Consider the following 70,554-nt stretch of genomic DNA (forward strand, 5'->3'; position numbering starts at 1 on the left):
AACTTTAAGGGGTGCAGGCATCCTATGAAGGAGCACAAAGCTGAAGGCTGCCTTCACACTCCTCTGCCCCACAAGCAAGTCTGTGGCCACTTCTGGATGTCTAAGTGCTGCAGTTCAGAACAGGAGAGAAGGAGGCTAAGATACCACCAGGATAGTTCACGTCTTGGTGGCCCTGGTCTGTTCCCCTCCCTGTGCATAGGCAAGCAGTGGCCAGCCCGAGTGGGTGGATGTGGCCCAAGCACAGGAAGTTCTTCGCTTATAAGGCTGTCGTCTTCAGCTCAGTGGCTCACCGCAAGAGCGACCCCACATAATTCCAGCACTTGTTGAGCATGGAAAGCACAGACTTGCTAAGCCAAGCAAGCGGTAGTTCCTGATTCCTGCCTTTAAGCCAAGCCCAGCTGTGTTGGAGCTGCTTCAGCCTAAGGCCATCAAGAAAGCAAGTCAACCTACAGGATGTCCAGAGGGAATGAGGGTTCTCACATGCTCCCAGGGCTTCGAGAGGAAAGCATCTCAAATCCACAGAGCAGATATGATTGCTTCAAAATGCTCCTGGCTTCGAGCATTTGAATTGGGGAACTTTTGTTTTAAATGTTTGGACTGATTGTACATAGTCCTGAGAGGTTTCACTATAGAACAGGATATAAAATTTTAAATGGATGGATTGGTGAATGGGTGGGTGGGTGGGTGGATGCAATCAATAGCTTCAGTGCCTACAATTTTTTTGCTCTAGTTGCTGGTAGATGGCAAGGAATTCTGCCAGCGCAAGCACCGCATCCCAGCCGAGAAGGTGCACTTCCTGCAGATCGAAGGCAACGTGAAGCTCACGGCCGTGGATGTGAAGCTGCAGAAGGAAGAGCCCGTGGTGCAGGCACGCTCCATGATGCTCCGCTGTGCGCCGGCCCCCATGACCTGCTCACCATGCATGTCCTGGTACTGCTGCAGATGCTGTTGCACACCTTGCCGCTGCTGCCGTTGCCCCCGCTGTTGCTGCTCGCCCTGCCGTTGCTGTTGCTGATGAGACGGCTCAGCTGGAGCAGTGGCGCCAGCGGTGGCTCCGTGAACCCGCCTCTTGCTGCCCGTGCCGCCTCAGGAAGCAGAATGCGTGCGGGTGCTGCGGGAGAGGCCGTGCTCGTGGGTCGTCTCCTGCTTCTTGCTTTGCTCAACACCAAACCGAATGACGTGCATCGCTTTGCAGTCGGCAAAGGAACAGCGCTTCTTGCTTTGCTAAACATCACAACTGATTAAAGTGTGTTGCTCAGCATTGGTGCTCGTGTTATTCTTTTGGGGGAGGGGCAGGGGGGTTGTCTCAGGAAGTGTTCCGGGGAGAGGAAGTCTGAGAGCAGGCCTGGGAAACCTTCATCCTGCAGACAGATGCAGCCCACATCTGTGGGACGTGGCCCCTCCCAAAAGGCAGCCTCCCCGGCTGGTTGGCTTGATTTCTGGTTCAGTGAAAGGAGGAGGAGTGGGATTCTTGGCTGGCTGGCCAAGTCCATTGGACCCAGAGAGAAGCCAGGCAGTCTCTGATCATGGGGCTTTTCCTAACTGTGTGGGGAAAGTTTGTGAACAAGCTGATGCGGGAGCGGGTGGCCCCAGCATCAGTGGTTTGATCATTCAGTGTCCATGCAAGCGAGTGGGCCAACTGGGAAGAATCAGACATTCCGGGTGACTGGCTGATAAGCAGCAGGGTCCCCCTTGCAGGTGGAGCCAGTTCCTTTGTGGCAGCATGAAGGGGAGGTATTCTGCTGGAATGCATTGAGCCATCATTCCCTACAGGCCAGTAGCCTAACTTGGCCTGTTTCCTCTGATTATTTAGTTAGAGTTTTTGTATGCCGTCCCATCGCTTAATGCCTTGGGATGGCTTGATCTCGGGACGGCACTGATCTTGACTTCTTCAGTGCCTCACAAAGCTTGCGTGTCATTTCCTTCACCCAAAATCCAAGCCCCTTGGTTCACGTTACTGCCGTTTTAAAATGAAGTGTTTCTGTAAAAAATACATTGCACAAATAAGGCTGGTGTGGGTGCATTCTTTCCTCCCCCATAATACTGCACCCAGGTTTGTGAGAGAAATACCCACCTATTTGTTCTGAGTTCCAGGTGCATTCAGGATCAAAACATCCCACAATGTGGCGTAACTGGAATCTCCCAGCTCACATTAGACACTGTAACTGACCCCAGAGTAGTCCTACTGACTCATTCTCCTAGGGCAGTGCCACAAAGTACCCCTGCTAAAGTGACCCCAAATTTCAGTTTCTCACCTCTTACATGTTTCTTAATTTAAAAAATTCCCAGGGCAGAGAGCACCCCATAGCCTCCATAGCAAAAGGTATGAGGGTCATTTTTATACCCCAAACAGTAGTTGCCCAAAAGGGCACATGCAAGATTCAATATAGATCCTTTCAGTATCATTTTAAAGCCACGATTCCCAGCTAAACTCTCAAGCAAACGGAATTAAAATCCAGTGAGAGGAAGCCATGCCCTAACAGGTTTCTCCTGTTGTTCTTGCCTTCTCTGCTCTGCCCAGCTGAGGGTGGAGTAATAAACTTTGCGGGTGATGCTACATGACTTTGACCAGAACCCTCTCACCCCTGAGGGCCTCAGTGGGGGGAGGGGCTGGGGTGGGATCTGTAAGGCATCCATTAGGGAGTGGGAATTCTCTGGGATTGGGCCCCGAGCCCAAGTTCCTGGGGAGCACGCCCCGTGTTAGAAGGCGCTTGCCAGCCATGGAGGCCCTTGCACTGTGCAGGCAGCTCCCCTGTTCCACAGCATATTTATTTATTTATTTTTCAATTTCTATCCTGCCTTTTTCCTTCAAGGGGCTCAAGGCAGCTTATATCATTCTCCTCCTCCATCTTATCCCCACAACAAGAACCCTGTGAGGTGGGTTGGGCTGAGAGTCTGTGACTGGCACAAAGTCACCCAGTTGGCTCCATGGCTGAGCGGGGACTAGAACCCAGATCGCCTGAGTCCCAGTCCCAGCTCTTGACCACTGCACCACCCTGGCTCTCATCTCTAAGAGCTCCCTGGGCTGGGTCGAGATGCTTGGATAGCAGCCAAGGGACAGGATACCCCGGGTCAGCCAGGAAAGACCCCTTTCGCCTTGAGCCTCATCAGTTTTACTGAAAGATCACCCAGGCCCCCTGCATTCACTTTCGACAGCATGCTCCCCGGTAGTGGTTCTCACCGCCAAGTACAAAACCACAGGCCATGTACAGACATTTGTATAACCTGCCGGTCAAATACAGAGGATTAGGTTTCCAGATAATGTTAACATAATACTGTGTTTCCCTGAAAAAAAGACCTTACATTAAGGTCTTATATTAATTTTTGCTCCGAAAGATGCATTAGGGCTTATTTTCAGGTGGTGTCTTTTTTTCCCTTACGAAAGTCATAAGATTCTTGCCCCAAGCGTCCTCCATGGTTCCTTTCTTGTACTCAACGGAATGGCTCTTTCTTTTTGCACTCATCTTGTCTGGGGGTCAAAATATTAAAATAAGCCAGGACAACTTAATTTATATTGTTTTATATTATATTATGTTATTTATTTATGTTTGTGAGCCGCCCCAAGGCTTCGGCGAATGGGGCAGCATAGACGTTCCCTAAATAAATAAACAAACAAACAAATAAATAAAATTATTCCCTTTAAATCTACCATTAAATCAATTGTTAATTGAAGACTTCTGAGACAGGAGTGGCAACACACAAGCGCATTAAGTATGTCCGTTACAACACACAACGTATTTAATTCTGAAGCATGTCCGTTCGTTATCAAGTGCGCACGTTATTTGTGTGTTGCGTCTGTACTCTGATAGGTCATTTGGCACTCTGTATTTAGCATTTGAATTTGGCAACTGGTATTTTGCATTCAGAAAAAATGGGTTTGAGGGGAAGACATACTCCAGGAATAGATCTGTGGAGCTGATTTCTGGGACAAAATGCAGAATTTCAGACAATGTAACTTTCATTGTTCCCTTATCACCTGCGTGTATGCACCCATTTCTAACCAGTAAACAAGCAAACATACTTTCACTTACTCTTTCAACTTTGCCTTATCAGGGACCACAGTCTTCTGAAGCCTGAATTCAGAGAAACTGTAATTCAGAGAAACTGTTTTATAGTGTTCTTATCTTACACTGGCACAAAACAATCTGAAGGGAGGTATTATTAGATTAAACCAGAGCTACAAATGTATTAATGCTTATCATGGAAAATGTGCAAGGATATGAAACGACAGCGAAAATTTCACTGGGGCTGCAGCAGGAGCCCCGAAGCATCCCCCATTCTGCCCACAACCTGAGCTGAGCTTCTGCTTCTTGGTGCCCAAAGCTCTGAGCTGCAGCTGGTGCGTGCAAGGAGCTACTCCGCAGTGAGCGAACTGCAGGCCGAAGATGGACGCTGCTGGTGGCCATGTGGGGAACTGTTGCTGGCAAGCCCCGTGCCTCCAGCCTCCTTCTGAGTCAGGTGAAGCAGGCACATAACAGGGTGGAGAGGTTAATGACGCCAGCTCCAGGTTGGGGTAGGTGAGAGGCTCGATCCTGAAGCCTTTCAGAGCAACAAAGGGGCTCTGGATACAGCAGCTCCATGGCCACACCTGGCCCATCCCTGAAATGCCCCATTCAGCAGCCGCACACCTGTAGGAACACACCTAGCAGATGATCTGCCCAGCTTAGCTGCCTGAAGGTATAACTGGGGCCTCTTGCCTGGACTTGCTTCTCCTGTGGGTGGAGAGGCCCCTCTGCTCTGCTAAATCCCTCCAGATATCAGACCTGCATGCCATGACTCTAGTTACTCTGGTTACATGGGGAACTTGACCGATGCCCATGGCAGTTCCATACCTGAGTACGGAACCAGATACAGATCCACGTGCAGGGACATCATCCTGTGAATGCCAATTGTTTTGCCCTCATAGAACAAAGGGGCTGTGTTTCACCTGTGCAGTTCTGCTTGGCTTGGGATGACAAGACGACACAAAAGACCTCTCCCAACCACAATCTGCCTGGACGCTTCACTTAGCATCTGAAGCCTTCCTTTGATTGCCACCTCCCAGCAACATGATTGAAGCTGGAATTAAACAAAGCCCTGGTGGCCAGAAGCTAAATTCACTTTCGAATACATGCCATTCTGTAGGGAAAAAGTCGAGAGCTTTTAAAAGTACAAATAATAAAACAAGATTTGGTAGCCCCTTTCATGCCTGCCTGTGCCAAGTATAAGGTACGTTTCACAAATAAGAGGGAGCAAGGAATGCCAGAAGGACCAGGGACTGACGAGGCCGCCTTTAATGGCCTCCTTGCTTATCCAGGGGCCGAAGGGGATTCTCTTGGCGATTCTTCTTCTTGCTGGGTCGTTTTAGGGAATGTTAAGCTATTTAAAATTCTTCTAACATCGTTGTTTTATGTTATTTGTATTGCATTTTATTGTTTTGTTTTATTCATTGTTGTAAACCACCCAGAAAACTTTTGCTATGGGGCAGCATAGAAATGAAATATGATGATGATGGTGGCCCATATAACACTAATTCTCTTTGAACTGCACCAGCTACTAGTTGAACCCTGGGCCCAATTTAAAGTGCTTGTTTTAACATGTACAGCCCTACATGGCTTAGGACCTGGCTACCTGACGGACCACCTTCTCCCATCTATGCCTACCTGACCATTAAGATCTGGCCTTCTGAATGTGCCATCCCTCAAGGAGACGAGAGGGGTGGTATATAGAAGGGTCTTTTAGGTGACTGCGGCCCCCATGGACTTGGCTCCCCAGAGAACTCCTGGTGCCGAAAAACATTCCTCTGCTCCACCCATTGTAATAATTTTAATAACTGATTTTAATAATAGGATTTTAGGTATTTATATTTTAATATTTGGTTGCCTATCTCACCTGGACATGTTTCTTGAAATTGATCTGGTCTATATTAGTATTATTATTAATCAGTTATTTTTAATGAAAGCTGGTCAAGTTGAATTGTTGTATGCCACCGAGGGAGCTCACTTGATCTGTTTGGCAATGCATAAATATAAAAATAAACTAAACAATAATATTCACATCCTGTTTTGTCTGACCTCCTGAGTACTCTGCTACAAAGGCAGGTTCTCACACAACCTGCTTTGCTTCAGTTTCTACTCCACCTCTACTGTCAGGTTGTTCATTTGTGAAACATCTAATAAGGAAATATGGCTTTCTCTTTCATCAAGGCCATGGCCAAGGTATTTATTTATTTAGTTATTTATTTGGAATTTTTGTATGCCATCCCATTCGCATAAGCCTCCGGATGGCTTCCAACATTATAAATAAATACACATATAAATACATACATATAAAATCTGGATACATCCTGGCTCAATATTGAAACCAATAAATAAAATCAACAGTTATTAAAATATCATTTTAATAAAAAGGTCTTGGCCTGGCGCCGAAAAACAAATAACGACAGTGCCAGGCGGACCTCTCTGGGGAGTGCATTCCATAAGTGGGGCGCTACCACCGAGAAAGCCCTCCTCCAAGTACTTACCCTCCTAATTTCCTTCACTGAGGGTTCCTGGAGAAGGGCCTCTGCCACCAATCTCAAGGGGCAGGAGGGCAAATATGGATGCAGGCATTGCTTTAAGCCAACCAACTTGGGAAGTTATGCAAATATGCACGTATCATTCGAATGCTCTACATTCCCTGTGCTTTCTTCATGCAAAGAAACTGCCCCAGTGTAACAGACTGGCCTGGGAATTTGCAGCTGCTTCAGGAAGTGAAGAGGATGAAACAATGCTACTAAATATCACAAGGCTCATGGGATCTTGTGGATCTTTCCGTGACTCGAGAAGGAAGTCCTTGGCACCATAACTTGGCTCTTAGAAGCCTCCTGCAAGTGGCCCTGGAAAGATGTGCTGCCATTGCACTTCTGAATGAACGGTCATTCTGGGGATGTGCCAGGGTGGATTGATGGAGGCTTTGGATTCACCTCAGCCAAAGCCCTTCCTGGTAAACGGGAAGACAAATGAGTGAGGGGCACAAAAGCTTTACTCCTGGAAGCTTTTCTCTGGAAACGGTAAGAGTGCCAGCTGCTTCAGGAAAATGAGTAAACTCCAGGGCTGAGATTCTCTATGGAGCTGCTCCCTGCTCCACCCACCTCCCTGCTTCGGAAACATTATCTGAAGCAAATGCTGTGCACTTTGGAACAGCAGTGGCCCTTTAGTAGACAACAAGAGAAATTTGTTCAGTGAATTTTAAGGAGAACTCACCCAATTTCACTTATCTTCACCCAATTTTGAACCACTATGCACACATCAAAATTTGCTCTTTTCCACATTTTGTAATGGTGATCTCCAATTATATAAGCCACCCAGAGAAGCCACCTGGAGAACCTTCGGGTTATGGGGCAGCATAGAAATGGAATTACATAAATAAATATTTATTTATTTATTTATTTATTAAAACATTTTTATGCCGCCCCATTCGCCGAAGCCTCGGGGCGGCTTACAACATAGATAAAACAAGTTAAAATCCATATAAAATAATCTTAATTAAAACACACATTATAAAATAAGCCGCCCTGGCCAGATAAAATTCAATTGTATTTAGCATTTAAAATGTTGCTTAAATAAAAAGGTCTTAGCCTGGCGCCGAAAAACAAATAACGACGGCGCCAGGCGGACCTCTCTGGGGAGCGCATTCCATAACTTAGGCGCCACCGCTGAGAAAGCCCTTCTCCGAGTAGCCACCCTCCTAATTTCTCTCCCGGAGGGCTCCCGGAGAAGGGCCTCTCCCGCCGATCTCAGGGGGCGACTGGGCAAATATGGATGTAAGCGTTCCTTCAGGTAACCAGGACCCAAGCCGTTTAGGGCTTTATAGGTCATTACCAACACCTTGAATTGGGCCCGGACTTCAATGGGGAGCCAGTGAAGCTGACGGAGAACTGGCATCATGTGAACATAACGTCCAGTCCCCGTCAGCAGCCTGGCAGCTCTATTCTGAACCAATTGAAGTATCCGGACCGCCTTCAAGGGTAGCCCCACGTAGAGCACGTTACAGAAGTCAAGACGGGAAGTCATCAGCGCATGAGTCACTGTTGCAAGGCAGTCGTACTCCAGGTAGGGGCGCAGCTGATGAATCAGCCGAAGCTGGAGGAAAGCGCTCCTCGCCGCTGTTGTCACCTGAGCTTCAAGTGAAAGCTCCGGGTCGAGGAGCACTCCCAAGCTGCGGACCTTGTCCCTAGGAGGGAGTGCAACCCCATTCAGGACAAGGTTCAGGTCACCTTCTCCGAAGCCCGAACCGCCAACCAACAGGACCTCCGTCTTGTCTGGATTGAGCTTCAGTTTATTGGCCCTCATCCAGCCCATTACCTCGGCCAGGCACCGGTTCAGTACAGCCACTGCCTCACCTGGATTGGTGGAAAACGAGAGGTAGAGCTGGGTATCATCAGCATACTGATGGGTCCGCAGCCCACACCTCCTGATGACCTCTCCCAGCAGTTTCATGTAGATATTGAACAGTAAAGGGGACAAAATGGAACCCTGCGGTACCCCATGGCAAAGCTGCCATGGCGCAGAGCCATAGTCCCCCAACACCACCTTCTGGAATCGGTCGTTGAGATAGGAGCGGAACCACCGCAAAGCGGTGCCTCCGACCCCCAATCCCGCCAGCCTATCCAGAAGGATACCATGGTCGATGGTATCGAAAGCCGCTGAGAGGTCCAGGAGAACCAACAGGGACGCACTCCCCCTGTCCTTCTCCCTGCACAGGTCATCGTACAGGGCGACCATATAATGGACACAGAAATTCATACAGTAGTAGAAATTCATTAACATCTTTATATTAGTAAATTACTTGCCAGAAAATCCTGTATTTAGCAAAAAATGCATACAAAGGTGAAAATATCAGGAAAATGTCCACAAATTTCCTTATGAATTTTCATGATTTTTTTTAAAAATATTAACATTCAACTTGAACTGAGGACTGGAAAAATGTGAAACCCAATGGTCAGATTGTCTTTCTTCACATTTTGGTAGGTTCCTTTAGGAAAAGCAAGAGCTCAAACATATCCAGAGGAGGGAAGACAGACCCTGACCCTGCTGTGGGTCCGATAGCGATAGCCAAGTAGCAAGAACATCATGGAGTGGGAGCAAAATGCATTTTAATTAATTTTGGTGTCCCTGGAGACCTGATAGAAAGACAAATCAGCGGGTCTTAGATCAAATCAAGCCAGAACAATCCTTGGAAGCAAAGACGTCATACTTCAGACACATCATGAAAAAGCAAGACTCATTGGAGAAGAAAATAATGTTTGGAGAAGTTGAAGGCAGAGGGAGAGGGGGAAGCTCAGATCTGAGATGGATGGGTGGATTCAGTGAAGGACGCCACCTCCTTGAGTTGACCAGAGCTAAACAGGGCTGTCAAGGAAGGGAAATTTTGGAGGGCGTCCATTCATAAGTTGCCTGAAGTCAGCACATAACAGGGCAACATAAGTTGCCCTGACAGCACATAACAGCAACGAGAGATCAGCATGCATTTGAGCGGAGTGATAGGAAGGGAAAGAGCATCATAGATGTCTTCGGCAGAGATACAATCTCTCTCTCTCTCACACACACACACACAGAGAGATTCTGCCAGGGCTGTGCAAAAGGGAACTCATGAGAAAGACATTCCATGCAGTGAGGTGTGAATGATCCATGAAGAGGTTAAATGCTGGGTGGAGCCCTTCTGCCCAGCCCTGTAAAATGATAATCCCATGCCTGGTGGGAGCAGCGTGTGCAAGGGGCACGTTTCAGAGAGTTTCCTTCACCTGAAGAAAGGAGAGGAGGTGATTCTGAGCCAGGTACTGATGTCTGTAGAGGGGAAAGTGGTATTTATTTTAACAGTTTGGAGGCCTCTGAATTTTGATGCGAACGGAATGGACCTGAGGAAGAGGCAATTTTATTACTTGGTTTATCCTCCAAGGATGCAACAGAGGCTGAGGGGAAGCCAATACCAGTGAGTCCCTGCTGGGCTCCCTAAGTTAGCATGCTGCTCTCAGGGAGGGTGAATGAAGCTACAGCGTTGCCACTCTTGAAGTAAAGCTCAGCTGAAAGTCCTTCTATCATCTCGTTCATGGAAGGGAGGAGACAGGTAACTTTTTGACAATCACGTCAGACAGCAAAATGTCTGGAGCCAGCCTTCTGCTTTGGAGTAACACCCAAATGCAAGTAGATAGCCTCCATTTTTAGACACTCTCTTCCTTCTCCTCCTTTATACTAATATGTATCAAGGCCATTTTGATGCAGAAGGTTGTTTGATTTTGTAAGGTTTTAAGCTACCTTGAATATTTGGGAGACATCCGGGGTGCTGAAAAATAAGGAAGTGAATGTAGCTCTTATACACCAAATGGTACCACAGAAATTTAGAAATGGCCAGGAGGATCAGCTCAATCTAGTCCAACAATTGTATTTCTAATGGTTGCTAAGCAGATCCTTCCAAGAACTTTGCAAGCATGAAGGAAGCAGATTTTCCCATCACTAGTTTGCACCTGATATTTAAGGACAGAAGGGATCTAAAGAAGACACCTTATTTGTTAATAGACAAATGTATTTGTCTTTTTAGGCAAGTTATAGGGCATGTGTTTGCTGCAAGAAGATTGTGATGTCAGTGCTTATTATCTCTTCTTTTATAATAGCTTCTGTATAGCCTGAAGTGCCAGATCCTGCCTAATCTTGGAAGCTAAGCAGGGTTGGGCCTGACTGAAATCCGGATGGATGGCTTAAATGTTGTGATTTGGCTATGGGCTGTATAGGAAATGTAATAATTTTAAAAATACAATTTCTGCTAAGCCTGGTTGGAGTTGGATACAACTGAAACAGTATTTTATTTAAAACTTCTGTATGATTCATACAAAAATTGCTGTGGTGTGCTTTTTGAAATCCAGTCTGAAGTTTCTGAGTTTAGTCCAGATACCACAAATCACTCTGCCTCTTAACTATGGAATTCATACTGTAATTGGTCTTTAAATACAAGGTGTGTTTCCTTGAAAGCCTGCTAACAAAATGTCTGACCTGCGAACATTAAAATGCAGCATGATGCAAAAAATGTTATTTCTATACATAGAAACATAGAACAGTGGAGTTGGAAGGGGCCAGGAAGGCCATCTAGTCCAACCTGCTGCTGTTGCAGGACACCACGTTACACCACCCCACTCAGGTGGCTGCCCAGTTTCACCTTGAATGTCTCTAGTGTGGGAGCGCCCCCCACCTCTCCAGGCAGCTGGTCCCACTGCTGTGTTGCTCTCACAGTGAGGAAGCTTTGCCAGATATCTAGCCTGAACCTGGGTTGTCACAGCCTGACTTGATTATTCTGTGTCCTGCACTCTGGTATGAGTGAGAAGAAATCTTGATCTTCCTCTTTGTGGCAGCCTTTGGGGTTCTTACAGAGTGATACCACATCCCCCTCAGTCTTCTCTTCTCAAGGCTGATCATGCCCAGTTCTCTCCATCCCTCCTCATAGGGCAGTGCTTCCAAATCTTGGATCATTTTTGTTGCCCTCCACTAGACGCTTTCTAATTTACCTGCATCTTTCTTTAATCTTGGTGCCCAAAACTGGACACAGTATTCCAGGTGAGCTCTGACTAGTGAAGAGGATAGATAGATAGGTAGATAGGTAGATAGGTAGATAGATAGATAGATAGATAAAAATTGTATTGAGGTCAAAGACCAGCTCCATTCAATAAATACATAGATTTAAAAAAGCAAATACATAAATCATTATATTAAAACCCCACTAGGATTAATAAATACTTCAACACAATATCAGCATCTTAAATCAGTGACAATCCCATACTTTGTCCTTGTCCAACTAGGAAGGGCCACACTCCCTCAGGATCTGTCTTCAGACACCCATCGTGGCCGCGAAGAATTTAGCGACACTGAATGTTATTGTTGGGTTAGTGTCAGACAGCAACATATAGATATACTGTTGTTCTGTACGGCCCGGGAAGCGATTCATCAGTGGGGAAATGAGTGCAGTGCGAATATCCCTGTAGAATGTGGACCTCAGCAGGACGTGCTCTGTGGTTTCCGTCTCTTCCTTACCACAGGGACAGGGCACTCTGACCAGGGGTTGAAGAATACAGAGGAACTACCATTTCTCATGATTTGGAAGTAATACCTCTGTTAATCCATCCCAAAATAGCATTTGCCCTTTTGGTGACTGCATCGCATTGTTGGCTCATGTTTAGCCTATTGTCCACAACTACTCCGAGATCTTTTTCTTTTTCTGTTGAGCCACGTATTCCTCATCTTGTCTAGATGCATTTGGTTTCATTTTCCTAGATGGAGGACTTGGCACTTGTCCCTTTTGAATCTCATTCTATTACTTTCAGCCCAGCATTCAAGTTTATCAAGATCACCCTGGATCTTGCCTGGCAGAAGAATTTTGCCTTCTAGGGTGCTTGCTATTCCGCCCAGTTTTGTATTGTCTGAAAATCTGATTATCTTTCCTTGTATTTCCTCATCTAAATCATTAATGAAGATGTTGGAGAACACTGGGCTCAGGACTGAACCTTGCGGCACCCCACTAGTTTCCTTCATCCAGTTGAGAAGGTGCCATTGATGAGCAGTCCTTGTGACCGATTTAGCAGCCAGTTTTGAATCCACCCAAGATTTCTATTTAGTCCACTGTGTGCTAATTTGCTTATCAGAATGTTCTGTCACACTCTGTCAAAAGCTTTGTTAAAGCCTAGGTAGATTATGTCCACACTGTTCCCTCTTTCCATTTGGGAGGTTACCCAGTCAAAAATGAGATTAAGTTAGTCTGACAGGATTTATTTTTGATAAATCCGTGTTGGCGTCTATTAATCACTGCATTTTCTTCAAGATGCTTGCAGACTGATTTTTTAATAGTTTTCACCAAAATCTTTCCAGGGATTGATGTCAGACTAACTCATCTGTAGTTCCCAGGTTCATTCTTTCCCCACTTTTTAAAGACAGGGACGTCAGCCCTTCTCCAGTTGTCTGGCACTTCTTCCAAGATGTATTGAAGGTAACAGCCAGTGGTTCCGAGAGCTCCTCTGCTCACTCTTTTATGGCCCTGGGTTGGAGTTCATTGGGCCAGGGAGATTTGAATGTGTTTACTCTACCTATATATTCCTTGACCATTTGTCTGTCAGTCTTGGGCTGCCATCTCTCACTTTCAGCTTGTACTTCCTCTTTGTAGAATTTCTTATGGAAGAAGGCTGAGGCCAAGTAGGAACTGAGCACCTCTGCCTTTCCTTGTTCTCTGTTATCACTCTGCCATCCACTTTAACTAGCTGGACGCCTTTCTCTTTCTCATGTCTTTTGTTCTGGATGTATCTGAAGACGGCTTTCTTGTGTGCTTAGCATCCCTTGCTATTCTCAGTTCACTTCCTGCTTTAGTCTCCCCGATGCCACCCCTGCAATCCCCTGATATTTGTTTGTGCTCTGACTTTGTGGCCTGGTCCTTCTTCCATTTCCTGGACATGTTGTTTTTCTCTTCCAAGCTATCCCTTTTTTGTGGAGCCACATGGGCTCCCTCTGCTGTCTTCTACATTTTTTCTTGTTCGAATTGTTCATAATTGTGCTTGGAGAATCTTCTTTTCCAAGATTTCCCACCCCTCTTCTGTGTGTCTATGTTTACTTTGACCAACACTTTTTCTTCCCAAGCTTGCTTTTCTCCTCCAATTCAACATCATAACAAATTGCACTAAGAAAGGCCTCATCTTCTTTCTAGACAGGTTTCATCGGCTAAGGGCACGATCCTATTTCCCGCAGCATTGTATGGGAACCCTTAGGTTTCTTTGCAGTCCCAGGGCTGACTCCCTGCTCTGTCCACTTACAGCCAAGGTGAATAAGGCCATTCCGATTGCCTTTCCAAGATGCAGCTGGATCTTGGAGGGAGGAAAAGGATCTGGATGGTCAAGATGAGCTGTGTAGAGAATGCAGGCTATGAGGGGAAGCAGTGTTGCCGATTGCCACTGTTGTCTCCTGTGGCTTGCGCTGGAGAGCCATAAACTGACTCCAGCAGTTTATTGCACTCTAATTATGCTACTGGGCAGAAATGAAGAATAACCTGAACTGTTTTGCAACTGCGATAACAAAATGTATTCGCCAGGTGAGTAAAAGATTATATGATCCACGAACGGAATGGCTCATCAGAACAAAACCCATGTCTTAAGCAAGGCATTATGGCCCCATCGGCCTATCTTTTTCTACAAGGAAACACGATGTCTGTTACTTTTATTGATCATTTCCTATCAGTGCCTATGACGCTAAAGCTGCTGCTGCTGCTGAGTGGGCAAAGAGGACACAGTTCACAGAGGCCTAGTCCCGGCCGGTCTCTGCACATGAGGGCAGTGTAGCAGAGGCTGCTGACATCTGCTGGAGGCTGCTCCACATCAGAGGCTGGGCTCTTGGGTGGTGTGCGCATAGGCTGGGCACTGTGCATGCCAACAGAAGCTGCAGCAGGTGTAAAATGGCCTCTCCGTCCCTCTTCCTCAGGTATATTGCAGTGGTGCTGAGCAACTGTAGACTTTACAGATGGCTACAATCAATGTACTGCATGTTGTTGCGGTGGCCAGCTCCCTCATCAGCCTCTTGATCCTCCTCATTGCTTTGGGCTCAGACTACTGGGCAACAGCTGGTGCATTCAGCCAGGGCTTATGGAATATTTGCGATGGCACGACATGTGTAAAGTTGCAGGTGTCTTCAGGTAAGACATTTCCAATCCTGAGATTCAAGGAATTGCAGCGTGGTAACTGGGAACACCAAGGCTTATACACACTGGGAGGAAGTGTATGACTCTTTAACCCCTTGGCAGACCAGTGTGACTTGAGATAACCCCACCATCTCCCTTAAAGGTGGTGCATTGACCTGTCTGTTGAGGAACGCCTGCTTCTCACCAACACCTTTCTGCATATTGCAAAGGATTCTGGGAGGGTTCTCATACACTTACCCAGTTCACACTGGCCTTGGCAATCCTGTTGGGTCTCTCTTTCACCTCATGTCCTAGGACACACCCCACACTTCTGTGGAGCAGTGCATCACTGGAGACTTTTGATGGTGGTGGGTATGCTATTTTTCAGAGAGGCTACTGCACCCCAATGGATGTTCTTGTTCTTCTCACAAGCTTTGAGACCACCTATGATTCCACAGGATTCCTGTTACATGGGACTCCTGACCTTTCCTTCTCCCACACTGGTTGGGAACTGGGCAGGGATGAGTGTTCCGAGGCCATATTTTGGTGTGCTTGGTGGGCTTCAGAGTACAAGGCAATCCAGTCCCAAAGTCCCTGCTCTTGCTCCTTCCCCCATCTGCCCAAAGCTGATGGCAGAGGTCAAACGCTTGGGGCTGAGTTCTAACAGAACTCACAAAGTGATCATCTTCGATGAAAGATGTGAGAAGGCATTAATGGAAGGCTGGATGGAAAGATCTTACACTACAAGGACTGTGAAAGCCCTACTAAATGGTATTTACATTGTCTGCTGCATCTTGCATTAATGCTCTACATCTGTTGACAGTTGAGAGTCCTTCCAATCTGGCTTCCAGACTCACATTCTTACTGAAGCTGCCTCGGCAACCTTACTATGCTGATTTTTACCAAAAGAAATTCATGCAACCTGAGAAAAGCTGGCCTACAGCAGAATCCATGAGGTGGATTCAAAGACATCTTCACTCATTTGCCTCTGTTGCAGATTTCTCTGACTTCCCTAGTCATATCCCCTCCAGACAAGCAGGTCCCTGGCTCAGTGAAATTCCACTGTTCCTAAACCCAGCTCTGCTGCTAGATAAGCAGATGGATGCACTTGTGAGGGGCATTTTCCAGAGAACTTCTATAAAAGAAGTTTTGCAGAATGGCTTTTAACAGCAAAGCAGGAAAAGCTGCATGGGGAACCACACCAGCCACCAATCTTTGTGTGTGAGAGAGACAGAGAGAGAAAGGGCCCCAGTTTGGTATGGAAAATAAATTACTGGGTTTCACATGTGCTCTGAAGCATCCTGGTCTAAGCACACAGCAGGTCTCCGGGGCCTATTTTACCTTTGGCTCTGGTCAGTGAAAAAACAAATGAAACAAAGCCCTGAAATCTGCCCGTTCAATGGGTGTGTTTAGCAAGTTTAGTGGGATTGTTGTCACAATTGCTGTAATGGCAATCAAGTAAAAGATGTTAGCTGACAGGGCAGTCTGACTACCTTCTGTAGCTAATGGGTCCTGGGTTGTCTAGGGATTGTCTCCTTCCATATGATCCGTCTCGTGTGTTCTGGGGAACGTTCTCCCCACTAGGCCCATCTGGCATCTGCTTTACTATCTTTCTGGGACCAGCTTAAGACTGGCCAATTCCAAATAGCACCTTGGGGGTATTGTCAGCGACTTATTTTATATTGTTAATTTGTTTTATATTTTTAATGTATTATATTTTAATTTATGTGGTGAGGCGCGCCGAGGCTTCGACGAATGGGGCGGCATAGAAATGCTTTAAACAAACAAACAAACAAACAAACATCCGCAGGTCTTCTGGCATGGACTTGCCCTTGCTTCTTAAGCTGCTAAAATTTGGTTTTACATCTTTAGTGGAATGTTTATCACAGATTCACTGTTGTCTATATTTGTATTTTTTCTTATCACCTGTTGCACTCCATGAGAACTTCGGCTATGGGGCACTGCAGAAATCACCATCACCACCATGTATCTTCTGCAATATTATTGTCCAATGCCATCGATATACATTGAATCCCTTCTCTCTCCTTGGACTCTCTTCAGTGGCACTGAACACTGTCCGAGCATTCGTGCTGTTGGCAATGATCACTAGTGTCGTCGCCTGTTGCTGTCTGTGTGCCGGATTCTGGCTGAAGCAAGTGGGATCCGTCTCTATGGCCATGATGGCAGCCACAGCCAACGTTGTTGCAGGTATGACAAGCTTCCGGGAGTACTTGCTTCCAATGCCAGGTCTAGTTCTTCAAGTCCCCAAACTTCATGCCATAGTTGGCATGGCAAAATGCCTAGATGCTTTGGCTGTACGATTTGAGCCAAACAGACTCCACATGTATACCAAATCTGGATAGTCTGGATGTTCCTGCAGTTCAGTTCTGAAATGCAAGTTTCCTGCTCTTCCAAGGTGTTCTAAAGGAAAAATGTTTCGTCTGAAGGTCAAGCATGTCAGCTGGAGTTTGCTGTTCACCATGTTTTAGGTGAAAGGGGTAGGCAGCCTCAGGGAGATGAGAGGCTTGGGAGCACTGGATGTGGAGCAAGGAGTGCGGACAGAGGGAGTTTGCCCTCCTCCGATAACCTCCCCTGGGTCCAGGTTTGGCTTTTTTAGGAGTGGTTTTATCACAGCCTCCTTTAAGGGTACTGGAAGCGCTCCCTCTCTTGCGAGGCATTGACAGCCTCTTGGGCCCTGGTGCAAACCCCTGGGCACAAGAACAGGGCACAATCGAGACTCAGTTTTCCAACCAGACATGAGGGTGGTATCCTGCAGGTGGAGGACTTTGGTTCTGCCCCTTTGTCATGGACAGAGTGCACCAGCTGAGAGTTTGGCTAATGGCAGCGCTCATTCTCTGCAAGGTTAGGGAGCCTATTAAGATGGAGGTTAATGGATCAGCGGGGTGGAGTTGGAGAGTCATAGAGGGACTTCCAGCTGATATGGCTGGAGCTCCTCACAAAGGCCTGGTTGACTGGTGTAACATGTACGGAAACGCCCTGGGTGCCTGACACAATTCCTCCTGAGTGTCCTCTCTATGGTGGAGTGTCTATGGACCCATGGTATACTCCTGAGCTGAAAGCCATAAAAGAAAACAAGGGACAACTCATGTAGAGAAGGGAAAACCAAAACAAAACACCCTCCTAGGGATGCATCAAATTCTGATATATGCCCACATTGTGTTTTCTTTGGGACAATTAAGGTAGGAAAGGAGGGATAATTCCTTGTCTCTATTCAGCCTTCTATTTGCCACCCAGCTGAGCAGTTTAGGGTCATCTAGGGCCTGTACCATCCTGGCCCTGGGGACATCCTAGATCTGTTTGAGGCCAACTGGGCACTTCCATGTCACAATCTTTTGTATCTGCTGGTTCTCAGACTTAAGTCTAATGTTCAGTGCACAGTCTAGTACAGTTTCATTTGACAAGTTTCAACTGGTACAATTTGAAAAGGTGTCTAGGATCCAATACTCTATGGTGATCATACAAGACCTTCTTCCAAGTGCTACCTCCAAGGATGGCTTAGAGCAGGGGTCTCAAACTCGCGGCCTGCGGGCCAATTGCCGGGATGGGGGAGGCACAGGGGAGGGGCCCTGCAGCCTTCAAAGCACCGGCAGCGCCCAGGCCGGCCTCCAGGAGCAACACGGGATGAGCGGCCCACCACCACCGCGGTGGTGGAATACTTGATGCGGCCCAGCCTCACCCAGACTCTACTTCCAGCGGCCCCCAGGTAAGTTGAGATTGAGACCCCTGGCTTAGAGGGTGGCAACAAGAGGGAAGGTCTTCTCAAAGATGGACTCATGACTGTGGCATGATCTCCCCACTGAGGTCCACCTGGAACCAACTTTTTCTTCCTTTGGGGATAAGTCAGCCCTCTGTACTTAGGCATTTAAAGGTATCTAAGGTTATCCAATGGCCAATAGGGGTGCCAGTCTCTGATGGTTTTCACATCTATTTTCACTAATTCCATTTTAATTTTTAAAAAATGTTTTAAAATTATGTTTTATTATTATTATTATTATTATTATTATTATTATTATTATTAATTGAATCTTGGTCCCATTTGGGAACTGTTGTGAAATCACCCAGAGAGCTTTGGCTATTGCATGCTACAGAAATTAAATAAATAGTAATGAATAATAATTCAAATGTGGATTGGTGAAATTAATGGAGGAGAAGATCGCTAATGGCTACAAGTTACATCCTACTTGCAAGCTCCTCAGAGCATCAGCCTGGTCACTCTAGAACATGAGATGCTGGGTGGAGATGTCTTTGATCTGACCCAGGAATGGTATCATTATGTCCTATGACCAGATGAGGAATCCGTGCCAGAACAAAGGCCAGTTTACCACTTGGGAAACCTCCCAGGGGCTCCCCCTCACACAGACAATTCTCACCCTCACATACATTTGCTTTCACCCATCTGGCCCTTCCTCATGAGCTGGTCCTTGGCTGCCTTCTTGTGCTTAATGCAGAGCAGGGAAAGATCTCTGATTGCAAAGGGTGGAAATGAAAGGTAAAGCCTGGGGAAGAAGATGCAGGGCCACATGGGGAACATGGCCATGTGGCCCGTGGGGGATGTCCCAGCCAAGCCAGAGGTCCATGCAAATGATTTAGGGAGTTTGCATGCTAACCTCTCCTTTTTGGGTTCTAGGTCTTTTTACTATGATTGGCATGTCTGTTTTCACTGGGAGGTCTGAGCAGTCTGTATTCTTTGGATGGTCTTTTGGGTTTGGTTGGTCATGTTTTCCTCTCTTCCTTATATGTGGTAAGTAAGCATCATGAGCTGGTCCCTTCTTTGTTCTTTCCGGTTTCAAACTCAAGACAGGCCTTTGAAATGCAGTTCTTTTACTGAAATTTAACAGTTTACAGAACAGTATGAACTCTAAAGAGCCTTTGACCATGGTGAAGGGAGAAGCACCTGCCCATGTCAAGAGTTGAATCCAAACTGGAAACGTCCCCTCTGTTCCTGCCTTTCCCCTGACTCCACCCTCAGAAGGATCTTGTTCTTTGAAGACAAGATGGCAAGAATGAGAAGCTCCTCCAACTGAGAAGCTCATTTCTCCCACTAGGCCAAGGACTGGGTCTCTCCCCTGTCCCCCTCCTCTCCTGAAAACCCTCCTATCCCTTTCCAGCTGGGCTGATTCTCACACCCTGCCTGAGAAACTCCCTGGATAATCTTGAAACTCCAAAATCCTCTCCTTCCTCACTGTTCCTCCCCTTCCTCCAAGTATGTTCATATATAGGCTCTCCAAAAGAAGTTCAGCATCATGTATTAATGTAGTCCTTTCTACATACTGACATTTACTATTGTTGGATTTCATTTTGGTCCCAGTTTCATCTTGTTCTGCTGCTATTCAGTACATTTTGTGCAACATCCATTGTCCTTTATTAACAGTGTTTTTCATGCTGCCACAATTCACTGAAGGAAAAACTTAGATCGGTTTTCAAGCATTTCTGAAACTTGGGCAGCTCCCTGCCTGGGACACCTCTCTGCCATGTTTCATTTTCAAATATCCCCCTGCCCCACTCTGAGGTTTTGTTACTCTGACCTTGGTCCATGAGTGAACTTTTATGATATTGACCTTTGGATTTGCTGACTGTACTTCCTGTACTGATCAAACTTCTATCGTAACCTGGAGCATTCTCATCCTCTATCTCTCTGTCTCTGTCTCTGTCTCTCTTTCTCATAGACCTTTCCTTCTTGCCACGTAATAGTTTAACCTTGACCAATGCTAGTTTCTTGATTCACTCCTGGAATCTTCCCTCAATTTCATTAATACTGAGTCTGACCAGTCTAAGCAGAACGGTTATTTCACTAGACAGGTGAATCACCAACAACCACTATCTCCACCTTGTTCAGGTGGAGTCCCAGTTATTGATCTGCAGCCAATCCTTCTCTCTGCCCAAGCATTGGTTGAGCAAGTCCTGGGTTTTATCCCCTTGTTTACAAAGCTGAGCAAGGCTGTGAAATAGGCGGGCATTCATTCATAGGGTCGCCATGAGCCAGAGACGGCAGCAGGCAATAACAAACGATCCACATATTGGGGACATCTCACCCCACATCTGTGAACAACTTCTGTGGATGCTGAGATGCATGGGAAATAGGGGAAATGGGACCATGAGGAAGAGCAATCATCTTGCAGCACCTACTGGAATTGGCCATCTAACTAGGAGCAGAACCATTGCAATATACATCCCAACTCAGTTGGATGTTGGTATTCCAACATACCAAACCTGACAGCCTGTCCAGGAAGCTATCATGGCCATTGGTTCAGAAAGCTGCTGAACAATCCATGAGATCCAACAGAGTCACACACCCCTGTCTTCTTCCCAGCATGGCCATCCAACAGGGTGATTTTGATTCCCGAAACTGGTTTATGACACTTGCAGGTGAATGTTTCCAAATGTGCAAACCGCACCATCTTGTAGCATCAAGCTGTAAGAGTAAGGCAGTGTCTTCACTCATGCGAGAAAGAAAGTGATATAAGTGGTGGTATTTACAGTGGTGTTTTATGGCTTCATCTAATGCTCACCTAATCAACACCTTTTTTCTCTTGACAGGTGGCATTGCTTACACATTAAAAATGGACACGTCAGCATGAGCAGTGGGAAAAGAAGTCACTGCCTTCTAAGATGGCATCCGGTGCTGTATGTGAAGGCAGAAATGGGGTTATAGAAAAGCACAGTGTGAACTTGGGAAGATATTCCTTTACCTGATTATGAGGGCAGAGGAGTGGGCTCAGTTCAGAATGAGGAGTCCAGTAATACTCCCAGACATCCTGGTCTTGTTGTCACTGCTAATTTAATCTGTTTTATTCCCTCATGTACAACAAGGGTTGGGGATGTGTCACCTCCAGAAATAATCGGACTACAGTTCCCATCAGCCCTTGCTATTATAGCCAGTGGTGAGGGGTGTTGTAGTCCAGCCATATCTAGAGGTCTATGCATTATCTATCTCATTCATTCTTTGAGAAGTTCATTGGAATGAGACCCAAACATGACTCCTTTCAGGCACAGGTGATCTCTAAAATTGATCTCCAATTTAGCACATATAATTACCAGTCTGTCATAATCTTATGTAATGTTGTAAATGAAACCTTATATCTTTTGCATTCATGTTTTGATTCTGCATTTACTGCTGGAAGTATATGGAAAAGCCAGTATCCCCAAACATGTAGATTAAATGCTGCTTCTTCCTTGCCTTGTTTGCTGCAGTGACATCCTCATGTGCTCCCCATTTAGCTGAGTGAAGAAGTCAAAACAACTTCCAGCTATGCTTGGAAGATCAACCATGTGCAGGGGCAGAAGGTGTCCACCTGGTCACGTGGAGAGGGTCATTCCCATATGGTACTCTCCTCATTAAGTTCCTGAGGCCTCCAGCCCACGTGCTGGAAACGATGTGATGCATATATGGAGGAACATGTGGGGATGGACGAATGAACTCCCTACTTCCCATGCACCAGTCACCCCTGTGTGAGTGCACAAGTGTGTGAGAGTGCCTGTGTGCAAGGGGGTCAGTACTGGTGCTCATCAGGAGGCTAAGCACCCCTGCACACTCTGAGAATACACCTGCAAGAACTAGTGGCCGTTCCAGTTTCACCCACCACATGGGGCCCTGGTGCTGACCCAAGACATCCCTGCGCAATGACTAGAGGCAGCTGGCTCTCTTCATCAGTCCTTGTTCTTTTGCTCTCCCCTTTAATCTACAGCCCATCTGCTCAATAACAAAATAAATATTTCTTGATGAATTCATGGCTAGCTATTTGAAAAGGACTCTTTTTCCCAAGTGTGCTTCCAGAAATCCTCTCCAAAGTTGCAAGACATCATGACCAGCCTGGTTTGTATCATATGTCCTTTGCTTTACAAGAATAATTCAGTGGAATTCTTGGGCAAAAGGCACTTTCTGGGGCCACTGCACATGGCACACACCAGCAAATCGGGGTTTTGCCATCAAGGCTATGCAAGCCAGATGACTGGGCTGGGCTGCTTTCTATGGCTGGCTACCTGCTCTCTAAGATGCGGTCAGGATATGGTGGTGTTTTCACTTTACTGGCTCCTTTTGGTTGTTTTTTTTTGTTTTTTTTTTTTGCCATTATGGCAGGGAGGGGAGGTAGGCAAATCCATCATGGTTTTTCACAGATTCCTCTAAGTACCACATTCAAGGTTTGCACAGAAGTCTCACAGTGCAGAGACAGGTTTTTGCAGCAAGCAGGGTGGGATTTGCCTCTCCCTAATATCTGTCTGATTAGTAACACAAAGGAAGAAAGATAGCTCAAAGGAGAAAGGACATGAACCCCAAAGGATAGCTTAAACCATTGCAAAACAGCAGAATGGAGAGGGGAAAGCCTAGTGGGTGTGGACACTGCAAAGGTGCCAAGTGAGCTTAAAATCTGGTATCAGCTTGAAGAAAATCCCAAAAAAGCCTACATTCCAGAATGCTTCCCCAAAAGGACACACGAGAGATTGAGAAAAGGGGGTTGCGATTGAGTCTGCCAAGCCAGAAGACTCCCCGTTCTGATTTACAGACAGCACAGGAGTATCATAAGAGAGCAACACGTCCCTCTTACATGGGAACTGGCCTTGACACGCAAGGCCCTGGAACCCTGGAAACCAGGAGGATGGGGCTGGCAGCAAGAGTAGGCATGACTGGGCACCTGCAAGAGGAGCTGGATGGCACAGGCCACCTAGACTTGCTTCTCCTCCTCACCCCTGCAACCTTCTTGTTTTCCTGCTTCTCTCTCTTGCCCAGGTGAGAAGTAGGAGAACCCAATGGCACTGCTGCCTTGCTCACTGGCTCTCTGCCCATCAGGCACGCAAGTGGTAGCAATGATGAGAAAGAAGGAGAGGAGAAATAGAGGTGGCATCCATGCTGGGGAAATGGTGGAGGGTGACAGAAGGAAGGAAGGAATTGAGGATTCTGGTGCAAGGGCCTCAAGAACCTGGAGTTAGCACTGTTGGAGGAGGAACAGCAGCAGCCATGGAGCTCTGCCTTTGGTTTCAGGTGACTGAGCCATAAACCTTGAGTGCATGGGCCTATGGACAATTCGCCCATGAGATTCCTCCTGCATCTTCTCTGGAATGGATGTGGAAGGTAAGCTCCTGCTGCAAAAGCAGGACTAGCAGTGTGGTCCTCGGAAGGATGCTCAGTTCTCCAGGTCTCAGCACTTGCAGCTGTCTGTAGGACAAGAGATGGGTCAACCCTGTGACAGTCCTATGTGACCAAATGCGATTCCACTCCTCTCACATTCATCTGTTGCCTTTGGAACTTCTGTCTTCAAGAAACCCTTCTACGCATTGACCTTTCCGACACAGAAGCCCTGAGGCACACCAGTTAGGGATTCCCCACAGCGGATTCCGGGGAGTGTTCTGGCTCACTTCAGACAGGCTTGTCCATGGGCTATCTATCGGGCCTCCCTGACACTCCACAACCATCCAGTGTGTCTCTCCACCCAACACCTGCGCTGCATCACCATGCACACGTGCAGATAGACAATCAGCTACCCGTCTCAGTCCTTCACACCAGCAGAGGTGGAAAGGGATACCCCCGATATACATTTATTTATTTATTTATTTATTTATTTATTTACTTATTAAAACATTTTTATGCCGCCCCATTCGCCGAAGCCTCGGGGTGGCTTACAACAATACCCAATGTGACTACTATGTTTTCTCAAGAGGGCTGCAAAGAGTACCTCAACCCATCTTGGCTGCCTGTGCAAATGCACAAAGTTAGGACAAGTCGCACAGGAGGCAAAACAGCCGTGGGTTCTGCTAAGGACAGGGTGAACTGTCACCTCAGTAAAGGACATGCCAAAGGATAGGCACAGTCAATGCACCCATAGATAAGAAGGAGCCGTGGGGTGTGCTTGCTGATAAGGAAGTCCTAGTCATCCTTATCTTCAGAAACAGCCACATAGATGCTTTGCCGCAATAAGGCAGAAAAGAGAAATAACTTGCTTGGAATTAGATAAATGGTGAATGAATGTTATGACACACAATTGGCCAGTAGTCAAGAAGCCTTATAAGGGACTGCTCCTTCATAAGGTCACTGCTCCCTTCTAAACGTCTTTGGTGGGGCAGAAGTGCCCATAAAATGGTGGGGGGGTATCAGGTCTGCAGAGCTTTTAAAGACAAAACTGTAAACTGTTCGCATTCGGCCCTTATTTTTGCAGCTGCATACACTTTGCATGTGAAATTAATCAATAAACTTCAACCATTGTCACCAGTTAATGAAATGGGTGACCCTCCTCATTTAGGGATGACCAGGCATGAGAACATTCCCTTGCTCAAGAAGGGACTGATCACATCCCAGGGCCAGGACTCCTTCAGGACCACCATGCACTGAGGGGACTAGAAACATAGAAACAGAGCGAGTCAGAAGGGTCCTTCTGGGCCATCTAGTCTGACCCCCCCCCCCCCGGCTCCAGCCAGCTGCGCTCACGACACGCCCACCAGATAAGACTAGAAGTTCCAATTTCAAAAAGTACTCCATGCCACATGTCTTCCTAAAGGTGATGTGTGGGAGTTTGTCCCCCAATGTGTCTTTTCTGCTTTACTATGAAATATTGTCAGTTGAATTGTTCAAATCAGTCAGCTTCAGGCTAAGGAGAGGACACCTTCCCGAAGGAACAGATGAAGGTAGTGATGATGAAGAGGAGAATGATGATGATATTCAAGAACAATGTTTCCAGAAATGATCTGTTGCTGGGGGTCACCTGTGTTTTGTGATTATGTTTTTAACAATCCAGTTTGAACTCCTGCTGGTACTGATATCCCACTTGTGGGTGTTGTAAATACAAGCCCAAAATGCCAAGATGAGCTTGCATAATGTATTGCTGCAGGATAAGGAATATGCTGCAAAAATAAAATTCAGGGTCTCGGCTCCAGGTTTAAGGAGGTGCTTGGAAAAGTGCCTTTGGGCAGGTCTCTCCTCATGCCAGTGGCAGCAGCAAAGGAAGGAAAATCCAGGAGGAATGACATCATCTCTCCCACCCAGTGGCCCTGGGAATTCTCATCTTCCATTATTTTCCAGGGAATTTCAGGCTCGCATCTTTAAGAAGTACTGAAGTTACTTTGAATGTTAGTTAAAAAGAAGAAGAAGAAATGTTAACCTCTTTGAATATTATTATCATGATCAAAAAATGAATCTACCTGAGATCAGTACACACCCAGTATACATAAATATTGGGCTTGTTGAAGCAAAGGACTTGACTTGTGCTGGGAGTTGTTTCTAAGACAAAAAGAAACAAGTACACACAAGGGCAGAGGAGTTCCTTTAACTTATGTGAGTGCTTGTTTGTTTTGTCTTAGAGGCAGGCATAGCGCAGTCTGCATGCTTGGAGAACAGATTCGTCACTGTCCCAAAAAGCAAATTTTAAACAGCCGAGGGATGGTGCTCACTGAATCCCTCTTCCAGGCTTCCCAGTGTGGGAAAGGGATGTCAAACCAAAAGTGTGATTGTGGAAACTCCTCCCCTCAGCTATGCTGAACTCCTCCCTACCTCCTTGGGTGTCTGAAGAAGCAGGAGGGGATTGCCAGCTGGAGAGAAGAACAACTCTCTGCAGTTCTACCAAGTTTTGAGAGACGTTTGCTGGCCAGGTAAGTAGGAGGCAGACTTGGGAACAAAAACACGGTGTTGAATCCGTCCTAGCTGTGTCTCTAATCATTCTGACAGGAAACTGCTGGATCCTAGAATGGACTTCCTGATGTTACTTGGGCTTAACGGAACGGTAGATCACTCCGGCCCCACTGATTTCCATGGATAAACTCTAGAGATGACTAAACAGGGCTTGAGTCACTATTCGGAAAGCCTTCGTAATTTTTGCTGCAACAGGAAGTGCCTGCAGTTCCAAGAGCAACTGTAGGAGACCGTATGTGCGTCACAAAGTTCAGCAGAGTTGCAGTAAGGGCTGGTTGTGGGCGTTCCGTAAACTTTCACAGGATGTGCTGGCCCAGCCCATGCCTATTAAAGCCAGTCCCTTGAGAAGTGGAGCAGAAGCATTTCATGTCCTCCTTCCACAGGGCAACTGGCTGCTGAAGAAAGGCGTAGGAGGCATTTCCAAGCCAGGTGAGGTGATACATGTGCAGCTTTTGGTAGAAGGGGAAGGGGATATTTTCCAGTTGATTAAAGTCTGGTGAACAGTGATGCTGCTGGAATAGAAGCACGGGAAAGAGACTAAAGCCGAAGCAGCCGCATGCCTCAAAGGGTGCAAACCAGAGAGCTGAAGGAGGACCTTGGAAGATTTGATCATCTCATCCCGTAATGTTCTTTCCAGAAGTGGCCATCAGCCAGCTGCATCTGGAAGTTTACTAATTGGGTCCAAAGGCAAAAACCTCCCAGGATATTTATCCCAAGCATTTGAAATTGGCTAATGGAGGGTCTCTAAACTTGGAGGTTCTTCAGCAATCATGCTTGATAGCTGTTTGTACAGCTTTGCTCCAGGCATCTGGCTCTATTCCCTTTGTCAGTGCCAGTTAAACTGTGACCAGCTTTCGGGGGTGTTGCTAGGCACTTAGAAGTCAAGACCCCAGTCTATAGGCACAAATCTGCATAGAAATTCAAAAGTGGAAACAATAACTAGAGTGCGTTTCAATTTCACAGAAGGCAAGGCCAGCCAATGCTTTTCACAGTCAAAATTTTCAAGTAAAATAAAATCTCCAATTAATTTGCATCCTACAGAAGAGTGAAACTTATTTTTTCTTTAAGCTTAACTGCAATGCAGGGATGAATTCAGTAATGGTAGTGGAGTATTGATACATGTGGGGAAAGGAGAACAAACCTTTCCTTTCCTAGCTGTGATCACCCTTGGGAAACTGTCTCCCCATAGCATCTGAGGTATTAAAAAGCACCTCCCATTGGAGGCTATGGATTCTCAGGGCTCTGGTGTCTAGATCCAGGGCCCCAGGAAATATACAGTGGTACCTTGGCTCATGAACTTAACCTGTTCCAGGCCTCTGGTCATGACCCAAGTTGGTCGTGAGCCAAGTTAAATTTCCGCATAAGGTTCAATGTAAATAAGGTTAATCCATTCTGTAACTATTTTTTTTAATCAGAAAAATGTGAAGCAAAGTGACAAAGAACAACAAAGATCACAGCCATCTCCCCACAACACCCTGAGCACGAGCGTGGCCATCTCCCTGCCACCCCCCCCCCAGCACAACCGCAATCGTGCTCATCATCCCTGCATGCGCCCGTCATCCAGGCCATCTCCCCCTCCATGCTGGGGGGAGGGGAGAGAGACGGGCACAATAGTGGGTGCACTGGGGGGAGAGACAGGCACAAAGATCGGTACGCTGGGGGGGTTAGATGGGCGCGAACGCAGGCATGCTGGGCGGGGAAGAGACAGGTGTGATCGTGCTGGGTGGGGGGGAGATGGCCGAGATCGGGTAGCGCTCCTGCAGGAAAGACGGGCGCAATCACGGGCGTGCTCGCACAGGAAGGACGGACGTGATCACAGCCATCTCCCCCCCCCAGCACGATCGCAGCCATCTCCCCACTCGGGGGGTGGGGGACGGCCGCGACCGTGGCCGCCACCCAATGTGGAGTCCGAGACCTGTGGCAAAATTTTTATGGAATTTCTGTTCGCGACCTGATTTGGTCGTGAACTGAGGCATTGGTGAGTTGAGGTCCCGCTGTATTTGGGGTCAAGCTTCCACAGGCTAAGGTCCTAGCGATGCTCCTGCCATGACAATAAATCACCGAAGGTAGTTCGCTGTTGGCAAAAAAGCAAAAAAATGATGGGCTTGAATTTGCCTTGATGGATTGCGCTCTCCAGCCACCACCCAGGTGTTTCCACAGACAATTCAGAGCAGGTAGAAGCACCTTTTTCAATCTGCACATGCCTGTTCAAGGACTTCCTCTGCAAGAGGGTTGTAGAGCTGCCATGTGACAGGGAGAGAAGGACAGCAGCAGCATGTTGACAAGATGGAAAAGCTGCAGAAACGTACTGATAACCATGAAGAATTCTAAGTTGTGAAAGATTTCTGGTAAGCTGGCTCAGTCACCAAGTCAAAGAGAGACTGCAACCAAGAAATTCAAGGACTGAAACGCAGAAGGGCCACATTAAAGGAACTAGAAAAGATAGTCAAATGCAAGAACAGCTCACCAGAGACCAAGACCGAGATCATCCTCATTATTGTATTCCCAGTCATTGTGTGTGGGGCAGTAAGGAAAGCAGACAGGAAGAAAATGGATGCATTTCAAACATGGTGCTGGAGGGGTGCTTTGTGAAGACCCTGGACCGTCAAGTCTGTCCTAGATCAACTCAAGCTGGAACTCCCCCTAGATGCAAAAATGACAAAACTGGTGGCTGTCCTATGGGACACGTCATGAGAGGGCAAGACTGACTGGCGAAGACCATCATGCTAGCAAAGGTTGAGGGCAGGGGAAGAAAAGAAAGCCCAAATCTAAGGAGGACTGACTGAGTAAAAGGTACCACACCTTTGAATTTACAACAGCTGAGCAGTTCCGTCATGGATAGGACATTTTGGATGGCTTCTATTCATAGGGTCACAACAACTCAGGGACAACTTGACAGCAAATCTCAAAAACAACACTTCCTCTGTTTTGATTCCTTTTGTTGAAGAAAAAACTGAGAACTGTTGCAATGACTTGTTTGTAAAAAAAAGGGGGTGGGATAAAATTTAGGGAGCCCTAGGCCTACTTGAATCTGCCCCATTTTAGTGCGGTTCAATGTAGTAGGATCAGAGGTCATGTAAACCGTCTTAGGACAACTAAACATTTCCCTGTCGGGCATGACACGCCTCATCCAAGGAAGGGGAGGCATAGCAATTGCTGCCCTGCAGAGGGGTCACAACTGGGCACCTGCTCACAGCGCCCTGCACACGTGGGCAATGGGATCTCTTGGAGCACTCGCCCTTTGCCCCAGGACTGGGCAGGCTGGGGGCAGGAGCCGTTCATTCATGGGAGTTCTGAATGGAGGGTGCAGGCAAAGCAGCTTGAGAAGGGCAGGGAAGACCCCAGCACAAGTGATCAGCGGGGGTGTGGGATAACACACGTGTCCTTCTCCTTCCCCAGGTTCAGCCCCATCGTGCTGCACAGGGACTAGGAGAGTGGACAGTTCCTCACCATGGGCTGCCTGCGGATCACCGCGGCCTTGTGCTCGATGATCAACCTTGGGCTGCTCCTCACTGCCCTGGCCACAGACTACTGGGTCACTGGCAGGTTCCACATGGGCCTGTGGAATATTTGCAACTGGAGATACGAATGCATCCGTATTGGCATGGATGCAAAGGGTAAGGTCCAGCCTGGAGAGTGAAAGGTCATCAGGACTATACCAAGTTCTTCCTTATGCCTTAATATTTGCAGCAGTCCGGGGGACACTGGGTAGGTTTGCCCCATGATCATCTGGGGCAACCCTCCTGCCAGCAAACTATGGCAAAACCCCCACTTTCAGTGAACTCAAAGCACTGCTGCACATCAGTTGCATCCATAGCAGGGATTCTGGGGGAATGCTCTAGCTCAGGTCATGCACTGGATTCTTGACAGAGCTACTGTGGTGCAGCCTGGAGTGGAGTGGAGGAATGTCCACCCAGGGAGCAGCAGACGAGGCCCCCCGGGTAGCAGAAGTGAGCTCCATTTGAGCCTTGCACCCATGGTGGCGCCATGGTTTCTGTCAGTGGAAACTGCAAAGCTGCACACACAGAATGGCTTGGCGGGACTTGTGCTTCGTTGCAGTTGATGCTAACGAGCATCTTACCGCAGAAGCTCTGCAGAAGAAGTTGTAAAGCATGGCATGTTGTTTTGTCAGGGAAGCAAAATGTTGCATTTCTTTTGAAATCTGCAGTGTTTATTTAAAGTTTCCACCATGACAGGCCTCAAAATGCTATTGTCTATAGAAACAACACAGAGGTAATAATGGGAAATATGGCATCCACAATTGTCATGAAAGAAAATTTCAGAACAATCCAGTAAAAATCATCATAAGCACAGCAAGCAACAAAGGGCTGAAGATTGGCATATTTAGCATTTTAGTCCAAACCTTGAACAGAAATATCAGATATTCTTTTGCATTTAGGTGGTGACTGTTGGTGTACTTTGTCTGACCTTCTGAGGAAGGAAATTGTATTCATGATTACATTGTGTTCATAACCATGTTAGACTGTTGTTGGGTTTGGCCCTGGTGCTTTTACAACAGCAGAGCCAATTGTGTTATTAAAGTATTGATAGGGGCTGAACATCTGCGTTGCGCTGCAATGCAGATTTCTAAATATTATTATCAGTGAATAAATCAGATCCCCAGGGTCTCAAGTAAGAAAGGAATAGTGAGCTAGAACTCCCCATATTGCTTAGGCAGTGGAGTGGATTGCTCAGCAATGATTTAAGAATAAGAAAACATTTTATGAGGCAGCCAAAGTTATATGGGTTGCTGTGGAGATCTTCCAAAGGGGGACCTGATTCACATGCTGGACAGTCTGAAATACCAATGGGTTGGCTGAAATGAAATCCATACCTGCTAAGTCAGCCTTCCCCACCCTTGTGCCTCCCAGACACATTTGGACTGCAACACCCAGAATTCCCAGACAATGGATATGCAGGTGGTGGGAATTCTGGGAGTGGTGGTCCAAATGCCTCTGAAGGTCACCAGGCCGGGGACGGCTGCCCTAGCACATCCCACTGGGTGATCCCGCTGGGGTTGCTGATGCAGGGCAGAGTAAAGCACATGCGTGGTGATGCTCAGCTGAAGTGTGGAGGCAGCTCTTGAAAGGGGGCCGGTGTTGGTGTTTAGAAAGGGCCGGCCCTACTATTGGGGCGACAATACAGGAATCGCAGTGGGGGTTGCCATTCCCTCACCACCCTCCCACCCTTCTCTCCACTTCCTGCAGACTACATTCACGCCACCAGAGCATTCATGGTGACGGCGGCGCTCCCTGCTGCCATCGCCTTCTTCAGCCTTTGGTTCTCATGTTGCTGCCCTCGCATCGGCTCCCTCAAGCTGGCCAAGGTAGCAGCCATAGCCAGCTTCATCGCAGGTATGATCGTTAAAGGTTCTCTATTTATTCAGTCAAATGTCGTTTTAAATGCTTTCCCCATCCAACCATCCATCATACATCTATTTATTATATTTCTATCCCACCTTTATCCTTCCCAGGAACTCCAGGCAGCTTACATATTTCTCCTCTCCCTCTCCCTCTTATTCCCACAAAAACAACCCTGTGAGGTAGGCTGGGCTGAGGGGCGGCCATTGGTCCAAAGTCACTCATTGGGCTCCGTGGCCATGCAGGGACTAGAAGCCCGAGTCCCAGTCCTGCTCTCTTCACCACTGCAACGCACTGGCTTTATATGCTGCCTTGTATGCATTCATCCAGGTTCGGATATCACACATCTGGGAACAGAGTGAACAAGCAAGGTATGGCGGCTCCAGGGTTGGTTTCCACTCTGCTCCTGCTGCCATTAGTGGAAGGCAAAGGGAGAGGGTTGCATCATCGGTTCCCGCAGCTGGTGAGCTGTTGGAAGCCCTGGCCAGTCACTAGAGAAATACAGCAAGCCTGTCTCCCCCTGGCTTGGTCCTCAGAGCACTTCTCCCTGCCTGAAAACAACTGACTGAAGCACCCTAAAGTGGAGTAAAAACCCTGCAGGCCTGGACCAGGGCTGGGATGAACTCTCTCGGAATTTGTCCCCTCAAATAGTCATGGGCCTCCTCCTGTGCTTGACCTGGTCCTCCAAATTGAGCTGAGCTGAGAGGAAGTCCACAAATGCTCATAGATCCTTCATTGCACAGCCGGCAATGCCCTTCTACATACCTCCGTTGGGGGCTCAATTGCCTGGAAACTCTGGGCACCCCCTGCAGGAACTTGGACTCTGGCCTGCTGCAAGAGGCACTGGAGTCCAGGGAGCTGAGCCCAGGGAGTCTGATGGTTCCTGCATGGATTCCTGCCACATCCCTTGCCTGGACCAGACACCCTGCAAACCTCACTCCCTGCACATCTGTTAAGGCCAAACCTGTCTCCTGTGACTATGTGCTATGCAAAACAGTTTCCACCCTGATGAAAGATGGAGATGAGTTCTGCCAAAATGACTGGTTCCCCAGAGAGGTGCTAATGGACCACTCTTTGGCTTCTAGGAGTTTGCACCTTACTTGGCATGGCCACCTTCACAGGTGTGCACTCTGAGCAGTATGAGCGGAAGATGGGGACGTGGTATGAGTGGTCTTTTGGTCTGGCCTGGGCCACCGTCCCTCTGTCCCTCGTGACTGGTGAGTATACGCAGGACGGGAACGACAGCATCTCTGAAGAGACCAGCTCTCAGACCTCCTACCGCCCTCCACACAGGCAGGGTTGAGAGAAACCTTACGGGAATCCCTCCCTCCCAGCATTTGCAGACTTCTTCTTGCTCACTGTCCAGTTTCCCAAAGTGAGCCAAGCCAAAAGCAAGTCCACAAAGGCTGGCAGACCGATGGTTGTGCAATGGGCAACCTTCTTCCAGGTCAGCAGCAGCAGTGCTAATGGCATTTTTGGCATCAAGCCTTTGGCATCATGCGTACCCACCCAAAGAGCAGCTGCAATGGACATGGGAAGGGGCACTGCTAGGGGTCATACAGGGCTCCTTTCCTGGTGACCAGCCTTGGGACCCTTCTGACCAGCCATTTTCCGCAGCAGCTGCAGCTGCACGAGAGGGACCCTGCTTGCCCAGCACCTGGGCGTGATTCCTCCCAAGCACACTATGAATGCTGGGCACACATGCCGGGAGTTCAGACTCGGGGCTGCTGCAAGGTGTACCAGAGTCTGCACAGCTGAGTTTAGGGCACCCAATGGATTCCTACCCCCAGATAGACCCCCAGATAGACTCTCCCTACACACGTATTCTTTTTGTACCTTTGTGGTACATCTCCATGTCTTTTCTTGCACCACAGAGGGCCACCTTATGTGTGTGGAGCAGAGCTGAGATTCCACTGTTTCTCCCCCAGTTCTAGAAAAAGTTGCCAACCTTGCAGAGCTTTTCCAGAAAATTCTCCACCAGCCTTGTGTGCGGCAGCCATTTCCTCACATCATGCCCTTGCAGAATGGCTGGGGCCGTGGCATCAGCAAATGCTGCTTAGGCTGCCAGAATTGGTTGTGGCCAGTTCCAATGTCATAAAAACAAAAAAGAAGAGAAAAGGAACATGAATTTGCTATTATTGTTCCCAGCTATGAGCCAAACCCCTTTGAAGACACTGAAGAACCTCTCTTGCTGGAGAAATGAAAATGACTCCCTGTCCTGAAATATCTGCATTTACCTACAAGACAGAGAATTATGACATTTGTACAAAACACAAAGCAAAGTTTTGGAGTCATTCTCCAGGTGTATCACTTTACGCTTCAGACAAAGGTTCACAGCTACCTGGGAGAATGAAAAACCAAATAGGAGATAGTACTGGGCTGTATAGAGTCATGGTTCAGTTCAGTATAAGTTGGCTCCATGTATTCATATTTGACTTGCTAATAATTTCCAGATCTGTAGAGATCCAAGAGGGATTTTCTAACAATGGCCTCAGCATCACTTCAAATAGAGGACTGGAGAGAATCCCAAATTGTACAATCTCAAGAAGCTTCAGCCATGAAAGTTTTGTAGAAGAGAAACCTTGAGGATCAAAATATTAAACTACTAATACAAGTAGAGAGATAGCATGGCTTGAGGGTAGACCAGGAATTAGTGGCTAATACTTGATCTCTTGTTCCAATTTCTCTCTCCTTACAGGCATACTTGCTTACAAGGTACCGTCCAAAACAATGATATAAAGACTGGGAAAGTTCTGTGCCACTTTCTCTGAATGCACTTCAGTTATCCAGTGTGGGCATACATACAACATACAAGTTAATTCTAAAGTGAAAATTCTGAGGAATTCTGAAGGAAGCCAAGAGAGTTTGGACAACTTTCACGAAGTTTCTCAGATGGCAGACCTTTTTTATTATTGGCTAGAGAAATGGGACTTTGCATAAATTTAAATATGTTTTTAAATGTTTTAAAGTTTTAAATGTTTTTAAAGTTCCATTTTTCTAAATGGAAAAAGAAGGGTGTGGGAGCTGACCCAGCAGGCTCAATGTTTTTGATGATGGATGTTGTTTGTAGTTTCCCTCTCTCTCTCTCTCTCTCTCTCTTTTGGTTTGTTTTGTGTTTTAGGATTATAATGTCAAAAAGAACTTATTTAAAAAAAGTTTCTCAGGTGGCTTCTGCACTTCCTGGAATACATAAATAATAAACAAAAAAGACAATGTTTAGTTCTTGTAACTGCAGATAATCTTGAGAAGATGAGGTATTCAAAATCTTCTGAATCTGAAATCAGATTTTGTTTTAATCAGAATTTAATTTTATTTGCACTAAGTTGCATTTATTTATTTACTTTTTATACCACCCAAAAGCCGAAGCTCTCTGGGTGGATAACAAAATTCAAAACACACAACAAAAAGATATAAAACAATAACAGCAGTTGCAACCAGATTGGCTGCATCAGGGCAAATCAGATAGGACGAGTTAGTGCTAACAGAAATTTGTACAAATGACCTTCTTGCAAAGCGAAAAAGTTACAGACTTCTCAAAGCATTTGAACCAGCTGCAGATTTTTTCTGACTTCCCTGAACCATGAACAGATGATGCCTCCTGCAATTTTAGTGTGGAGCACAAATTTTTGAATGAGAGATTCAAGATCTTTCCCCTTTCTAGCTTGTTCGGAAGGAGACATACAGCTTCATTCTAAATGTGTTAAGATAAGAAGAAATTGCTCAGCAACAAGTGAAAGTCATGCTCAGAGATGCCTTTCCCTCTGCACATGCTCAGAGGTAACTTTTATTATATGACTGACTATGTCCTTTTAGCAGGGAAGGAGTACTGCTCCTTCGAAGCATCATCAAAGAAAGATGAAGGGGGCTGCATATGGATGCACGACATCCACAAAAGATCCACCACAGCAACACTGCGCAGTTTGCATTGCAGCTCCCCAGCCAGCCAGAGCATGGTCTTCTCAAGAAAAGGAAATCCAAAGCTTTCCGGAATGGTTTAGAGGGAGGCTGGAGGCTTGACGCTTTTCCCTCCCTCCAAATGAGTCACCCGCTGCTCCATTCGGATGGGAGATGCAACTTGCACCTGCCGAGTTTAATCATTGACTGAATTTACTGCATGCAGGCCTCCCTCCATGAGGTGTTGGGAAACAGCTGCCATCAGGTGAGACAGAATGGGCAAGGGTCATATCAGGATGGAAGGGAGGATTGGCCTTCATCAGCCGGCAGCGCCGTTTCATGATCAAGGGGCAAAGGAAGCCAAGCAGGCAACTCACGAGCCACTCCCTACAGCCAGGGTGAGCCGCATGGAAGCCCCGTTGGCATGGACCACTGGGGATGCCGGTGCCAGAGGGGCTCCTTGTGGCCACATGGATTTTGAGCTTCAGAGGAGCTATCCGTGCAGCTGAACTCCATCCTTCCAAGATATCTGCCTCCATTTCTCTACTGTTTTATTATACAGCTTTTTCACTCAGTCTCTTCAAAACCTTTGAGCCTCAGCCCTCTGAGATTGCACCATCTGGGAGTGGGAGAGATAGTATATTTTTTGTATGCCCACCAAAACTATTCCCAAAATGATTCTTTACAAGCACCACCTGTTTCCATGCCTATGTTTGTTATGATCCAATTGGAACTTTCATTCATTAGGGTCTAAGAAAGTTGTCAGATCACAGCTACTCTGCCGCTCAGCAATTCAACACAACAAGCACAATTTACAGTGACGACGTTATTCCTGGAAATCAGTGGCTAATGAACCCCCCACCCCACCCCGTTTGTTCCAGAATCAATCTCAAAACCAGAATCCGATCTACATGGTAAATCCCAGCAATACTATAGCAAACATAGATGCACATATACGGTTATCATAAACCGAGCACTAAATGATCTGAGCACTAAAAATGTTCTCAGCAATAGCTTGGCATTTAGTGTCTTACTTTAAGAAGGAAGGGCTAATCAATGCCCCTCTTCCGACCATTGTTCTCAACCTAAAAGTTTATCCTGTGGAAACAAAGCACTAAAGTGGGTGTCACCATTCTCTTGCTGCGAAGTCTCATCTGGGAAACTTAGAAGTTTCAGGGCCTGCCTCCAAGCATTTAGTCTTCTCCTTTGGTTTCTGAGTATGCGGTTCTTGCAGCATGTGATGTGTTCAGTAAATATTGTATACCACTATGTTCCAGTTGCTAATCTTCTAACTCACTCCCTGTTCCCCAGCATCTCTTTCTTTTGTGGGGGAGGGTGGAATTAAAAAGGACCACAGAGCTGATTCATGGAGGGTGGGGGTCCATTTTTTCTGGGATTCCAGGTGGCTACCTTAAAGAATGTAGGGATTCCTTCTGCCCACATTTCTGGCATTTCAAAACAGAGGGTAAAATGCACCAATAAATTTTAATCTAGTGTGTGTGTGTGTGTGTGTGTGTGTGTGTGTGTGTGTGTGTGTGTCATCTCTCTTTGGTGCCGAAAAATAAAAGAGAGGGAGGAGTATTTCTTCTTTTGGGGCAAGGTATAAATGTCAAGGCTAGCCAGGAGGCTCTGAGGGTGGGCAGTGGGCAAGCACGTGAGCAATTGCCCAGTCATTCTGACCCCTAATGGTGTCATGAGCTTGGCCCTTCCCTTTTTGCGCTTTAGTTCCTGAACACCAGCCAGTCTCTTTGCAGAGCAGATCTTTACAGGCACTTTGCAGCTACAAGACAATGCAACTTTAAAAGCAACCCAGAGCGTTTGGAATTGGAGCCTCTGCTCATGTCACGAAAATGGCATGCAAGCCGGGGACTTGTCTCCAATGTACTTCCCTTTCAGCAACTCTGTGGGTTGCCCCCTCAGGGTGGTTCTTGCTGGTGAAGGGCCAGCTGGCAAAACCTACACAAGCCCTCTAACGCAACAGCTCATCATGGGGTCAGGCAACAGCTCCCCTCCTTCCCCTTCTTTGACTTCACATCCCTTCCTAAATATTCCTGCTCTCCTGGTTGGCCTGGGAACCTGCAGGCACCAACTTGAGGACACCTCCATAGCTTGTGCTCCTCCCCAGGTTCTCAGAACTTCCATCTCTTCTTCAGATGGAAGTTCTCAGAACTTCTTCAAGGTTTCCTCCTCCTCCTCCTCCTCCTCCTCCACCCCTTCATGATGGGATGTGATGGGAAGGGAGGTGCCACTGTTTCCCACTTCAGCTCTTTCAATTAGAAATAGTGGGAACTCACTGGGCTGGAAGTATTCAATTTACCTATTTCAGTGGGTTTACCCTAGATATTAAGGATGCAGGTGGTGCAGTGGTTTAAACCACTGTGCTGCTGTGCTGGTTGATTGAAAGGTCACTGGTTTGAATCTGCACAATGGGGTGAGTTCCCGTTGCTCTGTCCCAGCTCCTGCCAACCTTGCAGTTCAAAAGCATGCAAAGACAAGTAGATGAAAAGGTGCCACTTCGGTTGGCAGGTAACAGCGCTCCGTGCACTTCGGTGTTTAGTCACGCCAGCCACATGGCCACGGAGACTGTCTGTGAAAAAACGCTGGCTCCCTCGGCCAGGAAACCAAGAGGAGCAGGGCCCCCTAGAGTCAGGCATGGCTGGACTTGACGTCAAGGGGAAACCTTTACCTTTTTACCTTTTACCCTAGATATTGCTAAATCTTCCCAACTTTCAGGAAGGTCATCTAAAAAGTTCAGAGAGGGAATTCCAAAGGAAGCGATCAGGCCACAAAGTGAAGCGGAGGCAGATGGGATCTATGCAGGCTTTGCAATCCTTGGCAGGATGTGCCCGTCCTGCCCATCCTTTTTAAATGACAGGCTCATGACTGGTGGGGACATACCGTGCTAGTGACGTGTTTCAGAGAGCTACCTCCGCCTGGAGGAAGGAGAAGGCAATTCTGAACCAGGCAAGGTGCTACATCTGTAGAGTGCTGTGGCAGGGACTGATTGTTCATTTACTAAACAGAACGCTGGATAATTTTGATGGCTCATTAATAAAACTGAGGAGGAGACACAGAAATCAGATTTGCGTGTTGCTGGACTTGTGCAAGGAGAGCCCTTTTTCAAAAGTTGTGCTGTTTCTTCCTAGCTGGCCTGTATCTGGAGTTCGTTCATAGCCATTCTGGATATCCAAGGGGGAAACCCACAGAGCCTTTGAAGCATTGAATACCAGATCGGTCATCTCACCCGGTGATTTCATTGCCAGTGGGGAATTTATAAATTGAGCCAGAAGAAAACAGCTACATGAGTGCTGCTGAGATGCAAGGTGCTGTGTAGGGCTGCCAGGTGGCAGCAGAGGAAAGAAACGGAGGGTGAGGGTTCAGCCTGTGTTTATAAGGGAGCATACATTAGCAGGTGAAGCCTTTTACAGCAAGGAGCTAAGTACGATAAGGTAAAGGTTTGTCATAAAACTCACATTTCAACCTGCTATAAAAATTGCACTGGGAGCCTGTTGAGTTGGGCAGGTCTAACTGTGGGGTGTGCTACAAATGAGGGAGAAATGTGGCAACTATTACCTTAAAGATGCATTCCATCATGAAAGGTGCTTGTGAGCAATTTGCAAGTGAGGCAAAATTGTGTACCAAAATACATGTATTAAGAGGAAAGGGCACAGAAGTGTATGCTCTTCTGTGTTAGCATGCAGACTTTTGGAAAAAAAAAAAAAAACCTTTCCATTTTGGGTCAAAATGAATTTGGTTAGAATGAACCAACAAATCAATTCCTCGGTGTGTGGATGCAGGCTTGCATGCACGTGGAGAGAGGAAAATGGAAAATGCTTGGATAAAGAGGAAGATTCTGAAATAGGGCCGCAGAGGCCATACGATCCATGCTGTCATATTCCAGAGGGTGGTGTGCTCACTGGCTACAGAAAGTAGAGTTTTCTTAGGGAACACCATGGAAAACCAGGGCAAAGTCAGCATGGGCTTTATTGGAGAAGTGAATGTCAGTCTGTCTGTCTGACTCAAAGTCTGAACATGAACCACACACACACACACACAGAAGTAGAGAGAGAGAGAGAGAGAGTTCATCGTTGCAGATGCCTGGATGCTTCTGCTGCCACCCCTGCTTAGAACACACCTTTGCCACCTGTTGTACATGTGTAGCTGTATCACCTAAACCCAGTGTTCTGCTCCCCATGGCCATAAGGGGGCAGCAGTACATAAAAGGGCAGGGGATACCTCAAGCAAGTGATCACTGATAGAGCAGCGTAAAATGCAGGTCCCCGTCTTTCCTCATGTTCGTCTGAATTGCACCGGGAAATGACTGGGGGAGCAGAAAATTCTCCACCATGGGCTGCCAGAGGATTTGTGTGGGCCTTTGCTTTGATCAGCCTTGTGCTGCTTCTCACTGCCCTGGATACAGACTACTGGGTGCAAGGTGCTGACCACATGGGTCTGTGCAAGATTTGGTTACATCGGTTGCCGTGTTATTCATCTGGAATGGATGTGCCAGGTAAGAGCCTGTCTGGACCAGACTGGAAAAGGAACTGGACTGCAGTGAAACCACAGAAAAGAGTCACTAGTTCTCTTTCATTTCTTTATTTCTTTATTTATTTAGGAAGCTTCTATGCCGTCCTGTTTGCCGAAGCCTCGGGGTGGCTCACATCAAGGATTTGGGGCAGGTGTGGGACAGTTAAAGGGTCAACACCCTGTTTATCTTGTGCGACCAATAATAGCTGTTGCAGACTCTGGTCACTTTGGGGAACAGAGCCAGGAGCACCTTTGCAGGCACCTGCAGGGAACAGCTGAGGTGCAGTGATGCAGTGCAGCTGGAGGCCCTGGAGAGCGGCATCGAAAGCTTCAGTGCACTGCTGCTCTGGCCACCCCATGACCTCTGTGCTCCGGCTCCCTGCATCACCTCACCTGAATTGTGGTCCCTGCCCTGCCCTGCCCTGCCCTGCCCTGCCCTGCCTCCATCCTTGTCTCCAGTCTGGCCCTGATTCCCAGGTACCTTCATCCATCCTCCCTACCCTCACCTTGCTCTTGAATGTGTCCATCTTCCTGGAACTTGACCCGTGCCATGATATCTTGGACGGTGTTTGCTTGGATCTATCTCTCCCTGGCTCTGACACTGCCATCTGTGTGCCTCGCACCACTCCGGTGTCCTAGGCTAAGCTATAGTCCAAGGAAGTGAGCCAGAGGTATTCCGTGCATGTCCTCAAAAGTATTTTAACCTTTATCCAGCATTAAAAAAACAAAAGCAGCTAACGTTCTCTGTTTGAGGGGTCATTTTGTCACCCCAGAAAAACGATCTCTAGGGATGCAAACGTCCTCAGGGACTGGTCCCTTTGGACTGCATGTTTCCACCAACAATTCAGAGTCAGCATTACAATGGACCTCAGCTTTCAGCTTGCAGACTTCAGACTACATCTTTCGTGCATCAGCAGGTATGGATGTAACTCGGCATAGCAATGCTTCAGTGTATCAACCTGCTGTCATGCCCAATGCATTCTGGTTTTTCTTTCAGAGGCTAGTTCCTCTTCCTGACCCTCAGAACAGACTATGAGAATCTCCAATTAACCTCTTTCTATGTCCTGCTAGTTGTACATTGTGTGAGGTCACATAAGGACCCTAATGGCCATTATCATGCAGATCTGGGGAACATTTTAACCCTGTGTTGGTTTATAATCACTAATTAGACATTATCCCCAATCCTAGGGGATGCTATTAGGAAAATCCCAATGGTGAAAAAATATCCTCTTTACTAAATACAAGACTTTACTCCCCCTGGAGTAAAATATTTGAAATTGTCTCTTCCAATGAGTCAGTTCAGCAGTTCAGAAAGGCAAAACTTCAGCCAATACTTAAATTTAAATCAGAGGCCCTTCCTTCCTTCATCCTTGTATTTGGAAAGCTCATTTTAAAACATTTAAGAGAGAGAGGGAAGGGAGGGGGGAGTAAATAGTTTGCCAACCCAGGTGGTGAGAGATGCGGGTCAACCACGAAGGTTTTGCAATCTTTGGTAGGAGGTACCACCTCTGCCATTCCTGATAAGTCCAGCCCTGCCTGTGACAGAGGCAGAGGATGCCACAGACTTGCTCCCTTGCAGTGCTACCTTCACCAGAAGAAAGCCACAGGTGATTCTGAGCCAGGTGAGCTGATGCGTCTACAGATTGCTGTGGGAGGGAGGGCAGTATTTCTCAGGACTACGCAGGTTCGTGAATTTAGATGCTGCATGAATGGAATCAGGAAGCAGAAGTACAAGCAAGGTTGCAGGTCATTTTTCACTGGACTTTTGCAAGAATTGTGTCTTTTAAAGGTATTTTTAGCACCTCTACATCCTACGCAGCTGCAGAGCACTGAAAAGCTTTATACGTATGAGGGTGTATTTTATAAAGCTGGTAGATCAAATCGGCTCCTGTTTGCAAAGGTGGCATAGGTCCAGATGCTTCTGGCAAAATTACAAAATAGGCAGGCCTGAAAGCAAAGGCCCTCATGTTTATCCAGGGTTAACAATGTCTGAGATAACAATGCCCCTTAGCCGCACAAGATGTGTATGCAGAGCACACAGGTGTGTGTTTGTGGGGCAGGGTTTAGGGTGAGCAAGATTACGTCTCTTTTACTAGCAACTGGTTTCCACTGTTTTTTCCATCCCAACTGTTAGCCACTTCTTATAATGCACGGTGTACAAGGCTGGACTGCATTTTCAGAAAACTGCCGTAAAAATCTTGTATGTGTGCTTTCATAATAGGATTTCCAACTGAAATGCTCCAAAATAGGGAACACATGAAATGAATAAATGAGAAAGTGAAGTAGGCTGGTTGCATGTCACTCTGAACTATAATTTAGAACTACAAGGACGAGCAGTGGGGATGTGGTCACATGTTGAGCTTCCTTTCTGTTTCAGTGAATCTCAGCTTGGCGCTACATACAAACCAGGAATCCTGGTTTAAAACAAACTATGGTCTGTTGCTAAACAAGCCAACTTCAGACAATGGGTTGGCTTATGTAACTAACCATTGTAGTAAACATGGCGATGATAGCATCATCCTGGAAACATAAGCCGGCCTGACTTTCTTCTGTATCTCTCATTGTGGCTTGATCAGCAGAAATAACTCAGGGTTCTTTCTACCAGATGAAGGATGCCTCTTGTTGAAATCCATCAGGAATGGAATAAAAAGGAGGCTTCCTACCTGAAATGCTATATTTCCCAGAAAAATCTCACGCTGCCCATCAGCATAAGCAAGATCGCCAGTTTTCTTAGAAGCAGTTTCCTTAGGATTGGACTTTTTGATGCACAATGAGCCCATTTGGTGTGATTTAAGGAGGTACCTGCTTCTGTCAGCTGCCACTGTATTGAGTTAGTCCTCTTTTCCTGTGCACCCTAGACTTCCCCATGTTGATGGGAAGGTCTCTAGAATGGCGACGTCTGATTGCACATGTTCAGTCAAATGTATTGATGTATTGAAAAAGTGACCCAGGCATCTCTCTCTCTCCCCCCACCCAGATTCATCCGCACTGTGTTCTGCATTGAAAGAGAGGCCTGGCAAATCCCTACCATGGCCTGCCTATGGAATGAGGTGCGGATGGGTGCAGTATTCTTCTCTTTCATCAGCTTTGTGTTTCTCCTTGCCTCTCTGGCCTCTGGACACTGGGTGCAAGGCCCTTACCAGATAGGTCTGTGGAAAATGTGCATGCTAGATTTCCCATGTTTTGCACCTGGAATGGATGTGCCAGGTAAGACTAGAAATGTGTAAGGAAGTTGATGGAATGTGCATGTGAAAATCCAATAACTTTTCTCTACTCAGCTGCAAAAATTGTGGTTTGGCACTGACTTAGTCTGACATCAGTCAAGCCAACATGAGGACTTCTATTTCTAGAACAGACTGCAATGTGGGTAATTGTGTTTCTGTTATGCTGGGAAAACTGGCACAAAGTTCAGGTCTCTGCTCCAAAATTTTGCACAAATCCTGTACATTTGCACAAATTGCATAAATACACACAGATTTGTGCAAATTGAGAAGTAGAAACCTGAATTTTACCCAAAACTGAAAACAACTGGCAGGAAATTCAGGGTGGCTAAGGTGGAGTACGTGCTCATGCAGGGAGAGGAGAGAGCTGCCATCCTTCTTGTGGACAATGCTAGAGCACAAAAAACAACAGGAAAAAATATTATTCTGATCAAATGAGTCGGACCCGACTTGTGCCAGTCTCAATTTGTGCAGGTTGCACTAGAGCTAGGTAGTTCCTGGATCCAAATTTCTACGAAATATTCTGAGCAAATCTGTGGAAGCCAACCGTGTTTTCCCATTCTGCAGGCTTGGTCTGCTTTTGCCCATTGAGTCAGCAATGGATCAAAAGTCTGTCCAAATCCAAGGGAATGGGCTTTCCAGTGTCACACATCCGTAACCAAGATCTTGCTTGTGGTCCTTTTGGGAACCCTTCAACTGACGTTTCTGCTAAGGAGTCTCCGCTGCATGTCTGCATGCATGTTCCCTATCCATAACTGAGGATTCTGGGAGTCATACCACATGCTGGGTTCCTGACGGGCCCACTAGTCGGGCTTCCCTGTCACTTCCCCAGATGTGAGGACAGCGTACTTCTGAGAACAAGGATGAGTGCACTTGAGATCTGTTTGGGATCTTTTTTATTTATTTATTTATTTTAGAAGCCGAGATCTAACAACTTGGAGGCAGGTTCAAAGTGACTGCAGGAAACTGACCTGGGCTGAAAATTAAGGAGGAGGGGACTTCTGGACAGATGACAGATATTATGTGGCAGCCACTATCTTCTTGCTGAAGGGCACTTTCCTTAAAAGGTTGCAAAGAGTAGTTTAGGCCCATCCTCTCTTGCCTCTCCAGTTTTAAAATTTAGGGAAACTTAGGAGTTCTTGCAAACCAGACACTGGACAGAAGAGAAGGCAGGCGTGGCTTCTGTCAACTGTGCCCTCCATGGACTTCCCTCCTGTCGACTCAGAGACCCGTTTGGCAGTACAGGTGAAAGAGGATGCAGGCACCGGGAGCTTGGAATGAGCAAGCAGCAGAAGCCTCCTCTTCCTTGTCTCCAAAACCACTAGGTCACTTGACCAGGAATTGTCATCTCCAGCTGGTCCACTGAAGACTGGGAAACTGAGATGACGCTAAGCAATGGCATGAGGGGAGCAATGTACTGTATGCTTGGAAGGATGTGATTGCAGAGTCAACTCACAGAGTGATCCTGGCAGGGTTGGCTGCGGGAGGCGCAAGAGATTATAGTGAGGGTGCGGGGCAAACCGGCTCAAGGACGGTGATTTGCTGGCATCGCGAAGGGGTAGCATGGCGTCGGGTATTATGCGCACTGCCTGTGTGATGACGGGTGGAACACCCCTTGCTGCCATACCTCAACTAGTGAACAGTCTTGGCCTTGCCCTGCTTCAGAGGCTCTTGCACAGGCACAAAGGGATGGGGGCATCTATTCTGTGAGGCATTTCCTAATACTTAATAGGGTGGGAACATTTCGCCTGTCCCCCTCTCTTGCCTTTCCGCAGCCTACATTCACGTCACCCGGGCTTTCATGCTGATGGCAGCAGTTGCTGGGACCGTCTCCTTCTTTGGCCTTTGTGCCTCCTGCTGTCACGCACGTGTTGGTCCCACCCCCCTGGCTAAGATTTCGGCCATAGCCAGCTTCATAGCAGGTATTCTGTTTAAGCGTTTTATATCCATTTGCTTCAAAGGTGAAATTGAAAAAGGTGAGAGCTGCGCCGGTCCAGGGGCAGGGCGCGGGGGTGGGGCTGCGGCCTTTAACTCGCCGGCAGCGACCGGGGCCGGCAGCCTCGGGCCGGCGGCCGAAGTGCATCGGCCTAAGGGCGGTGGCACCATTTGGGGCCATGCCGGGCTGTGCAGGGGCTGGGCTGGCCAGGGTCTTTGTAGTTGGCCAGCAGGTGAGGCTGGTTATATTGGGCTGTGGGGATTGTGGGGGGGTGTTTTTAAGTGTTTTTATGTGTTCTTAGTTTGTTTTAATGGAATGTTTCCCTCTCTCAACTGTGTCCATCCAGGTACTTGGTCCAGCCCCGACCACGCCTGGAGGGGAGGGGAGGGGAGAGGGGGTTGCTTTGGTTTACCGAGCCTCTATTTCCCTCATGGGGCTTCCTGTCCTCTCGAGGCCGGGTCTAGAGTGCCTCTACTTGGTGTTGGGCGACTGAGACAGATTGGGGATTCTGTTGGTGTACCGTGCATCCTTCTGCCCAACAGACTCCCTGCCTGAGCTGACGGAGATCGTCTCGGACTTGGTGTTGAAGACTCCCAGGAAGTTGGTCCTGGGGGACTTCAATCTCCATGCCGAGACTGTTCTAAACAGGGCGACTCAGGACTTCATGGCCTCCATGACAGCCATGGGGCTGTCTCAACATGTCACTGGACTGACCCATGAATGTGGACACACTGTCTCAACAGGACAGGAAGAGGGGGATCTGAGGGTGAGGAACTTGTGTCTGACACTCTTGTCATTGTCAGATCACTTCCTTGTGAGGTTTGAGCTCAAGAGTGACTTCTCCCTCTGTAAGGGTGTGGACCTGATTGTGTTGGTCCGCCCCGAGAGCCGGATGGATCCAGATGGATTCCTGAAGGCTCTGGGGGAATTCCTGGTTGATAAGGCTGGTGCTCCTGTCGATGCCTTGGTCGAACTGTGGAATGGGGAAATGACCAGGGCTATTGACACAATCGCTCCTAAGCTTTCTCTCCCACCTGGCAGAGCCCATTCATCCCCCTGGTATACACCTGAACTACGGGCGATGAAACGGGTTGTGAGACGTCTAAAGCATAGGTGGAGGAAATGAATCTGACTGAACACACTTAAGAGCCCATTATCGGGCCTATGCTGTGGCAGTGAGGGCGGCGAAGAAGAAATTCTTCTCCACTTCCATTGCCTCCTCACAATGCCATCTGGCAAAGCTCTTTCGGGTGGTACAGGGGCTGGTTCACCCAGGCCCCAAAAAAGACCTTGTGCCACCCTCGATTGCCCGCTGTGACGACTTTGCCAAGCATTTCAAGGAGAAAACGGCTCAGATTCATCACGAGCTGGACTCCACTAGTGCTCAGAACCTTCTGGGGAGGTGCCAATGTTGCCGTCTGGTCCAAATTTGATGGATGAGTTTCAGTTGTTGTGGCCTGATGATGTGGACAAGGTGCTTGGACAAGTACGTCCCACCACCTGCTTACTGGACCCTTGCCCATCTTGGCTACTTAACAAAGCCAAGCACAGGATAGGGGCCTGGATCCTGGAGGTTGTCAACGCCTCTCTAAGGGACTGCCGGGTACCTGCCCCTTTAAAGGAGGCAGTAGTCCAGCCAGTCCTGAAGAAAGCATCCCTGAATCCAGAGATGGGTGCCAATTATAGACCGGTGGCCAACATTCCGTTCTTGGGCAAGGTGCTAGAGCAGGTGGTGGTGGAACAACTCCAGGCACTCTTGGATGAAACTGATTATCTGGACCCATTTCAGTCTGGCTTCAGAACCGGGTATGGTACTGAATCTGCCTTGGTCGCCCTGTATGATGACCTGTGCAGGGAGAGAGACAGGGGGAGTGTGTCCCTGTTGGTTCTCTTGGACCTCTCAGTGGCTTTCAATACCATTGACCATGGTATCCTTCTGGATAGTCTAGCGGGATTGGGAGTTGGAGGCACTGCTTTGTGGTGGTTCCGCTCCTATCTCAATGGCTGATTCCAGAAGGTGGTGCTGGGGGACTACGATTCTGCGCCATGGCAGTTATGCCATGGAGTTCTGCAGGGGTCTATTTTGTCCCCCTTGCTATTCAACATCTACATGAAACCACTGGGAGAGGTCATTAGGAGGTGTGGGCTGCAGAATCATCAGTACACTGATGATACCCAGCTCTACCTCTCTTTTTCAACCAATCCAGGTGAGGCAGTGGCTGTGCTGAACCAGTGCCTGGCAGATGTAATGGGCGGGATGAGGGCCAATAAACTGAAGCTCAATCCAGACAAGACGGAGGTCTTGTTGGTGGGTGGTTCGGGCCTTGGGGTAGGGGACCTGGACCTTGTCCTGAATGGGGTTGCACTCCCTCTTAGGGACAAGGTTCGAACTTGGGAGTGCCCCTCGACCCAGAGCTGTCGTTAGAAGCTCAGGTGATGGCGGAGGTGAGGAGCGCTTTCCTTCAGCTTCAGCTGATCCATCAGCTGCGTCCCTACCTAGAGAATGATTGCCTGGCTACAGTGACACATGCACTGGTAACTTCCCGATTAGACTTCTGTAAAGCGCTCTATGTGCAGCTACCCTTGAAGACGGTCCAGATACTTCAATTGGTGCAAAACAGAGCTGCCAGGCTGCTGACGGGGACTGGGCATTGCTCTCATATAACCCCAGTCCTCCATCAGCTTCACTGGCTTCCCATTGAAGTCCAGGCCCAATTCAAGGTGTTGGTTATCACTTATAAAGCCCTCAACGGCTTGGGACCTGATTATCTAAAGGAGCGCTTGCGTCCATATATGCCCTCCCACCCCTTGAGATTGGCAGCAGAGGCCCTCCTCCAGGATCCCTTCAGGAGAAAAATCAGGAGGCAGAGTACCCGGAGGAGGGCCTTCTCTGTGGTGGCGCCCCACCTATGGAATGCACTCCCCAGAGAGGTCCACCTGGCGCCGTCATTATTTGCTTTTCAGTGCCAGGCCAAGACCTTTTTATTTAAGTTATTTTAATTGTTAATTTATTGATTGTATTTATTGGGTGTTTATGTACGTGCCAAGATGTTTCTGGATTTTAAGGCTAATTATATAATTGTTTGTTTATGTTGTAAGCTGCCCCGATGCTTTTTGCGAATGGGGCGGCATAGAAATTGTTTAAATAAATAAATAAATAAATAATTTTTAATTCTGTGCTTTGCAAGCCAACTTGAACTAGGACTTTTTTAAAAAAATGCATGGATGAGAAAAAGCTGAGAAGAAATATGACAGCATTATTCAAAAACTTCAAAGATTGCACCTAAAAGAGGGACAGGGTCTTTTCTCAATCATCCCTACTCTGTTCAGTACAGAGAATAATGAGGTCAAGTTACAAAAAGCCAGATTAGGGCTGAACCTCATGGGAGAATAAATTGTAACTGTTAGAGCAATATGACAATGGGATGAATGACCTAGGGAGGTTGAGGGTTCTCCAATGCTGGAAGCATTCAAGGTGCAGCTGGACAGCCATCTGTTGTCTACCATCCAAACCTCCCAGTATAGAAATTAATTAAATAAATAATAAGGATGCTTTTGCTTGGAATCCTGCACTAAGCTGGGGTTGGACCTGATGGTCTTCTTGGCCTCTTCCAACTCAACCCTTCTATCATTCTACAAGTAAACTTTTGAATGATGAAGATGTAACTCAATCGTTTGCATGCCGATTCAGATTGGGAATTGCTAAAAGGAACCCAGAATTAAAAGGCTCCCATATGCTACCAGTTTTCAAAGATGAAGAGTTCTCCACTGTGCTTCTTCCAAAGCTCAGACCAGCTTTGGAGCCAGTGCTGGGTGTGGCCTTGTTCCACTCAGCACACTCACACATCCTTGGCTACCTTAAGCAAACAGCGTCCTAACAATGCCATAGGTCAAAAGCCGGTGCTTCCTGAGCTAATGGTAGCTGAGACAAACTCAAGCAGATTTACATCGGTAAGCAAACAGCTTCCATCTTCCTTCTGAAAGTGATGCATCAACATCATCTGAGGAACCTTGCTGAGAAGGATTGTCTCCTTGGTCTGTAGGCATGTGTGCGCTGGTGGCCATGGCTGCTTTCACAGGAGTATTTTCTAACGCTTCCACACGGAGCTCAGTGGAGTCCTGGTATGACTGGTCTGCCGGACTGGGCTGGGCCTCTGGCCCTCTCTTCCTGATAGCTGGTGAGTATGCAAACAAAAGCCGTGCAAACATCTCCTTCTCTAATGCTGCATATGGGACCACCAGAGCCTCATACGCACCTAATATTCCCTTTGGACATCTGTGATGTGTCTTTTACCATGCAAGAGATAGCTATGGCCTTTTCATACCCTTTCTGGATGTGCCTTGAATAGATTTCCTGGATTCTAGAGATCCAGGGGGGATTCTTTAAGAGGAGCCTCCCAATCACCTCTTTTAGAGGATCAAGGAGGACCATCTGTGACTGCTCTGTCAGCGCTCCACTGTCATTTATGGTGCTTTCACATCTTTCTGGCATTGGCATCTTTCCCAGCTAAAAGACTCCCACACTATTTTAACCATGCAAGTCTTGTACACAAGGATACACCTTTGGCCGGCTAGATAATTTGGGATCCTGAACCAAGTATTCTTAAGTGGTTTGGATAGCTATGTGTCTTACTTTAGTTGTGCACACATGTAAATAACACACATGCACACACCTCACATTTCTCTGCCTCTTCCTCCCACCACTCCAGCCAATTCCACATTGCATTGTAAAGCTCCCTTAAGTCAGAGCACCATCATGACGACAGGGATACAATGGAGTTTGCTTTTGAACTTGCTGCTCCCTGGAGGGTTTTTTGGGGGGCTGGGGTTGGGTGCTGGGCTGTGCAGCTGTGGTGGACACTGGCCCTAAGCGATCACTTTTCTCTCCTGGCAGGTGGGCTGGCCTTCTCACTGCAATCCACATCATTGATATGAAAGCTGGGGAAATGCCACTCCCTCTGGGCCAGCATAGTTGTCCAGATGCTGCTTCTAAACTGTATCAACAAATGCAGGTGCACAACCTCCAGGCAATAACAGCAAGTGAGTCCCAGGGGGCAAATCAGAATCGTACGCCAAGGGTCCTCCTTGGATGAAACCTCTGAGGAACTGCAAGGGAGACTAAAAGCATTTTAACAATGATGCCCAAGTGTCTTAGCTGGCTTGCGTGCTTTCTACAATAAATGCACACCTACTTATCCTTCTGTGTCTTGTCCTTAAGGTTACACTGATGACTAGGAAGATTTGATGGCCATATGTGTATATACATTCCTACACAGACGTATACATCGAATTAATATCTCTCTCTATGGGAAACAGTTCTTCACATCGACACATGCTTGCATTGTTGGTCTTTATGGCCAGGGCTGATCAGGGCTGGAGTCTTGCAACATCTGGCACCGTAGTGGGCAGAAGGTAGATCCATAGATGTTTTGGACAGCAACTGTCAGAGGCATCTTGCAGCACGGCCAAAGATCCAGAGTGCTGGGAGCTGACCTCCAGGACTTCTGGGAATCTCCTTTCTGCCCGCACCTTCAACTGGAGTATTATGGGACCCTGGCACTAGAGCATGACCAAGAAACCATGTCCAGGCTCGGACTATGCAGAGGTAGACAGAAAAGGTGGAAGTGGAGGTAGAGAAGTAGGCTGGAAAAGGACTGGAAATTTCCTTACCTCCCCATAAATAGGGCAGGGAATTTGGAGGAAGGATTCCCTTGTACTGAGCTCTAATCCCATTCCCCCTTCACACCTGCACTCAGCTTGTGAAAAAGGCTGAATTAGGGTTGTACAGACAATATAAATTTCATTTTGTTTACATTTTCAGAGGTTTTTCTTGTCCATTGCTTATTGATTGAATTGGATTTCATGTGAATGCCTCCACATGCACTTGCACAATTTTGCGGTTTATTTATTTATTTAAAGTGTTTATATGCCATCCCAATACTAAAAGTCTCTGGATGGCTTCCCCCCACCCCCAAAAAAGTGCTAATTCACACCCTTCAAAATGTGCTAAGCCCCTCCAGCATTTATAATCAATCCCCAAATGCACATTTTTGTCCTTTTAGCCTGTGGAAGTAATACATATTCTTGGACAGTTTTTAAAAGTATTTCTATTACTAAACTTGTGCGAAATTGTGCAAAGTAAACACGAGCAAAAAACGAAAATCCCCCCCAAGTCCATGGAATCCACGTGACTCGTGACTCTGAAAAAAGCTGGTTTGCTGCAGAATCCAAGGGCCATGTGCAAAGAGCACCTGAAGAGGGAGAAGGGCAAGCTCCACTCCCGACCTTCACAGGTTGAACCAGAGGACTGAAGTGGAACCCCCATCTAATCTGGAGGCCCATACGATGGCAGTTCCTAACTCCCTCGAAAAATCTGCAAACATTCTTTTCTCTTTCCTCCCTTCTGCAAAGTTTGAAACCCTTCTCCTAAGTCTCAGCTCTTGGCAGCAAGTGCTTTTGGCCAGAGAGTTGGACTGGGAGCCAAGAGATCCAGGTTCTAGTCCCTTGCTCAGCCATGGAGCTCACTTTGTGACTTCAGGCCAGTTTCTAACTCTCAGCTGAGCCCACCTCACAGGGCTGTTGTGAGGATAAAATAGAATGCAGGAGGGTTATGTCTCTTGTCCTGAGTTCCTTAGGGGGGAAAAGCAGGCAATTAATCAAAGGGACTGGATAAAATGCAATTAAAATTCATGAAGCTGAAATATGCTCATTTTTCTGGTGTTCTGCTGGACACCTCTTGTTTTCTGCCCCGCTCACTGCCAGAATGAAGCCTCCATAAGCTCCTCTGAAAGGAATGATTGATGGCTCTGCCAGGGAAGACCCTCTCTTCTGATTCATTCCAGGGGGTTGATAGATTCTATTTTACCCTGCTCATTCCACCAAATGCACAGCCGTGAGAGGGAAATTTTCTAAAATGGGTAAGGAAAATACCAACGTCATCTCCCTCTTCTTGTTAGACGCAATGAAAAAAATATTAAGAGTAACCCCACCACTTTATGATCAGACCACCCCCACTTCTGGAATTCAAACCCCCAGGGGATTTTGGCTGAGGTCGCACAAAGCTTGGCAGGAAAGGATTCTGTACTCCTGTTGCAGGAAATTATTACAGAAAAACAAACTTGTAGGGAATGGCAGGTTGTCCATAGAGTGTTCTTTGTTCTGTGAATCAGATTAATTTTCAAAGGCTATTATTTTTTTTTCCTGGCACAAAAGTACGTGCTGCACACAGTACTGTGACGTTTGTTAATGGTGGATGCTTGAACTGGCAGATGAGTGGCACAGAAGCTGCAGAAAAAGGAAATATCTCTTGACAAAGAACGAGCTTGCATTTGATGGATCAGATAATAGATGAGGGGATCTTGCTTGTGAAACAATGGGAGCTCTAACCCAGCCCCCTGATTATCTCAGATGGGTTGTGAAATTAGTCCAGAGTGTGGCCTGAAGGCACATCAGGCATCTTCCGCATTGAAGCTAAGCAGGTCTGGGGCTGGCCCGAGCTTGGAAGGGAGACCTCTGGGAAACCACATGTACCCACTTTGAGTCCCACAGTGGGTGGGAAATGAATGCAAGGTGTTGGTGATGACCTATAAAGCCCTAAACGGCTTGGGTCCTGGTTACCTGAAGGAGCGCTTACATCCATATATGCCCGACCGCCCCTTGAGATCTGCAGGAGAGGCCCTTCTCCAGGAACCCTCCGTGAAGGAAATTAGGAGGGTAGGTACTCGGAGGAGGGCTTTCTCTGCGGTGGCGCCCAATCTATGGAATGTGCTCCCCAGAGAGGTCCTCCTGGCGCCATCGTTATTTGTTTTTCGGTGCCAGGTGAAGACCTTTTTATTTAAACGTCATTTTAATTGTTAACAATATTTACTAATTTATCTGGCCAGGGCGACTTCTTTTCTTTTATAGCTTTTCTAACTTCTTTTATATCGTTTATAATTTTTATTTATTTTATATTATTAATTTTAATTTTATATTGTTATTTTTGCATTGTATTGTATTGTATTGTATTGTAAGCTGCCCCGAGGCTTCAGCAAGGGGTGGCATAGAAATGTTCTAATAATAATAATAATAATAATAATAATAATAATAATATGGGGCAGCTCTTAGCATCTGGGAGCCAGTACTATTTTGAGAGTTGGACTGGGACTTGGGAGATCTGGGTACTGCTTTCTGCTGGGCCATGACTTCCACTGGGTGACTGACCCACAGCCTCGCTTGCCTGACAAGGCCCTTGTGGGTAGGGAAGGGACCATGGAAGCCACCTAGGCCTACTTGCAAGAGGGAAAAAGAGTGGGGTGGAAATAACGCCACTACATATAAGCAGACAGCGCACACCGGTGCACAGAACGTTAGTGGGTGGTCCCATGCAGTGCCTCCCCAGTAATCAGGCCTCCCTCAGGAGGAGCAGTGGAGGCGTCTTCACCTTTCCATCCTCCCATCCTAAGTGCGGTTTTTAGGGGTGGGGGCAGGAGGCTTCAGAAAGCTCTGGATAAGTTGGATCCACTCCGCTGCCACCAGAAACCTCTTTCCTCCTCCTTTAAGATTACCTTTTGGACCTCAAGGAGCAGCTGACGCAATTCTTTCCACATTGTTGCAAGAAGATGGGGAGGAGGCTCGGCTCTCCACCAGAGGTCAGAGCACCTTCTCCAGCCTCGGATGGAGCAATCGAGACAGTCCCACAGTCCCTGGGATGCTCACCCAGGACCACTCCCTTAAGCACTCAACAGTCAAGGGCCTGATGAAGCCTCCAGAGGTCCCCACCACTGCCACCAGCACACTCCGGAGCTCCCTGCTCCAAGGCAGCCCTCAAGCACCCCAGGGACTGGGGATGCAAACTTCCTGGAAGGGTTTAGAGGAGCGTTCAAGTGTCCCTTTTGTACAAGTGAGTCAGCTCCTCTGATTCATTCTGAGTGGAGAGGGGAACGCCCAGTGCTGAAAGCCGAATTGCTTAACTTCTTTTCTTTTATAACTTTTCTTTTATAACTTCTTTCATATTGTTTATATTTTATTTATTTTATAGTATTAATTTTAATTTTATATTGTTATTTTTATATTGTATTTTATTGTGTTGTAAGCTGCCCCGAGGCTTCGGCAAGGGGCGGCATAGAAATGTTTAATAATAATAATAATAATAATAATAATAATAATAATAATAATAATAATAAATGATTCCTGTTTAAAAGAACCTAACTGTTCTGGCATTGAAGGAAAAATCAATGTGATGATAACAGCTTTTATCACACTTGGGAAACCTCCAAGAGGCACCTGTAAGCTGCACTTCACAACATGGAGTTGGAGGTGCTCTTGCCCCACTGACTCAACTGACTGAATCGAGACGGGCCACGTAAGCAGCCAGGCCTGCAGAGGCTTGCCGTGCGGTGAACACACGTGATGATAAGGGAGGTGACCGAAAGCTGAGGCAGGCATGTCCGATTGCTCCTCTCAGGACAATCAGCAAGCACCCCCTGCAGTAGGGGTGGCACAAGCCCTGGAGGAATCTGCCCCTCCAGCATCCATGGACCTTCTCCTGTGCTGACACATCTTGCTAAGTCCCCTGGCTAAGAAAAGCTCTGCAGACGCTTGTGGAAAGGCAGTTGCAGCGCCGGCAACACTGGAGGAGAAGAGGGTTGATGCTGGCGCAGTGCCTTGGGCATTAACTGTGGCAGAGGCAAGCGGGGGCCTGGAAGAATCCCATGGCCTCCAGGTGATACCAGGAGGTCCTTGGATCATGCCCTTGGCCACTGAATCTCTGTGCCCGAGCAACTGTAACACAGCCTGCAGTGCATTGGCTGAAGTACTTTCTACCCAGAACTGCTTATCCACCCTACGTAACAACCTACCACCATTTTGCTGTTGGACTTCTTGAAGTCCTCAGGATCCAACTCTTCGGGGTCAAGTGGAATGGTTTAGAAGTCTGCCTTCCCCAGTCTGGTGCCCTCCCGCTGTTCCAAGCTTCAGTCCCTACCAGCCTCAGTCACCATAACCACAATAACCAATGGCCAGGGATGCTGGGAGTTGCAATCCAAGCCATCTGAACAGCTCCAAGTTGGGGAAGCCTCATTCAGTGACAAGGCCAAGCCCTCGTCTTCATTGTGACTGGAGAGGAGAGATTCTAAATGGCAGAGTTTACGTAATCCCTGCAATAATTTGCCTAATGAGGCATATCAGAATGTATGGCATCACTGCCTTGGCCTACCTGGGGCAAAGTTCCAGAATGGAGGGAAAGTTTAGCAAGATAACTGTGGCTGTTTAGAATCAGCCTGTGAAGCTTTGTCAGCAGGAACACCTGAGCTGCACCTTGCAGCATTGCCTGATTTAGCACCACATTGATCACTGATATCGACACACCCGTGGAGCCTTAACCTGCCAGCCAGTTCAACTTGCAAGCACCTGACAGTAGAATCCCAGGCAGAGCTTTCAGAGTTTGGTTGCGGTTGCACTGCTGAAAGCACTGTTGTTTGTATGTGTACGTACCGTATGTGTATTTGAAGGAAATCATTTCCATGGTTGAAATGATGATCCATGCACACTGTCTCCTTGTGTGCACATCTCCTTGTGTACATTTTGCCTGTGATGAGCCATCCTGCAAAGCTTGCAAAAATGCAGAGTTATAGATGTAATTCTGACTTGGCTTGTTGAAAAGCTCAAGGGGAGTGGGGGAGAATGTGTGTGTGTGTGTGTGTGTGTGTGTGTGTGTGTGTGTGTGAGAGAGAGAGAGAGAGAGAGAGAGAGAGAGAGAGAGAGAGAGAGAGAGAGAGAGAGAGAGAGAGACAACCAACCCATATGGAAGAAAGATTTTCTAAAACTCTAAGAAGAAAAAGTAGGCAGCAAGGGGGAAATACCCAAGCACGTTCTATTCCTTGTTCCACTCTGCTATTTCACTGCTTGTAGACAGAGTTGGGGCAGAGGAGGGAGAATTGGACACTGACCCAGAGGTGCTTTGACCCATCCATACTCCTCTTTTTTTCTGAAAGCATTCCTAACCGAAGCATATTTAGAACACCCCACTGCTTTGTCAAAAGGAATTTAACAGGAGACTACTTTAAACTGGAAAACTTTTCATTCCCCATTCATGTTGGAAAGGTGGGATGATACCTTCTTAAATTCAGCCTATTTATGTTAACAGATAGGAAGCAACATGCTCACCAGAAGCCACTGGATAATGAAAACTCTTGCACTTTGGACAGTTCCCTCTGAAGGACACTCCCCATCCACAAAGCCTGTGCTTCTTTCCACTCCGCTCTTTCTCTTGCTCCTCGGGCTTTGTACAGGGCAGATCTAAACCCGAGCCCACAGCTCAACTGCCTGAATGCTCATCTGAGAGCCTCTGGAAATGTGGGGGACGCTTCTCTTGAAGATCAGCACACTATTCCTTCTAGCCCTCAGCTCTGTGTTGTTGTTCTCTGCCGTTTTTACTGATTACTGGACTATTCACCCCACTCTTTTTGGTCCTGTCTATGAAGGCCTGCTGAAAGCATGTGGTCCATCAGGATGCTTCAGTCTGGAGCGAGGAAAAGGTAAGTGACGCCTGGCCAACTCATACTCCAAATGCCAACTTCCAAGACCACTCTCTGACTTCCTCAGCGACTCGGCTGCAGACACGCCACGCAAACCATTGCTGGTTCGTGCCTGCCTAGCAGGATTCCTGGGGGGGGGGGGGCAGTATGGAGAAGGGCATTGCACCCAGTAGATCCCAGGAGATCTCGTTTTAGTTTGGGTTCTGCAGGAATTGACAGAATTCAGAACCCAGAGTTCTGGGTTCTACTCCTCACTTGACCACAAAGCTCACTGGGTGGAGGAGGACAATATAATCCGTACTGGGCTCCTTGCAAGAGGAGGGAAAGCATGGTATCGATGCAATGTAATAAAAATACTAATCATTAATCTCCTTCCTGGTGAGTTGGCCACCCTTTTCTCTCACTGTATTGCAGCTAGGGAGAGGTGAGGATTTAATTTCAGTTTAGTTTTGATAAGATTTCCCCAAATTTGTGAATTTGGGAAAGAATTCAAGGTTTGTCTCCATTTTTAAAATGAATGTGCTGGAAGCCAGATGGACAAACCTGAGCATCCAGGCCCAAGGACCTGGGCGCTTTCAGGAGATTCCCTTTGAATCAGGGCAACTACCTCAAATTTTTCCGAGAGGCTCCTCATCTTTGTCATCTTTATCTTTGTATCTGTTTGGTGGCATTCAGTAACCATTTATTTGATTTCTATACCACCCATCAGCTGAAGCTCTCTGAGCATTCTGGGGACAGCTGTACCAATTGAGCTTGGGAGGTGGCATTCTCATTTTAGTTTGGATTCTGTAGGAATTGACCGAAGCTCACAATGTTCTTCTTATTTAGGAGGAAAAGAACTTGGGACTCTAACAGAATGCAGAAGAAAGAGAAATGATAATCGTCATGATTAGCCACCCCTACCCCTGGGGAATACCTTAAACTTACTCTGATCTACTACCTAATTTTGCAGCCTGCTCTTGCTGACCCCAAAGAAAAGTGACCATGACTTTCCCTGAATTCTTGTCAATGCAGATTGAAATCCAAACCAGGGAAGAATTATTGGTTTTCCCCACTCACAGCTTGCCAGGCACCCAATCCCCCCACCAACCCTACAGGGCCTTGCTCCTCCTGGGGCTCTTTGGGATTTTAACCTGAAGCCACAGGGTGGTCGTTGTGGGGATAAACGGAGGGGACTGCAGCTCCTGGCACACCAGTCCAAGTTGCCCCATGCTGCCCCCTCCATGGCTCTTGGCACTCCAGTCCAACCTGCTTCTCTGCAGATTCTCCTCTAGCCTGTGGAAACATGTTGGGGCAGGACTGAAGCCAGTGCTGGCTGGGGAGCTCAAAACAGTGGCCCATTCCTCCTCCTTTGGTAACTCCAACCTTCCTTCTCCTACCGGATATGGGGAGGCTTTCTGTAAAACAGAGAAAGCATGTCACAAAGCCCTGCCATAGTGTGGATAATAGGCTACCACTGCAGGGAAATTCCGCAGCCTTAGAGTCATATGGTGTTACTTCTGCTGTGGGTTCTTGCGGCCCCACCAAGGACAGAGCAGACTCAGGCAAAGAGAGGATGATGGCAGCGGGGCTTCCTGATGGATTTTGGGGTTCCTCAATCACCCAGATTGCTACATACTTTGCTGCCATTTCTCTTTTGCAGGGTACATCTCTCTTGTGGCTGTCCTGGCAATTACTGCAGCAGTAGAAGGCCTTCTCGCTTGTTATTTTCTACTGATCATTATTTGTAAAAAATCCTGCAGCTCACATGATTCTTTCGTCAAAGGAACTTTTTTTCCAGGTAAATCCAGCAGAGCATCTCCCTTCTGAGCAAGGCAGGGTTAATCTCCCTGACCCACAGATAAGAAACAGCCAAATTAAAGTGGATATAAGCAAATGAGCTCTCAAAATTCCTCAATCTGTGGGCAGAGAATTGGCTGGGACTCTTCCCCTGAATGTCTCCAACACTGTCTCATGAGGAGGTCTCATCACTAACAGGTCCCCAGTCCAGCACTCCAGCCACCACACACCCTTGTTTTCATGACTGATGATATGAAAAACGGTATGACTTAATCCAAACATTTGCAGACTTGCAAAGAGAAAGGTTGCACAAGCGTATGAATGTGCTGTGGTGTGACTCTTATGTCACAAGCAGGAACCCACACCAAACTTCAGTTTTCTAAGTATTTAAATATTATGGCTCATATGTGCACGTGCTTTACATGCATATAGTAATCCAAACCTCTTGCACACAGTTCTCTGTTATGTAAAAGGATGGTGCTGAGTGACTTAGATTACCTATCAAAATGTGGATTACTGTATGTTGTTCAACTGACCTTTTCCAATCCTGTGGCCACTGCTGAGTTTTCCAAATTTGCTGGTATATTGCGTATAGCACTTTAACTGCATCATCTTTTAGGATTTTGAATAGCTCATCTGGAATACTGTCTCCTCCACTAGCTTTGTTGTTGCTCAGAGTTCCTAAGGCCCATTTGACTTCACATTCCAGGATGTCTGGCTCAAGGTCAGTGACCACCCCATCGTGGTTATCAGGGACGTTACGCTCTTTCTTGTATAGTTCTTCTGTGTAATCTTGCCACCTCTTCTTAATCTCTTCTGCCTCTGTTGGGTCCCTGCCATTTTTGTCCTTTATCATGCCCAACTTGCATGAAATGTTCCCTTCATTTCTCCAATTTTCTTGAAAGTTCTCTAGTCTTTCCTATTCTATTCTTTTCTTCTATTTCTTTGCCCTGTTCATTTAAGAAGGCCTTCTTATCTCTTCTAGCTATTCTCTGGAATTCTGCATTCAACTGGGTGTATCTTTCTCTTTCTCCCTTGCCTTTTGCTTCCCTTCTTTCCTCAGCTGTTTGTAAAGCTCACTCAGACAGCCATTTTGCTTTCTTGCATTTCTTTTTCTTTGGGATGGTTTAAGTTGCTACCTCTTGTACAATGTTGTGAACCTCTGTCCATAGTTCTTCAGGCACTCTGCCTATCAGATCTAATTCCTTAAATCTATTTGACACCTCTACTGTATATTCATCAGGAATACGAGTTAGGTCATACCTGAGTGGCCTAGTGCTTTTCCCTGCTTTCTTCAATTTAAACCTAAATTTTGCAACAAGAAGCTCATGATCTGAGCCACAGTCAGCTCCTGGTCTAGTTTTTACTGATTGTATAGAGCTTCTCCATCTTTGGCTGCTGAGCACATAGTCAATCTGATTTCTGTGTTGACCGTCTGGTGATGTCCATGTGTAGAGTCTTCTCTTGGGTTGTTGGAAAAGAGTGTTTGCTATGGCCAGCATATTCTCTTGACAAAATTCTGCCAGCCTTTGCCCTGCTTCATTTTGTACTCCAAGGCCAAACCTGCCTGTTACTTTAGTTATCTTTTGGTTTCCTACTTTAGCATTCCAATCCCCCATGATGATACAGACATCATTTTTGGGTGTTATTTCTAGAAGGTGTTGTAGGCCTTCACAGAACTGGTCAACTCCAGCACCAGTGGTTGGGGCATAGACTTGGACTACTGTGATGTTGAATGGTTTACCTTGGATTCGAACTGAGATCATTATGTCATTTTAGAGACTGTATCCCAGTACAGCTTTTCCTAATCTTTAATTGACTATGAAGGCTACTCCATTTCTTCTGAGGGATTCTTGCCCACAATAGTATAGCTGATGGTCATCTGAATTAAATTCACCCATTCCTGTCCATTTTAGTTCACTGATTCCTAAGATGTCGATGTTCAATCTTATCATCTCTTGTTTGACCATATCCAGCTTGCCTTGATTCATGGATCTTACATTCCAGGCTCCTCTGGAGTATAGGTCTTTACAGCATTGGACTGTCCTTTCACCACCAGATACTTCTGCAACTGAGTGTCCCTTTGGCTTTGACCCAGTCGCTTCATTCTTTCTGGCACTGCTAGTACTAGCCCTCCGCTTTTCCCCAGTAGCACATTGGACACCTTCCGACCTGAGGGGATCTTCTTCAGGCATCATATCTCTTTGCCTTTTGGTACTGTCCATGGGGTTTTCCTGGCAAGGATACTGGAGTGGGTTGCCATTTCCTTCTCCATTGGATCAGCTTTTAACTACACTGAACTGTGCATATGAACCTCAGTATTTCATTTAAAATAGATTTAGACATATCATTGAGGAAAACCTTAAGACCTATTAAACAGCTAGCAGGCCCCAGCAGATGGCTTGACTATCCTGCAGCAGAGGACAGTCTTTGCCGGGTGTCAAAAAGATAGCAAAGTTTTGGGCTTCTTTGGAAATGATTATTTACCCTGACTATTCTCTCACGCTCCTTCCTAGGGCTAGCAGTGATGATCGCCATGTCTATATACACGGGATACTACACCAGTGGAACGCCTGTAAATACCCGTGGCGCGTCTTTTTGGATGGCCTGGTCGGTCTTCCCTCTCTCCTCCATTGCTTGTAAGTTAAAGGCAGAGCCTGTTGTGGGCAGCTTGCCCTGGCTCTTGGCAACGAGAGCGATAGGGCCCGCTGCACACTCTGGGCTAGTTCCCTTGCGGTTGGAGCATGCCCTGCGTGCATCCCTGAATGTGTCTGTGTATCCAGCGCTTGGTCAAAACTCACAGCTAGCCACGCGTAATGCGCTTTCCGGGGAAAAACGCTTTTCTATGCTTAAGTCACATTTGGGGGGTGCCCTAAAATAATTCATATCTGAATGCGCACGTTTCCTGATTTGGACCAGCAGGAAAGCCTGAAGTTAGGCAAGGAAGCAAGTCAGAGCAAGATTTGAGGTGGAACTCAGGGAGGGGACTCCGTGGATGTAGACTGCCGTGGGGCTTTGGCTTCCTGGTCCATTCACTGACAGAATCAGATCTTGCAGAATCAGAATCAGATTATATGTTTGTATGTATTTGTGCAAATTACCCTCAGCCCAATGCGGAAATCCCCCCTTCCCCCCCACAATGCATATTTTCCTGCTTTAGCCTATCAGGAGAAAATGCATTTTGGTGGGGTGAGGTTTTTATATATACTGTGCGTGTGTGTGTGTGTGATAACTAAGTTTGTGTAAAATTGTGGAAAACTGAAGAATAAAACAATGCTTAAGTCTGCAGGCAATGTGGCTTAGGATGCACTGGTTGATTGCATAATCCAGAGGTTGGATTCTTGGAAATTTCGGGGCGCTCCTCTACCCAGATCTATCTCTGGAGCCCCAGGTGGTGGTGGTGGCGAGGAGCGCTTTCCTTCAGCTCTGCCCAGTTTGGCAACTGCACCCTTACCTGGGTGAGCAGTGCCTGGCAATGGTGGCCCATTCTCTGGTGACTTCCCGACTGGAATACTGCAACGCGCTCTACGTAGGGCTGCCCTTGAAGACCGTCCGGATACTTCAATTGGTACAGAATAGAGCTGCCAGGATATTAATGGGGACCAGCAGGTACTCTCATAGAACGCCGGTCCAATACTGTTTACACTGGCTGACAATTGACATCTGGGCCCAATTTAAGGTGCTGGTGATGACCTACAAAGCCCTAAATGGCTTGGGCCCTGCATACCTGAAGGAGCACCTTCCTCCCTGTGCCCACCCCTTGAGATCTGAGGCAGAGGTCCTTCTCTGGAAGCCCTCCTTGAAGGACATTAGGAGAGTAGTTACCCAGAGAAGGGTCTTTTCAGCAGTGGCACCCTGACTCTAGAATTTTCTCCCCAGGGAGTTTCACCTGGTGCCGTCGCTTTATTCTTTTTGGCATCAGGTGAATTCCTCCCCCCCCAGCATTTTGATGTTGAATTGGTTTTATTCTGGATTTATTATTGAGGTTGGTTGCAGTGCCTTGTTTTGTTTAACATTTTTGGGTTTTTAAAATATTTCTTTTTCTTGTAAGCCATCCCGAGGTGCTTTTAGTGGATGTCCTAGAAAAGCTTTGAATGAATGAATGAATGAATGAATGAATGAATGAATGAATGAATGAACGAATGAAGCAAGCAAGCAAGCAAGCTCATTTTGAGCCTGCTTTGTATTTCCGCAACCACCCTGCTTGAAGAACGTCAGTGCATTCAAGCCTCACTGATTCCTAGCGAGTGCCTTTTTCTAGCATGGCACCATTTCACATTTACTGGGCCAGTCACTATGCCCAACCTGGATTCTCCTTTTTCATACTCTTCAATCATAAGCAAGAATGGCAAATGGAAACAGCATCTCCCTGCAAAGTTTTTAAAATGTCGGGAAAAGTAGATCTGCTGAGTGTGGGGTTGCAGATAAAATCAAAGCCAGATTAAAGATAGAGAGAGGCTTAGTGAAGTAGTTTGTCTTTTGTATTAGTAGGCAAGAGATTTTATTCGGAACACAGAGTTCTGTGAAGCCCCAAAGCCTGCAGATCCTTAGACAGTGTATCTACAAGGCTCTCTAGCACAACTTGAGTGCAAAGAGTCTCACTACCTCTGGTTGGATGGTGCTACATCATTCATCCCTGACATAGCGCCTGGAAATATTTTGGACTACAATGCCACCCACCATTAGTCTCAGCCAGTATAGCTCATGCTCAGTTATGGTGGGACTTTGCTTCCCACAGATGAGGTGTGTGGAGGGGGGGGGGCACGTTTAGGAAGCCTTTGCATTGTAGCTGGACTGTCCCTTTTGTAAGTGGAAGCAAGTTTCCAGACTAGTGCCTTCAAAACCATTGCCATAACTGCTCAGTTTGGAGCAAAACGTTCATACCTGCTATAAAGGTTTGGGCAAGATTTGAGGGCAAAGAGAATAAAAACTGGATCCTTATTTGCACTTTCTGTAGAATTCTTGGTTCTGCCTGGTCCTCGAGATTCTGATGTATGTCCGTTTGTGCGTGTCTGTTTCTGTATTTCTCTCTCCCTCCTGTCCACAGTTATACTAGCCCTTTTTCATGTGGCGTTGGAAGATCCAGACTTTCCTTCGGAAGACTGAAGGAGGAGTGGTGATATCCGCATGACTCCAAGTAAGAACGTGGAAGGAAGTGCACCCTCTCTCCTAATGGACTTTGGAACGCTTCTGAAACTGCCTCTGAACTTATCTCCAGCTGCTGATGTTTCAAAGGATGTAGCTTTGTGTCTCTTTGTTCTGAACTAGAATGGATGTGTTAGGAATTCTCTATTGTTCTGTCTTGGATTTTCAACTTTTCTTCAAAGTTCTCTGTGTGTGTGTTGTTAGCTGCAGCTTGCAGGCCCTTCACAGAGCAGAGATCTTTCCCAGTGAACAACAAACATTTTTCTCCTTAGAAGGTTTGCACATTCTTGAACGTGTCAGATTGAATTTGTCAGATTCTTTCTCCTTTTGCTTTGAGCAAAAGGGAAGCTTTGTCACCGGGAAAGAGGCCAGAGCCTAAACCTTCACCTCTTCCCTGGGGAAAGGTGCATCTGCTTCCTGCAAATCTTGATGGGTTATTACGTATAAATTCATTTTTCTTTTCCTTGCAACTGGGATGACATAGACCAGTGTTCTTCAAACGGTGTTTCCCAGTGACTTCTTCTGTGATGCAATTATTTCTTTGCATAAATAAATAATTTACCCAGATTTATAAAGCCCTCCATACCCACTGTTTCAAATACCATCGTTTCACTTAACCACAGTTGACCGGGGTCCAAAACCCAACGCGCCAGAGGTTGTCCCACTCCAGGGGGCCGCTCATGCACACACACAGAGGGACAAGTGGCCAGAAGGGCCACAGTCTGTTGATAGATTTGATGAGAACTGGAGTTTAGACAGTGAAGATGAAGCAGGTTTGGAATGTCAGGAAATGACAGCATCAGATCAAGGACCAGGATGCCTGCAGCCCAAGCCTCATTGCCCCAGCTGGGAGGGTGTGGTAACCAACCATCCTGTGGGGATGAAGAGATAGCCCAGCAAGGAAAACTGAGGGTGGTTGATGACCAGAGCTCCATTCTGCCAACAGGAGAGTGGGAGGTGGTTGCAGGATCTGTCCAGGGGGTGGAGGGAGGCTGCCCCAAGAGCTGAGCCATCTGACAGATGCAGAGGCTCCTTCTCCTGGGGTGGTGTGGCCAGTTGCTGGCTGACAATACAGGACAGCAGTGGTGGGGAACCTCATCCCCATTGGCCAGATCATCTGCCTGGGATCCCAACATCATTGGCCAGGCTTGCTCAGAAAGCCCTGCCCCCTTTCCCTGGCCACACCCCTCTTCTCCCAACTACCAATCAAAGCGTTTTTCTGCCCTGCCCTGCATTCCAAGACTCCAACATATTTCTTGCCTAAGAGGTGGTCACTGGCATTCAGAGGTGTTGGCCAAACATGCTGGAATTGGAGGCCCTGTTACCTTTAGCCCTGCCCACCCCAGAGCTTCTCCAAACCAGAATATGGCCTTGGGCTGGAAGAGGGTTCCCAGCCTTGACGTGGAGGGCTTCTTGGAGGAGGGATGAGCCACAAATTGGATAGATAAGTTAGGGTGCTGGGAGTTGCAGGCCCTTTCTTCTGGCTAAACCCTCCTATGGCTTGAGTGAGTTGAAGGGAAGCAGCCTTCCACGCCTTGAACCCTTTTCTCTCCACCAAACCCCATACTCATTGTCATCATAGCAGAACTGTTTCTTCAGTTCACCCGCTCCACCTGTTTTGGGTGGGGGGGGGGGGGGGGGGCGGGTGTTGTGCACTGGCTTGTGAATTTCATCACGGGCGTGATATTCCTTCAGATAGAATAAGTGATTCTCAAGGAAGGGGCAGGAGGATTCTGGGCTGTTTGGCTGAGGCTACCCTTCGTTCCCTGGTCAACTATGTCTTTGGGGTGCTCCAGTCACAGACACTCCCTGAGAAAGCCAGGTGGTTGTTTTGACCGGGTTTTCCAAGGGTTCTCAGCAACTGACTTCCTTGGCAGCATGGTGCAGTCTCCGGGCTGTGACTGGGTTCAGACAGCATGCAACAACCCACACTCAGGAGCTGGGCAGTGCTTGACAGAGGGTTGTCACTGGTTCTTGTGGAAACATGGCCATCTTGTCAACTGACCCCAAGCAAGATTACAACCAGTGGTAAACAATGCAACCCCCAAACACTTCATGGATTCTCTTCATGGGTTGCTTGTGATTAACAAGCCATAGTTTGTTATCTTTTCCTTCCCCAGCCCCCTTTTCTTCTCGTTTTTCTAGGCGCAGATTGGGTCCTACAGCCTCCTACTTTTCTGGCCTCTCTGTGTTGCCAGCCTTATTTACATCTTGAAATTCATCTTGGAAACCAAGGGCAGGGACTTTCTGGAGAGAAGGGGGCTAATGTCCACGCCCTTGGCCAGGGGGATCCAAGTTCAGGGGCACAGCACCACAGGAAATTGGAGGAGATGGTCTACTCGCCATAGCACTAGGAGAAGAAAGCGAAGATCAACTATCCACTAATGTGATCCTCCAGCTCTCTTGACCCGCAGGTGATGGCAGATTCCCTGTTGGTCCCCCATCCACATCTTTGTTAAGCATTTTCTAGTCTCCTTTCATGAAACTTTAAATTTAAATTATGAAGCCTATGCACAATTATAACTTTTGATCTTTCAAAAGGCCTCCTGGCTCTCTCATCCCCTGCTGGTACAGACTCCCCGCACTTGCTTTTTCCCACCTGTCTCTGTAGCTACAAGACTAGAAAAGCTTCCTGGAATGCTCTCATTTTTTGATCATGAGGCTGTTAATCTTGTTACCAATTGCAGCACCCCAAAACACCCCAAAAGTAGTTGGCCAGAGGAAGGTCACATAGTAAAAACACCACAGTTATACTGTCCCAGAAGAGAGGGCGGATAAGAACAAAATGAACTTTGTGTAACCCACAGCTAACACGCCAGCCTGACCTCGAATACAGTAATCAAAGGGACAGTGGAAACTGGTTCCAGCCACCATGAACATTGCACATGTGCAGGGAGTAAGAACATGGCAAGCCTGCGTGAATCTCGAGCAGATAAGAAATAGGCATGGGAACTGTCTGGTCCTTGACAGAAGAAAGGACTCTTTCTCCAGCATGGGAGGGGTGCATACATTGATATCGATGCATTAGATGTGTATTAGGTGACCTAATTGGCTACCTAGGGTATAAAACGCATGTACTGGGGTGCAACTTTGGAGTCACTGCTTTGGGCTGAATGTCCCCTTTTGTCTCCCTTGATTCTATAGTGCGCTAGAATAAAGCTGATTTTGGCTCCAAGTCTCGTCTCAGGCTCTGTTTGGCTCGGGTCTGGGGTCCACCCGGGTTTGCCCCAGCTGTTGACTGGCTCAGTCCGGTAACAATCTCTTTCAGTTTCATTGCAAACTTATGATCTGAGTGTTACATGAGGAGCATTGGCTTTTCTGCTGCGTAACCTATTTGTGTCCATGGGTAAATCCCCTCTTTTGCAGCTACTTTCAAAACTCACCGTTTTCGCTTCCCCTTTCTACCAGGCCCTCCAAAGAGGGGCAGCCTGCTCAGCTCCACCCACAGAATAGACATTCCATGACAGTTAGCCACCCCGAGCAGACAGATGAAACTGCCAGACCAGGTGGCCAATGGATATGGTCCATCCAAGTGGTTCATCCTGTTCCACTTCCTCCTCCCATCCCCCTGCATCCTTTAAGGCTGCTGCCAAGTCACAAACAGGCAGGTGTGAGCCAGGAACAGGGTCCAAAGGGGATTCGAAAGCAGGCAAAACTCTCACTGGGCCCAATGTTTCCTCACAGCACCCTGAGTCCCATCCTCGGCTTCCTTGTCTTACTGCTGCTCCTGGTCAGTATCGTGTCTCCTGCCTGGACAATGTATTATGCTAATATCGATCTCTATACGATGGGCCTTTGGAGCATTTGCTCAGAGAGAAACGGATGCCACCCCATGAAGACCCTCGAAGGTACGGTGCATGGCACCAGTGAGGAGCATGTGTTGCCCGGGGACTGAATTTCATTCCGGAGAAGCTCTTAGAGGCCACATGCTGGGCGTAGGGACCGAAGGGACAGGAGATGGGCCAAAAGTATCAAACAAACACAGCCCCCACCCTGTGGTAGTGAAAAGCTCTTAAAGCCATTAGATAACCCTTAGGAGAGGTATTTCAAACATTTGCAATGGAGAAAGTGCTGCACAGAAGCTGGGAATCACGAAGGACCAGCCGCTGGGGAAAAGACCATGGGGCCAGTAAAGGGACCATGCCTGGCACAGAAGCCCATATTCTGAATTGCAATCCCAGTGGAGGTAGATGGAGGAATGGAATTCTATTCTATTCTATTCTATTCTATATTTGTTTTGGATTGTGCACCACCCAGGGAGCCATAAGTGGTTTATAAATGTTAATAATAATAGATTTATATCCCACTTTTTTATTTTAAGTAACTCAAAGCCATTTACATCATTCTTCAGCTGCTATCAATCTTACACCCACAACAACCACCCTGTGAAGTAGGTTGGGCTGAGAGTCTGTGACTGGCCCAAAGTCACCCAGTTGCCTCCATGGCCGAGTGGGGACTAGAACGCAGATCTTAATTACTGCATCAGACTGGCTCTCAGATGTGATCATCAGCTTGAGGTCCCTATCTCAGTATATGGGATAAAAAAAGCCCCCAAATTCTGGAAGGCAGAATTTATACATAAATTAAATTAATTTTTATACAATTATTTGTATAAAATAATATAATGTGAATTTAATATAGAACATAGAGTCTAGAGTTAGTTGGTTTGTTTGTCTGATTGTCTGGAGAAGGAGAAACTCGTCCTGGCACATAGCAGTCAAAGATCAGGGGCTGGCCTCAAACATGTCCCAAATCACAGAGTCTGGTGGAACACAGCTCTAGGTTTTCATGTTATATCCCTTAAGCATCCCGAAGTATTGCAGTCTAAAGCAACTGCTTTAAAAGAGGGTTCCTCTTTTGGTTTTAAGACTTAGGTGCAAAAATGACCCTCTCTAAACAGCAAACTGCAATCCTGACTCATTGTGAGAAAATGGCTCCTTTGCATTTGAACAGTGCGAAACGGAAGCGTGCTTAGATGCAGCGTCCAGAGCCCTTTCTCAGCTGCCTGTTCTGTGTCGAATGCTGGGAAAGCAACATAGCTAGTCCAGTCAATAACATGGTAGCCTTGAGCACATGGAATATGCACATAAGAACAGGGCAACCCTCTGCGTGCCCATTCAGAAATCGCATTGAATTCAGTGGGACTTACTCCCAGTTCAGTGGATCGCAGCCTGACTTTATTTTAACGCGTAGCACGCTGTATTGCCATGGACACTGGGGTATCGTCTTCCTCCCTTCCACTCAGGGCTGTTCTTGTACGGGTTTATAATCCCCAGCTCTTTGCCTTTGCAACCAGGTCAATCAGTACTGCACTTTCTGTTCATGTTCTTGCTTGGTTCCTTGCAAGTGTAGCTATGCAGGTGCCTAGCCCTCTTGAACATGAACCATCTATGAGTTCCTGAATGCACTTTCTAATTGACAAGCATAAGATTTTAAATAAACAGATATATTTAAGGTGCAATCTGATGGCTGCCAGGCAGTCCCAGCTCCGAGCTTGGAAATGGGACACCAACCTCGGAGCCAGATGTTCATGGGAAGAGAGGGGGTGGGGAGGGAAGAAGGCGCCGTCATAATGTGATATTTTCCTGTGGCTGCGTGATGGGAAGCACGTGGGGTGGTGCCATCACTCCATCAAAACAGAGCAAGGAATGTGCTCGCCATTTCTGTGAGCATAAAAAGTGCTGTGCTTGTGGCCAGGCTGTTGGGCTAGGCACCGGCATTCCTGAGGGTCACCAGAGCACTCTTCTTTTTCTCGCAGTGCACATGAATATCACCCGCAGCTTCATGGTCCTGGCTCTGCTTGCCTCTTTTGTGTCTCTGACGTGGTCCGTGCAGTGGAACCAGCTGCCTGCCTTCAAGGTCCCCTGCAGGCCCAGTGCTCTGGTGGCCGCTGCCTCCAGCCTCACGGCAGGTACCCCCTGCAAAGCATTTCGATCTGCCTGGACGTTATCTGCTCCTGGGAAGGAGAAGAGCAAGATTTATATTATAAATATAGAACCACTAATATAATTCATATTATATTGCTACAAATCTGGCCAGTTTGGGGGCCCATGTGCCTCCCCCACCTAGCCTGGCAGATCTCAAACTTGCTATAACAGCATTCATGCTATTTATTTTTAAATGGACAGAGGACCATGGGGTTTTTCAGAGTCCCAGCAATAATGCCCACTGGATCCCACACTGGCAGTTCCTTCTCCTCTACAGCTGGCATGGAAAGAACCATGGTAGATCTTTCTGCAAGAGCTCAGATGGAACCACAAAGAGGGGGTCTGAGGGACATTTGGGGAGTTGGGAGAGGAAAAACACGTTGCTGCCAAGGAATGATGTATCCTGGAAACACTCATTCTCTTGGGTCCATCCATTCAATCCTGAGAATGCCTGCTTTTTCCAGGCAATAAAAATGATACCATTGGGAAAGTCAGCCCTGGTCCAACTTACCCTGTTTTGCCTTGTAGGAATCTTTATACTGATTGCTATACTGGTGTTTGAAATCAAAATTAATGAAGAGAGCGCAACAGTGAATCAGTCCAAGAAATGGGCTTTCTACTTAGCCTATGGAGCCTGTATCCTGTGCTTCTTTTCAGGTGAGTCAGAAATAGGGTGGGTGTATGAGAATTTCATTTTTGTTTGCAAACCAGGCAAGCAGTCCAGCTCACAACTTCAAAGACAACCAAGGTTCCATTTGGATGCCAGGAAGCACTTCCTGACAGTCAGGACCCCGAGGGTGTGGAATGCACTTCCCTGGGAGGTGGTTGAGGCCCCATCGGTGCGGGTGTTCAAGGATAGGCTGGATGTCCACATGGTGGGCATGTCGTGAGTGGAGCCGGCTGGTGCCGGAGGTCAGACTAGATGGCCCGGGAGGCCCCTTCGGACTCGCTCTGTT

General features: G+C 47.2%; 3 protein-coding genes and 1 long non-coding RNA gene across 6 annotated transcripts in view; all 4 read left to right on the forward strand.

The window, feature by feature from the left end:
• Positions 1-1,263, forward strand: part of LOC123017480 (galectin-7-like) — a 4,195-nt gene extending 2,932 nt beyond the window's left edge. The window contains exon 4 of the mRNA XM_044418850.1: positions 731-1,263. Within this exon, the coding sequence (XP_044274785.1) occupies positions 731-1,015 (285 nt within the window). The 3' untranslated portion in view covers positions 1,016-1,263. The remainder of the gene's footprint in view (positions 1-730) is intronic.
• An 8,236-nt stretch (positions 1,264-9,499) lies between these two features.
• LOC123017436 (lens fiber membrane intrinsic protein-like) lies at positions 9,500-21,595 on the forward strand. The gene is made up of 5 exons (XM_044418782.1): positions 9,500-9,796; positions 14,463-14,673; positions 16,720-16,866; positions 19,307-19,420; positions 21,217-21,595. The coding sequence occupies exons 2-5, from the start codon at positions 14,502-14,504 to the stop codon at positions 21,255-21,257; spliced, it is 474 nt and encodes a 157-aa protein (XP_044274717.1). The 5' UTR covers positions 9,500-9,796; positions 14,463-14,501; the 3' UTR covers positions 21,258-21,595.
• Positions 21,596-26,123: 4,528 nt separating this feature from the next.
• LOC123017432 (epithelial membrane protein 2-like) lies at positions 26,124-34,648 on the forward strand. 2 transcript variants are annotated; one of them, XM_044418778.1, is made up of 6 exons: positions 26,180-26,253; positions 26,330-26,722; positions 29,693-29,910; positions 31,501-31,647; positions 32,739-32,870; positions 34,352-34,648. In XM_044418778.1, exons 3-6 carry the CDS (start codon positions 29,745-29,747, stop codon positions 34,390-34,392), a joined length of 486 nt encoding a protein of 161 aa, XP_044274713.1. In that variant the 5' UTR covers positions 26,180-26,253; positions 26,330-26,722; positions 29,693-29,744; the 3' UTR covers positions 34,393-34,648. The 2 variants fall into 2 exon arrangements, with proteins under 2 accessions (XP_044274714.1, XP_044274713.1); XM_044418779.1 differs by lacking the exon at positions 26,330-26,722 and having other exon boundaries at positions 26,124-26,253.
• A 3,545-nt stretch (positions 34,649-38,193) lies between these two features.
• LOC123017433 lies at positions 38,194-50,426 on the forward strand. Of its 2 annotated transcripts, XR_006413605.1 has the most exons (4): positions 38,194-43,281; positions 45,071-45,217; positions 49,275-49,409; positions 50,126-50,426. It is a non-coding gene; the product is annotated as an uncharacterized LOC123017433 (long non-coding RNA). The 2 variants fall into 2 exon arrangements; XR_006413604.1 differs by having other exon boundaries at positions 38,194-45,217.
• The last annotated feature ends 20,128 nt before the right edge of the window (positions 50,427-70,554 follow it).

The sequence above is a fragment of the Varanus komodoensis genome, unplaced genomic scaffold (assembly GCF_004798865.1).
Source record: "Varanus komodoensis strain SLA01 unplaced genomic scaffold, ASM479886v1 scaffold93, whole genome shotgun sequence".
Lineage (NCBI taxonomy): Eukaryota > Metazoa > Chordata > Lepidosauria > Squamata > Varanidae > Varanus > Varanus komodoensis.

Bases quoted from the DNA above. Each gene is read 5' to 3' on its own strand.
- LOC123017436 (XM_044418782.1), top strand. From the start codon at position 14,502: ATGGCTACAATCAATGTACTGCATGTTGTTGCGGTGGCCAGCTCCCTC. The intron at 16,867-19,306 runs GTATGACAAGCT...TTTGGGTTCTAG, and splicing joins CACAGCCAACGTTGTTGCAG to GTCTTTTTACTATGATTGGC. The intron at 19,421-21,216 runs GTAAGTAAGCAT...TTCTCTTGACAG, and splicing joins TCCTCTCTTCCTTATATGTG to GTGGCATTGCTTACACATTA.
- LOC123017432 (XM_044418779.1), top strand. From the start codon at position 29,745: ATGGGCTGCCTGCGGATCACCGCGGCCTTGTGCTCGATGATCAACCTT. The intron at 29,911-31,500 runs GTAAGGTCCAGC...CACTTCCTGCAG, and splicing joins TATTGGCATGGATGCAAAGG to ACTACATTCACGCCACCAGA. The intron at 31,648-32,738 runs GTATGATCGTTA...TTTGGCTTCTAG, and splicing joins CATAGCCAGCTTCATCGCAG to GAGTTTGCACCTTACTTGGC.